Genomic DNA, 60,948 nt, shown 5'->3' with positions numbered 1-60,948 from the left:
CCAAGAGCTGTACTTGGAAGTCCTATTGATAGTGAAAGGATGGATGGTCACGCATACCCACTACCTCTCCATTCACACAGAACACCCCCATTTTCAGGACCGCTGAAGATGAAGGTACTTTATGTGAACAACCCTCTACGACTTGGTTTATAGTACGACATGTCGGAAGACTGCGCTGGTGGGGAAGGGGGACCGAGCTGGAGCTCAATAGGAATCCCATCATTCGCATGACTATAACCGATGCTCTTCTGATCTGCTATCAGAAAGTCCTAATACTGTATGGGCTGGAGCAACGTGGGCATAGCCTGAGAAAGTATCCAGTGAATACAGCCAAAGAGTGACATTAAGCACAATACAGCTTTTTATTTAGATGCTTAAATGAATACAAAGGGAAAGAAAGATCACAAAATACTACAACAGTGTGCCAAATATTAGATGGAATAAATGAACATCACTAGGTGGGCAACTAAATATACTAATAACGAAAATACGGCATTGTGTTCTCTTTCGTTTGATACTTTAAACACAATACATATTATACAGACCTCTACCTTTAGAAAGGTATCAGAATATGTCGACTAGCAAACCCTTTTTTTTTTTTTTTTTATATAATTTTCCTTGCAATGGACCTCCCTAGTTCAAAGCGTGCCTGCCACTTACAAACAGAAACGGCCATTGTGTGGGGTGAACCAGCACTCTGCCTAGCCCATCAATGGAAGCCATCATCACAGAGACACTGCTTGCCAAGGAAAGGGATAGGCTTCCCAGATGTTAACGCCACCGAATGGTCGCCTCGGCAGTACGCTAGCACCACAGACGCTTTAATATATAGTTAGTTAGTTACCTCTCTTCCAGGATACCAGGTTTTCCATCAGCTCAATGTCCAAAGTTTGGGGCAGCAAAGTATCTATTACAATAGTCCAGATATATGTTATATGACCGACTCCATTTTCAGATTGTACAGATTATGTGCAAAAACCCAAGTTCAACAAAATTTATAAGTTTGTGTTTTTTTTTCATATTTTTGCTTTTTTCTGTTTAACTATGCAGTTTCAAGCCTTTCGCTAAGTAAACTAGATACAGCGTTAATTACACAGCAGGCCATCACTAAATAAAATTAAAAAAAATCTATAGTGGGTACACAAGAACAATCTCATAAGTCACTTTGAAGAAGTCTAAAATACTGTACAAATATACATTTTAACTATTCAGAATGAATACATGACTGGGAGGGTGAAAAAAAATAAAAATAAAATAGTATTCCAAAAGTATCTGTACACAGTGAGCCAGAAAATTCTGAATAACCTGCAGAGGGCATCTTGTAGTTCAGGGGATGGAAACCTTGCGCTCATTGAGGTTTGCGGGGTTCCTCTGCATCTTTTATTTAATTTTTTTGGTGTTTTTTTTTTTAGTTTTTACTTTTTTGTAAGGAAAAAAAATAGAAAAATAACATGATGAGATATCATGAGAAACTCAAAAAGGAAAAAAAAAGGGGGGGGGGGTAAAAAAAACATCTGTGCATTTTGTATCATCCAATGTTGCTCATCACATCGGTATGTGCCACACGCAGGCGTATAGGGCGAGCCATTGAAAAGGCTGGATATCCAGCGTCTGACGTAGTCACCGAGCAAGTGACAGTTTGATGGGGGTAGCTTAGCAGTCCTGTTGTAATGAAAATATCAGCTACGAGGATGTACATACAAGTGGTATCTAAAAAGTTTAACCTATACTTGTTGGCTACCGAGTCCTACTTCTGGTAGACTGTTGTGCATTTTGTCTGTAACAGTCTTAAAATGATCGCCGCCTTCTCGGTCATTTGTGCTAGTCTGCAACTCCATAGACTGCTCAGACAAATTTTCCTCTTTCGCTGACACATTAGAGAGGGACTTGTCTTTACACCAGAATTCTTCAGCTTTGTCATGAGAATTTGTTTTGCATTTGTCGTCCTCCTCATCGCTCTCGACTATGTGACATTTCTCAGTCTTTTGGCCATTTTCAGCATCTTTACTGTGGTTGGAATCATTCACTTGAGTTTCCTGCCTCACCTCCAGATTGCTGTCCTCCAAGCCTAACTCTGGCTGCGACGGCGCAAGTTCACTGTCGGAGCGCATGACCTTGTCCTTCGGCACAGGCTGAGGCATCACCTCTTCCTCACTGTCAGAGCTGTCCAGAATGATTTCACTAGAATGATCGTTTGCCTTTGATCGAGCGAGTGCATTTTGGTTTTCTAGCAATTCCACGGGCTGCTCTGAAAGACTGGTGTTCTGTTCTGAAGTCATAGCTTTCACATCCTTCTCAGGAGTTTGCTCAATGACACTTTCGTTCGAGTCCTCGGCGGCATTTTCTGAGTTATCTGACGAACTAGACTCATTTAATTTTTTCTTGTCTACCGTTTTACTTGCATTAGGAGCAGACTGACTTTCATCAATGTTCTCAAACTTCCACTCGTCGCCAAAATCCATTTCATGCTTGACTTTATTCAGCTCCCTCATGTTGAAGCCAAGCAAGACACTAAGTTGGTATCGCTCACAATCTCGAGTGCACTTTTTCCTTTTGTTGCTGAAATGCGACGCTATATCATTCTTCCATAACCACAAATTGGCTGCCAACTTTTCAATTTCTCTCCTGCTAGCATAGGGCTGCATGTTGAAGTATTTTGTAAGGAATGTCTTTCTGGCTTCATAGGAGTCATCTTCATGGCCTCTGGGGTCCAGAACCAAGACCACTGGCTCCTCAGGTTTATCATCTAAAATGATTGGGGCATCAGGGTCATCATCTGGCCTTCTTCTCTTGGCGAGCGCTAAATCAATATAGTCATTGGAACGTTTCATTGAAGGGATTGTTTGTGTAGGATTTATTTTAATGGTACCCATCTTGTCTTGACCGTTCTGAGTTTTGCCGACCCCTCTGCAATGTACGAGGTGCAGCGTAATAGTTGAAGCAGTCATGTTACTTGTGTACACTCCTAGGCAATGGATGCATTTGTAGGTGAGCTTTTTCTCAACCGGATGGACGGTTTGGATGACTTGATGTCTTTCCCTCAAATGATGGGCAAGAGCATCAGATATGGGACCTTTTAAGATCGAAAAACAGAGAGGACAAAGGGTTTTGCCTACATCTTTCTTGTATGGTACAGCGGTCTGTGGCACGTTTTTGACAGCTGGCTCCACCTTTTCTGGAGCCTTTACTTGGGATTTTGGAGGCGGAGGAGCAGCAGCAGGTGGTTGGTTCTGTGCATGGTAAGCTACAGATTCAGCTGGGGCATCACGCAAGTTGTAGGTGGTGACCAGTAAATGGATGTTTGTGTGGCTTCCTTGCTGTAACGTCAAGTCGAATGTCAAAGTGGAATCTGTTTTTGGTGCCATTTCTTCATCTGCATGAACCACTCTCATGTGGGCTGCCATTTTCTCAACATCATTGAAAGTCGATCGACAGTAAGGACAGGAGAGGCCATGGATCAGCATGTGATTTAGCAAAGTGTCAGTTGGCAAGTATCGGTTACAGTATAGACATTTGCTTGTGAAGTTATGTATTTTCATTATATAGTTAGCCACTGCTGGAACCTTTTCGGCCTTGTGCTCCTTTTCAAAATGAATGCTGTACACATTTTCTGGAAATAACTCGTTGCAAATTGTACATATCTTCCACTTTTGAGTGGAGGAAGAGGAGTTAGCAGCGGCCGCAGCAGCAGCTGCTGCAGCAGCTGTAGTGGGCTTTCCGCCAGGCTGAACCAGCCCTCGAGATGCAGCATGGGGTGGAGTCATGGAAGCTGGTTTAAGATGGCCACCTGAAAGGCTGGAGTTTCCAGACTGCAGAGAGTACCTTACAGGAGCTGGTGATCTTTGCTCATTACCAAGAGAGTAAGTTCTCATATTCCCACCAGGAAGCATCTGTTTCATGGACTGGGATTGCTGGGGAAGAGAAACAGGGGAATTACCGCCCATTCCTAATCTCATCTGCTGGCCTACAGGATACCCTGAAGACATTCCTTTCACCCCATAGTTATTCTGCTGCATGTGGACATTAGACATCATGTTAGAATTCATTGAATGCTTTGGTATTGAAAGTCTATTCACCATTTGTTGAGAAGGAAGAGTTCGGACATTTCCTGGGGGCATTGGACCCATTCTTTGTTGAATGCCCATGGGTTTTTTATCTTGTGGCTTTGGAGCTATCAGCATCAATGGCTTGGATCTAGGAACAACTACATTTGTATGTCCTATCATTGCCGTCACTTGGTACCCAATCCGCTCATGGTCTTCAATTACATGCTGGACTAAAGTTTCGTATGTCTTCGGCATAAACAGGCATCGCTTACAATGAATGCCACTCTCACTGTTTGGGTTTGCCCCTATAGGCACGGCACCATTCAGTGATTTGTCACCACCCTTGGCAACATACGGTGCTGCAACATGCTGGAAATGTTCCCTGTATATGTGTTTTCTCACCACTTCATAGAGAGGATCTCTGTAAGTGCACTTTTTGCAATAATAAACAGCTTGCTCCACGCTGTCGGCCTGCTTAGGTTTAAGGCTGTCAACCTTGTTCTTATCTTTAAAAGCACTGACCACCGGGCTTGGCTGAGGGTTGTTTGGTGCATGGAACACCTTAATGTGCATTTCCAAAGTCTTTCTGTCGCCATTGTAAGTACAGTATGGACAGTTTAGAAGGATCCTGTTCTCAAAGTCTTCGTTGTGGACGTTTCGAAAGTGACTTTTGTAAGCGGAGAAGAACTTTGAGGAAAACGGGCACTGGCTGCAGCAGAACTGTTTTGTTCTATAGTCCTGTAAGAAAGAAAAGTGTAATTCAGCAATATGGTACACAATTACAGTCTTCAGACAAATGCAGAGAATACTAAAACAGTATTGCCTAACAACTAAAAATATATAAAAATTAAAAGGGAATCTGTTGGTGTCCTAAGGGCAACATAACCCAGTTAGCAACACGCTGGCTCAGTGGTTAGCGCTGAGGAAATATTGTGAGCTCACTTGGAGACAGATGAAAATGTCTGTAAAGTGCAGCAGAATAAAAGTGAAAAGGGGGAAAAAAAATAAAAATTAAATTCCCTTAGCAAAACACTGGGTCACTTTCTTTAAATTGACCCAGCCGTTTTGTTAAAATCTTGTATTGAGCAGCTCCAGGTCATGCCGATGAGTTCTGAATATTCATGAGCTCTGGATTTTCTCCGCCCCCTGCTACTAATTCAGTTGGAAAGAATTGTCAATCAGTGGCAGAGGGCGGAGAAATCCAGAAGCTCATGAATATCAGAACTCATTGGCATATGCTGGACCTGTTAGACCCTAGCAGCATAAAACTGGTGACAGATTTCCTTTAATTTATTAGGGCTCATCCAAACCAATACAAGTTCTTGCAGTCAGTTCCTTCTGTTTCTTGCTTTTTAAAAAATACAAGAAACTGATCCCATCAAAACTACAGCTTCTAGAGTTTAAAGCGAACCTGTCACCATGATTTTGCGCACAGAGCTGGGGACATGGGCTGCTAGATGGCCACTAGCACATCTGCAGTACCCAGGTCCCACAGCTCTCCGCGCTTTTATTGTGTTAAAAAAACCTTTTGAGTGATATGCAAATTAGCTGATATGAGTCCTGTAGCCGGAGATGAGTCAAGCGTCAAGGAGCCCAGCACCGCCCCGCGTCCTCCGAATCTCCTCCTTGCCGGCTGACGTCACAGAGCTGGAGCGCCGAAATCTCGCGATGCGCGAGATTTCGGCGCTCCAGCTCTGTGACGTCAGCCGGCAAGGAGGAGATTCGGAGGACGCGGGGCGGTGCTGGGCTCCTTGACGCTTGACTCATCTCCGGCTACAGGACTCATATCAGCTAATTTGCATATCACTCTAAAGGTTTTTTTAACACAATAAAAGCGCGGAGAGCTGTGGGACCTGGGTACTGCAGATGTGCTAGTGGCCATCTAGCAGCCCATGTCCCCAGCTCTGTGCGCAAAATCATGGTGACAGGTTTCCTTTAAGCAGATTTATTACATCCACTAAACACGTTTCTGGTTCCTAAGTGCACACACATACCATTTACCAACTATAACAGTTGGGCATCAGGGGATGGATATAAACCACTATGCTCTTTCAGTGACAGCAAGCTGAGGACTTTGAATGGTAAACTGAACAAAAACAGTACAGGGATCGGCAACCTTCAGCACTCCAGCTGTGGTGAAACTGACCCCCAGCATGCATACTTGCTTGGCTGTCCTCAGAACTCCTATGCTGGGAGTTGTAGTTTCACCACAGCTGACGTGCAGGAGGTTGCCGACAGACCTGTATTATAAATGATAAAGCACAAAGGTGCTAGTGCTGACTTTTCTACAAGTTCTCTGATGGGAACTTAACACATGAAGGTACCTGATTTTTAGTGAGTGAGGGGTCCCACAGTCCTACATCATCCCATGATGTGTTTTTCACATAGAAGTCGTTGGGTTCGAACTGCTTGAATTCCTGCACATAATAATAAAAAAAAAAAAAAAAACAGCATGTAAGACAAGACCATGTTCACTGGAAAAACAAAAAATCTACATAAATTCAGTTGGACTATTCCATTTTTTAAGACGAGTTACATCACTTTAAATGTGCTCCATTGAGTTCTTATTCACTTTAATACCAATGAATATAGTTTTTGGCTTTCACTACCCAACTTACCAAGAAGCACTAGCAATGTTTTCCCCAAATAGTGCAGCACAGGCTCTAGTGTGCCTGGGGTATATCTATTAGCTGATGTAGCATTAATGGATTTGTCTGCCATCTTGATTCTTTTTTCCCCCTCTGATAAGGTTCCCTTAATGCAGACTACAATTTCCAATATGTCTCTGGTTTTGTGGAGACAGAGGAGGGTGTTCCATCACACTAAGGGCGGCCAGTTATAGATGGACAGAACTAACCTTCTCTAACTCACGCTGCAGAGTCTCAGTGTATTTCTATGTGATGGAGCTTCGGCCTGTGTTCCCTACCTTCTGTTTGTGATTTTTCCCAGTTAGCTCTTAAAATGAGGAGGAGAGCAGTGTGAAGCTGAATCTTATACACTACAGCTTCTACAGATAGTATAGGCATACAGTACGAGTCAGGGGGCATCATGAGTGAGCAGACAATCATTTTATGGGCTGACCCATTATATCATCCTGAGCAGCAATGTTATCTCCAGCAGCATCATTCATCTACCGGCATACAGAGAAACAAGAAAGGTGGCGATGGGTTGGGAAGGAAGGGGTCTGAAAGGATTTGATAGGTGATGATGTAATCCTGTAGTTCACAGGAAGTTAGCCAAACAGGGGAGACTACAGCCCTGTTCATACAGGAATGCATGAATTGGGAAGGGGAAGATCACATGACCAGGTATCCATAATGAAAGGGTTCAAAATGTATGGATCAGGGGTGTGGAATTCCTATTGCCCGACGCCCGGGACATGCAGTTCCGGGCGCCGGGCAAGTAGTTTGAACAGTTGTTTAGCCCTGTGCGGGCAAGTAGCAGGGACATGTCGGTTGGGCAGTAATAGGAGCGGTCATATGCTAGCCGCGAGCTGACCGCTCCTACATCTATGTCAGCCTGCCCCTGCATCGTGCATATGAGTACACTTCCTGCAGGCGGCCCCCGCTCCTCCCGGCTCCTGACAGCATTATGTCAGTGTTATCCAATACATTCCAGAACTGTAAGGGTTACATAGCATCATAAATCAGTATAATGCTATGTGACCCCAGTCAGCGCTTGCAGGTCAGGCCGGGAGCTGCGATGTGGACAGGCTCCGGGAGGAACGCTCATCTGCAGGGGTGTCAGAAATAAAGGTTGTGCTGTCTGTCTTCTGAGGCTCTGCCCCTGCCTGCAATCTGCACTGCACGTGGCACTTGATAAACTATAATGTCTCCCTGTTGCCCCCATACAGTATAACGTCTCCTTGTGCCCCCATACAGTATAACGTCACCTTGGGGCTGCCCTAGTGCCCCATACAGTATAACGTCACCAAGCGGCTGCCCCCGCACAGTATAACGTCACCCTGTGGCCCCCGCCCCTATACAATATAACGTCTCCCTGTGGCCCCCACCCCCATACAGTATAACGTCTCCCTGTGGCCCCCACCCCCATACAGTATAACATCTCCCTGTGGCCCCCCGCCCCCATACAGCATAACGTCTCCTTGTGGCCCCCGCCCCCATACAGTATAACATCGCCTTGTGGCCCCCGCCCCCATACAGTATTACGTTAGTATAAGTTCAGGACAAGTAGATAGTCATGAGGGACAAGTAGATTGAGCCCCCACTTTAGTCCTTCGACAAGTAGTTTTTTTTTTTTTTTTTTCACACCCCTGTGGATACACTTACGCTAGCATGAAACAATGCCATCTTACCACCAACGTTCAGGCAGTGAAATGTGCGGTCAGCTGTACTTCTCTTCTGACAAGTCTCAACCACATTCTAGTTCTTTAGAATATTGCACTTACTAAACCATTAGTTCTTTATAATATTACATGTTCTAACCCACTGGCTCTATACTGTTCAGTACTGTAGACACATGCATGCCTGGAGCTTCCACAAACCTTCCTTCCTGTAAGAAAAGCTCCATGCAGATAACCATGGGGCTAAAAAAAAAGTCAGCAAGATTATATCTGAGAGCATCCAGCACAATGACACTCACGTCTACATGGTCTTTGCAGTACTCCAGGCCAATATCTCCCAAGATCTTCTTTACCGTCTTCCTGGCTTTTCGTAGACTGCCCAGATTATTTACCGGTAGTTGGAACATTGTTACTTCCTGGAGGATGAGAAGAAAGAGATCACTGTAAAAAATGAAAGTCATAATCTAGTACATGCCAAACTCTTTCTAACAAAGCTAGAACCAGCCCTGTACCTCACATGGGTCCAGAGATCTCCACATTCATTGCTCTGCTAGATTTATCTTAAGCTGACAGCTCAAGGGGCATGTCCTGTATGCTGCAGCTCGTGGCACTTGAAGGACAGAGCCGAGCATGTGCTTCTATCTCGGTGAGCAGGACAAAGAAATTAGAAAAAGAGCAAACAGCAGGTGGCGCTGTACAGAGATTTCATTGAATAGCTCAGTAGCTATAATAATTTTAATTACATACAATTACAAAAGTATCTGGATACAGGCGCTGGTATGAAAACTATAGATTATTCGTGGGACAACCCCTTTAATACAAGCTGAAAATGCAGAAATTATACATTGATGTAAGATGGGTAACATCACCAGTAAATACTTCAAGGAATAAGATTGCACTCTGAGCTATTATTGAAATTTTACATTGGGATAGAAAGATGCATCAACTTAAAGGGAACCTGTCACCGGGATTTTGTGTATAGAGCTGAGGACATGGGTTGCTAGATAGCCGCTAGCACATCCGCAATACCCAGTCCCCATAGCTCTGTGTGCTTTTATTGTGTAAAAAAAAAACGATTTGATACATATGCAAATTAACCTGAGATGAGTCCTGTCCCTGACTCATCTCACATACAGGACTCATCTCAGGTTAATTTGCATATGTATCAAATCGTTTTTTTTACACAAAAGCACACAGAGCTATGGGAACTGGGTATTGCGGATGTCCTAGCGGCCATCTAGCAAACGATGTCCTCAGCTCTATACCCAAAATCCTGGTGACAGGTTCCCTTTAACTGTGGACACTTGTGGAAAAGATCAGACAGGTCCTGAGGATTACAATCACAATTACACTAAACTGAACTTTTAACCCATTAATGGCCAGGCCTGAAAGGGGTTGCCGGGGCTACAGATATTGATGACCTATCTTCAGAACAGGACACCTATATTTGTTTGGAGAGGGACCGACTCGCCATCACCCCCGCTGAACAGCTTCATGGCTAGCACGCTCAGGCGAGTGCTGCGCACAGATGTAGTTACCCTGCACCACTTCTACGGGGGAGACTGGGCAGGTCATCAATATCTGTAGCCCAGACAACTCCTGTAAAGAACAGAAAATATTTTTACATTTTTGCCTGATTTACAATATATTATTTTCTGTATCACTGACACAGGCTGCTGTCAGGACAACACTAGTCTGCCCTAATAGCAGGAGAATTGGACAGACAGTCCTGGGGTCCTTTCTAAGTCCTCAGGGCAGCCTTACTAGGAAACCTGCTGACCAGTAGTGGGGAGTCCCCTCTGATCATGCTGTAGTATGGACAGCGGTAATAAAATGGTTAACAGCTAGGATCGGAGCTTTATCCGACCCCGGCTATGAAGCAGGGGCCTGCGCCACAAACGCAAGCTGTTCTTAGTGTAGGAGTGCTCGTGAAGCCAGCAGCCTTCCTCTACTGCAGTGACGCCAAAGGACCTGTCAGCAGACGGAGGCCCTTCACTGCCCACCACCATGGTGCAAGTCTCTGTATCCCCTGACTAATTTACAACAGATGAACCATAGGCAAGTCTCTCCCCCCCCCCCCCCCTCAGAGTGTAAAATAAGGTAAAACATTGGACTACACATATAACAGGATGGGGGTTGAGGGAGTTAAATACTGGCTATAAAATTAAAGCATACATTCAGTTCTAGCACAGGACAATATGAGCAATACATGCATTTTCAAGATCATAGTATTAAACATTCTTGCTGTTATCCCACAGCACGGCCCTGCTCTGCGTTCTAGGCTGCCATCATCACTGTGGAAGCCGGTGCCTCCTGCTCTCAAGATTGTAGTCTAGTGGTCAGAGCAGGAGGTCAACTAAAAAGGGGATATGGTTAGGATAAGCCAATCATATTAGACTGGTGAGGGTCTGACAGTCCCCCCCAAGAGGGTTCCATTTCTCAGGCACTGGTGCGGGGTATTTCATCTGTCACTGCACAGGCTGCAACCAGGTTATAGCGCCTGAAAAGGGCGATTGTAAATGACGGGCAATGGTTAGAATTTTGCATTGGAGTTGTGGAGCTTTAAAGGGGGTTTTCTGGATAGGTTATCAGAACCTGATCGGTGGGGTACGACTCCTGGGACCCCTGCCGATCAGCCGTTTGATGAGGCACTGGTGCTCACTGTAGCGCCGCCACATTCTCAGATTTTTCCTTAGGCCATGTTGCGACATGCTCATTGGTCAACTGGCCTAGGCGCAGCTCAGCCCCATTGAACTGAATTGGGCTGAGCACGATACCAAGCATAGCCGTTATACTATGTACGGCGCTGAGCTTGGTAAGCTGACCCCCTCCAATCAGGTACTGATCACCTATCCTGAGGATGGGTCATCAGTATCAGAATCTTGGAAAACCCCTTTAAGCTGCGATTCTAAGCACAGGACCATATATATTACAGCACGGCTGGGGGATGTAACCATATCAGCATTTGCTCGAACACAGTCTGTCGCTACAACATAGGTCAATGGTGTTACATAAACTGCAGGCTACAGTTACTGTCTGCAAGGAACCAAGAGTATCTGTAGGGGGAGAACTTCAAGGAGCGAGGAGGATAAACATTTGAAGGGGTTTTGCCATCACATACAACAAACAATGGGGGCATATCGCAAGGATATGCCCCTATTGTCTGATGTGTGTGGGTCCCACCTCTGGGACCCACACCTACAACGAGAACAGATCGGGTAAATGAATGGAGGGCACACTCCGCAGCCTCCCTCCATTCATTCATTTTAATGAGGCCGCCGAAAATAACCAAGCACTGGTTCGGCTATTTCAGTCTGCCCCATAGAAATGAATGGGAGCAGGGGCCGCGCATGCGCGGTGCACTCCCATTCACTTGTATGGGAGCAGCGCTTGGTGGTGGATGAAGCCCGGGACACCCAGGGTCCTTCAGCCACCACTCTCCCTGGTCCGTTCTCCCAGAGGTGGGACCCGCACCTATCAGACAATGGGGGCATATCCTAGCGATACGCCCCCATTGTATGTGATAGGAATACCCCTTTAAGTGTACTAAGGGGGTCTTCTGAGATTCTGATTCTGGTGACACCCCCGCCGATTAGCCGTTTGAGGCAAGTGACTTCTTACAGCTTACTGTGTACAGTCTCTGCGCTTGGTATTGCAGCTCAGAACCATTCACTTGAATGGGACTGAGCTGCACCTAAGCCATGTGATGTCACTGGCCTAGGAAAAGGCCACAGTGCTCTTCAAACAGCTGATTGGCAGGGGTTCTGGAAGTGGGACCCCCACCAACCAGATATCCTCAAAATCTTAGACAATACCATTTTATCAAACCTAATTGTGGGACATGAGCTCTACCTCTTAAGTGAAACCAACCAGTGATCACAAACATGAGAAACAACTTAACCCTCAGACACCCCAGTCCTAAATGGGTTGGGTCGAGAAAGTGTCAAAGCCTAGCAAAACGGAGATAAACATTGAAAACTTTTCTAAGCACCAACTGCTCCTTCTGAAGTCCATAACAACTGAGTGCTACAGCCTTCTACAAGAGTCCAATCGTGAAGGTAAAGACCGAACTACCTTCATATGAATCGATATCATCCATCATGACCACCTCCAATAACAGGACGCAACCTACAAAGCATGGATAAATTGGAGCTCCATGAAGTCAACTGACCCATGCACCTAGGAAGTTGCTCCTTTCTGAGGTCTAGATCAACATATGCAATACCAAACTAGTTCCTGAGGTGGACAGTTAAAGAGGTTGTTTTATCTCAAGCATTGGTGGCATATATGTCTGAAAGGGACCCGCACCTCTCTCAAACAGTTCGGAGCCATTTTTGGAAGTCCCAGAGAAAATAAATGGAAAATTTTAATGAGCATGTGTGGCCACCACTCCATTGACGTCTATAGGGCAGACTGAAATTGCAGAGCGGTTTTGTGAGTCCCACTGAAATTAATGGAGGGTGGCCACGCACGCACGCACAATCCACTCCCCTTCACTTTAAGGGCTCTGTTTTAGAGGTAGGTGCAAATGCCAGAGGTGCTAGTGATATGCCACCAATGCCAGAGATGAAACAACCCCTTTAAAAGTACTCATTAGCACTCAACGCAGCAGATGTTTGGCACCTAATTGCTGTACGGGTACTGTCACATTTGAGTTTTTCTTTTCCGGCATAGAGTTCCGTCCTAGGGGCTCTATACCCGAAAAGAACTGATCAGTTTTACCCTAATGCATTCTGAATGGAGAGAAATCCGTTCATGATGCATCAGGATGTCTTCAGTTCAGTCTTTTTGCCTTTTCAGGCCACAGCATGCTACGGTTTTATCTCCGTCCAAAATTCCGGAACACTTGCCGAAATGCCGGACACAATGCATTTCAATGGGAAAAAGTACTAATGCCAGATCCGGCCCAGAGTGCTTTGGCAAAAAGGATCCGGCCTACGCTAGTTTGCTGTAGATTAAGTGGATACATTTATACATACAGTAAAAAAAAGTTTAAAAACATATCCAATTTTGTGGTTTTCTATCTTTTCAACGTATACATTTGACAGATTGTGTCAGTTTTTAAAAAATTTATATTTGTTCTTAAACCTTTGTGGTTTTATTTATTTCTTTTTATAAAGATTTGAAGTGTATCAAAGGAAGTAGGAGGGATTTGCTTTAAGACTTCTTCCCAGTAAAAACTGAAACATTTAACAGATGGAAACTTATTTCCATCCGTTTCGCATTCACTGCAATATATAGAAAAAAAGTTTTTATTACTTTTTTTGCAGGACAGAAATGCATGGTATGCTACACTATTCTGTCCTGCAAAAAAAAAAAAAAATTTAAAATTTACAAACGTACAGCAAAAGCGAGATGTTAACAGCCCCTAAGACAGGCAACACTGCGGGAAGCAGTAAAGTTGACTAAGGTTCCTAAGAGTCATGGAAAGCACTTTACACCGCTGATAAAAACTACACAGATTCCAATTGACAGTATTTTTAACACCCAAATAAATGCACATTCCTTCACGCTGCCATATCCTAATTCAGGTACTAGAAAAATGAAAGCCGTGCCAGGACGTTAACACTGTATGCACTATGGGACCTTCAAAGTTAAGGGGAGAGGGAGAGAAACCATTGACAGCAATGGAAACCAATCCATACCTCGGCCACTCACCAGGTAAAGTAAAGGTGCCCATACACATTCAAAAACGCCATTTCATTTGACAGCCATCACTCCCGACTCCCCCGTATACATGCATGCTCGGTTTGCCAGAGCCATAATCGTCAGTGGTCAGAGGGGAGTAGGCCGCTACCACTACCAGCAGCATGCCTGATCCTTCCTTCCCAATATCATCTGCTGGGGGAGAGTTGAGAGCCCCCCATACACATAAGATAGTTGGCTGAGGCGTTTATTTTTTTCTCATCGAGTCCTAGGTTTATTAACCCTTGTGGTCCAGATCAGTAGGTTACACATTACTTAGCTCAAGCTACTTTCACACTAGCGTTTATATTTTCCGGTACTGAGATCCGTCATAGGGTGACATTCATTATCAATGGGGACAAAACTGAACAGAAAAGAATGATCCAAAATGCATTCCGTTCCGATATCCAAGAGCAAACGTTTTGGGATGCGGAGCAAGACGGATCAGTCCTGACACACAATGTAAGTCAATGGGGACGGATCCGTTTTCTCTGACACAATCGGACAACAGAAAACAGATCCGTCCCCCGTTGACTTTCAATGGAGTTCATGATGGATCTGTCTTGGCTATGTTAAAGACAATACAAACGGATCCGGATAACGGATGCAGACGGTTGAATTATCAGTAACTGATGCGTTTTTGTTGAACCCTGCCGGATCCAGCAAAAATGCTAATGTGAAAGTAGCCTAATATTGCAACTACATTGTGTTAACAGAAGCACAATGCTTTATCTTCAGATCTATAAGAATCACAAAATAAGCCCCCCCCCCCCCCCTCACCCAAAAAAGATTCCCACAAGGGTTTCCCATTACAATTACTCATAAGGGAGCCATTCAGACTCCCTAATGCATAACAGAGTGTGATGTTTGCCAGGCAGCAGCCCAAATACTGGACCTGCTTGGCCACAAAGGCTCCTTTCACACCTTATTTCTGCCCCCCGCTGGGCTCTCCGCTTGGGGTATACATTTAAATACCCAAAGGCAATTTTCAGATGTGTACCCCAACAGATGTGTTCACCGAGACAAAACACAAATAGTCTACCACGAAAAAAAGGTCAAAGTGGGCTACTTTTATACCCCCACTAGAAAACAACAGAGGGCAGAAATGAGCGGTGGGACGCGTTTTCCAGTAAGCAACACGTCTGCTCCAGAAATCACTGAAGAGTAAGGGTCATTGGTTTTTTGAGGTGAGATTTCAAAGTTACAAAAGGGGCAAGAAGGGAATGCTAAGAACTCTACAGCGATGACTTCCTTCATTGGTACCAAGGTGATAGTCGTGTCTGGAAAGCACCTAGGTATTTCCAATGAGTGGGGAGGGACAGGAAAAGTAACTGTGTGTGAACAGCAGGTGCCCAACCAGAACGCACCAGATGACCACCAAAAAGAGGACTCTTTGAAGAAGAAAACTCCAGCAGAACAGAACTGTAGCCCCTTCATTTTCCTCAGACAAACCCAACCAGTTTATTTCAATATTCAAGTTTAAGGTATATAACTGTATATATCGGGGATGAACAAGATGCCGCCCACGAGGCTGTTCTGCGGGTCTCCCAACCATAAGAACACACATTGTTCAGAAAGATAATGTGGGCAGCACGGTGGCTCAGTGGTTAGCACTGGTGCAGTGCAGCCAGAGGTCACGCTACATTTTTTCTATAAGAGTAAAAATACTCCTCTTACCATTTTTGAGGAGTATTTTTAGCCGATGAGGAGTACGAAAGTTACAGTAATTCAAATAGTTAATACGAAGGCCTACGTAACATTTAAGGGTTTGCTATTTATGCAGGGAAACCATTACTAGTATTCTAGAACTGTCGTCAATGCATAAATAGCAAATTTAGACAATTTTAAATTTAGCTGACATCATATACTCAACATAAGACCACTGCCACCTAAACAGTGCCACCAGTTTTTGCTGGTATAGACGCGTAGACTCCTTATTACAGTCATTCCTCCAACGCTTAAAGCTGGGGACACTGTTACATGAGAGCTTCCCCCTCTGCAGTGGTCTCAGATTGTAGTTAACTGCTTTTTGATAGAAAATGGACGTACTGCTATTTTAAACTATTAACTGCCTGAATAAGGTACGTTAAAAACAACTTTGTGTTCTTTTATAAAAAAAATAAATAAATCGGTTCTCCACCAAATCTGGCGATCAGGCTAGTAGTGTGAACTGGTGTATAAAGGATATTTATAAATACTTCACTCTGGTGTGAGTTGAGGAGGAAGTATTTATAAATATCCTTTATACACCAGTTCACACTACTAGCCTGATCGCCAGATTTGGTGGAGAACCGATTTTTTTTATAAAAGAACACAAAGTTGTTTTTAACGTACCTTATTCAGGCAGTTAATAGTGGTGTCAGATTGGATGCTAATGCTACGTAGTCTTAGGGTGGCACAGAGCTCTGCAGAGTCAGGTTGGCACAGTATGAGGCTATGTAGGCTTAGGGTAGCACAGGGCTCTGCAGGGTCAGGGTGGTAGGCTTAGGGCTCTTTCACACCTGCGTTCTTTTCTTCCGGCATAGAGTTCCGTCGTCGGGGCTCTATGCCGGAAGAATCCTGATCAGTTTTATCCTAATGCATTCTGAATGGAGAGAAATCCATTCAGGATACATCAGGATGTCTTCAGTTCCGGACCGGAACGTTTTTTGGCCGGAGAAAATACTGCAGCATGCTGCGCTTTTTGCTCCGGCCAAAAATCCTGAACACTTGCCGCAAGGCCAGATCCGGAATTAATGCCCATTGAAAGGCATTAATCTGGATCCGGCCTTAAGCTAAACGTCGTTTCGGCGCATTGCCGGATCCAACGTTTAGCTTTTTCTGAATGGTTACCATGGCTGCCGGGACGCTAAAGTCCTGGCAGCCATGGTAAAGTGTAGTGGGGAGCGGGGGAGCAGCATACTTACCGACGTCAGGGCGCCCCACGCGCATGGGTGACATGATCACATGGATCACATCATCCATGTGCATGGGGCGCTCGGACGTCATTCTGGAGCGCCCCGGGAGCCGCACGGACTGTAAGTATACTGCTCCCCCGCTCCCCACTACTACTATGGCAACCAGGAATTTAATAGCGTCCTCGCTGCCATAATAACACTGAACGCATTTTGAAGACGGATCCGTCTTCAAATGCTTTCAGTTCACTTGCGTTTTTCCGGATCCGGCGGGCACCTTCGGCAAATGGAGTGCACGACGGATCCGAAAACGCAAGTGTGAAAGAGCCCTTAGGGTAGCACAGTGTGACGTACTGTATGTAGTGCACATAGTGGGATGTAGTGTGATTGTGTATGGTTATACTATTATAGTGTACATAGTGTGATAATGTACTGTATATACTGTTAGTGTACATAGTGATACAGTATACGGTATATAGTGTGAGTGTCATGGACTATAGTGCACATTGTTTAATAGTGTACGGTATATAGTGGGACAGTGATGCTTTTCCTTGGTCACTACTGTCTGTGTGTGAACCTGACCCTAACGCTCATGCAGCCTCCTGTTCCACGGTGCTTGCCGCCTCCTCTCTTCTCCCCTGTTATCTCCAGGACTTGCATTGGCAATGAGAGTAGGGGTATCTGTAAGTCAGTCATGCTGTGACATCTGTGTATCAGCCAGGGGGCATGTGCTGGGCCCCGCACCGGGTACACAGGCACATCACAGTCTGCTGCACCTATAAGCTGCTCCTCCTTTATTTTTATGGCTAAGGGACAATAGAATGACCTGCCCTGAGGGTCTCCATCCCTTGTCCTCGCTGTCTTGCAGCTGGTGGTCAGACCCAAGTCTGAGGTTGGTGTTGCTTGCTGCTGGTCTCCTGTTGGCGTGTCTAGCGCTGAGACCCTCGCTGACTTCTATAAGCAGGAGTCTGAAGCGCTCAGCCACTTTTCCTTACTGCTAAGCGCGGTAGTGAAGACGGTCCCCTAGACCTTCTATTGAGGCTGTCTTCAGTACCGCACTCAGCAGGGAGGAGAGACGGCGCTCGGCTGCGCGCTGCAGACTCATCACTATAGGGAAAAACAAGGCGCTCAGATCCGGGACCCCCACTAAATTTCACTACACAGCAAGGCCACTTACCCCGCCAGTGAGGATCGTGCGCCTGCTTCCTTACTTCAGAGCGTTGTGGCATAAGCTCCGGCAGCCCACTCAAACTGACCAATCACTAAGCTCCTTACTATAAGGAGCTTTGTTATTGGTTGTTTCAAGCATCAGTGCGCTGCCCTTGCCGTTCACAGCGCTCACTGCGCTGATGAATGGCAGGGAAAAGTCTAAGGTGTATTGGTACGCCTTAGACTTTTTCCAGTGAGTAAAATGGCCTGAACAGGCGTCTATGACGCTTGTACAGGCGTTATTGCGACCTCTGCTTGCAGCGCTGGGGTCCTAGGTTCGAATGCAACCAAGGACAACATCTGCATGGAGTTTGTATGTTCTCTCCGTGTTTGCGTGGGTTTCCTCCAGGTACTCCGGTTTCCTCCCACCCTCCAAAGACATACTGATAAGGACCTTAGATTGTGAGCCCCATTGGGGACAGTTGGATACTAATGTCTGTAAAGCGCTGCAGAATATAGTAGCGCTATATAAGTGCATAAAATAAATAAATACAACCCAAGCCTTCTAAGAGTGCAGTAAGTGACTCCATTCTCTCTCCTGCACTGATCGTCAATAGAGCAAGACACCTCAGTTCTTAAAGGAAAGGGGTTGTCCACCTATGCTCAGGATAGGCCATCAGTAGCTGATCTGCGGGGGTCTGACAGTCCGCACCCCCTGTCGATCAGGTGTTGGGCAGTAGCTCTTGCGCCAGAAGCAGACTGCTCTTTCAACTGTATAATGGACGGAGCTGTCTGCTTCCAAGTGCTGGAGCTACTGCCGAACAGCTGATGAGTGGGTGTGCGAGGTGTCAGTCTTCCACAGATCAGCTACTGATGGCTTATCCTGAGGACTGGCAATCGCCTGATAAAAAGGTGGAAAGCCCCTTTAAAATTGACAACCTATCCTACTGAAGGCACCGCAGATGATTAGCTGTTTGAAGATGCAGCAGTACTCCAGGTAATGCCACAGCCTCCTCACAGCTTACCAAGCACATTGTACAGCGGCTGTGCTTGGTACTGTAGCTCGGGTCCACTCACTTGAATGGGACAAAGCTGCATATAGCTCATGTGACGGATGGCCTAGGAAGAGGGGGCAGATCATGACTATTTTCTCTTTAGCGCTCTTTGAATCCCTGTCGTACACCACTACCTCAGGGCCTTCACTAGGTACAGTGCAATTCAAGGGAACCTGTAACGGTAAAGAGAAGGAAGAGCTGAGAAGATTCATATATAGTTGTTATACTGAAAATATTCAGTATAAGGGCTCGGTCACACGAGCGTATTTTGTGTTCCGTATACAGGCGGTTTTCTGCATACGGTCCGTATACGGAACCATTCGTTTGAATGGGTCCGCAAAAGATGCGGACAACACAGAGTTGCTCCGTTCCATGGCCATTTTGCGGACAAGAAAAGGCATTTCAATAATAGGCCTCCTGTTCCGTTCCACAAACTGCGAAAGGCACACAGGCACCATCCGTGTTTTGCGGATTCGCAATTTGCGGACCGCAAAAAAACAACACGGTCGTGTGAACGAGCCCTAATGCCTATCTTATTCATTTATAACCGTGCATTGAAGTCAAGGAGGCAGTCCTATCAAGGACTGACAGTCTCCCTCTGTGCATACAGAGGTGGCTCTCCCTGCTCTATAATATGCAGCTGGCAGATTACACTGCATTTTCATGCTGACAGGTTCCCTTTAAACCCGAGTCTTTGAGGGAGATTTATCAAAACTGGTGCAAAGGAAAACTGGCTTGGTTGCCCATAGCAACCAATCAGATTCTAACTTTCATTTTACAAAGAAGCTCTGAAAAATGAAAGATGGAATCCGATTGTTAACACATTTCATCTCCTCTGCAGTGTCCAGCAGAGGACCAGGAGAACCCCAAGGCCACCTAAACACGTTGCGGAATATGTGCGGTTTATCAGCGTGGGAAAAACAGCAGAGTAGTACAGCACCAGCAAAGTGTATGAGATGACAGGATTTCCAAATGTGCAGTATGGTAATTATGTCTGCGGCTTTAGCTGCGGATTTCACCCTTTTCCAATGAAGGGCACAAATGTTGCAAAAACACAAAGCCGCATGGAAATGTGTGTATATTATGTGTGCTCAGCCGCATTCATGTACAGGCTTGCACACGGTACCACACATACATCTGCACTATTTATCGCGGTTTTAGTGCAGATTTTCCACAGATCTCACCCTTCAATTGAAAAAAGTGAAACCCGCACAAACAATTGACATGCTGCAGATTTAAAAAAACCGCACAGCAGATAAATTTCTGCATCTAAGGAAAAAAATAAGAAAACTGTACTAAGCGGGGACACACACACACAGACGTGCGTTATCCGCACCGCGTGAAGCCACTCTAATCCTTTAGGTGGGATTTCCAGAAGCCAACCATCTCCGTGAGACAATTTATGGCAAAACCTGTCAAAAACAAAACAAAAACAAAAAACCGGTTGCGCGACTTTTCTGTGACATACGTCGCCGTGTAGCCATAGCCTAAGTTTCCCTGCAGCCCTTGGGAGACGTACAATCTGACAGCGTGGCCTCTGGACCAGAAAAGCTTGTGCACCCCCTGCTGTGCAGCATCAGGAGGCCGAGGCGTGTCTGCAACCACATATGACACATTGGCTGGTACCTGATACATGGATCTCAGAAGCTGAAATGGTACAGATCAGTTTTGTCCCTATTCATTGTCAATGGGGACAAAACTGATCAGGGAGCATCGGTTCAGATGTGTTTAGAGCTGGCATCTTTGGCTAAAATTGATTTTCATACCGGATCTGGTTTGTTGGGTTTTGATTTAATACTACCAGATCTGCTGAAACGGATCCATCAGGATGTATTAAATGGGATGACTGATCTCAAAACCTGAATTAAAGACGCAGATGTAAAAGTAGCCGTAGTCAGGAACAGCAGCATTCATCATCCCCCATGACAGCAGTAGACCCAAAGTGTGGCGGCGCATGCACAGTCGGCATCTGCACTGTCCATGAAGCAGCACCAGAGCCCCTGCACTTAAAAGGGGTTGTCCGGGATTGGGGACTTTGGTTGAATTGTTTTACAAGGACATAAATATCTCCTACATGACTGTCCTACCTTTCCCATACTTTTCTGATGCCCCGTATTCATTACACAAATTCTCAGCCGGAAGTGAGTCTTTTCTCACATTCAATGACGTACCTGGTCCCTTCTGTAGAGCGAAGCCGCTTCTTCCGCTTCGCAGGGAGCCCGGTGACGTCACCATCAGCCGCAGGCATTATGCAGAGCGCTCGGCAACAGATCGCACTAAGCCACGCCCCTCCAGTCCGGTGACGTCACCGGGCAGCGCGTGTTGTTCACAATGAAGGAGGCAAGGGAACTATGCTAATTAGCATAGTAAACGCCTCCAATGCAGGCAAATGGGGCGGCAGGCTGGAGATAGAAGCAATACTCTGAGGACTGAGCCAGGAGGAGTTTAGGGGCGTTACTAAGGGAGGGGGGGGGGGGGGGGGAGAAATGTGCGGCAGGAGGCTGAATATGATTCATGGGGGGCAGATGCATGGAGGACATGGCGATGTGCAGCTGGAGGCGGGATAACAATGCGGGGGCGGAGTCACGGCGGAGAAGAGAGTCGTCTGAAAGCACGTGATGCCACGCTGGGACCCACAGTGCAGAGCGGCAGGAAGTTAGACAAAAATAAACAGATGTAAACAGTGCGTGGTGGACCGTCGGAGCCGTGTAGAAATGGCGAAAATACCTTAAAACATATGGGGGGGGGGGGGGGGAGGAACCTAGAATCACCTGTTAACAGTGAGTACACTTAAAAATAAAATAAAAAAACTTTGATCCCGGACAACCCCTTTAAAGCAGGCACGAGATTGACTGGGCCAGTCACTCAACATGCAGGAGGGACTTTTGAGCAGCAGAGACAGCCCCTCGACCCTTTCAAGTTAAGGATTTGCCAAAAAATGAAAAATAAAAACATGGAAACTGGAGGAAAATAAATAAATAAAAATATAGATATATTTAGTGACAAGGCAGAACTCCAGACTTCAAATAGAAAACATGGATCCTTGTATTACACCAAATGTAACGTTCCAGCTCATCTCTATGGAGCCTTTATCAAGCAGTGAGATCAGTGCTCCAAGTGAATTTAAATACGTGGGTGACAATGTATACATGATCAATTAAACTCAAATAGTGAACATGATCAAAGGTTATAAATACATGATTATTTCAAAGAAACATTTCATAATATCCATGATCCAAAATGACAGTGATTGATGCAAAAGTGACCATAATTAATATGTGAAATATATAAATATCCAAAATGGGATTCCCACTAAATATCAAACACACCTGTGAAATTACAATTGATCAAAGTGATTAAAAACATGATCTTGGAACGCTCACCCATTAATCAAGCTTCCATGTGGCTTTAGTTCTGTGTATCAAAGATACGAGTGCGTCTGTGCCAGGTAAATCTCGCAGGAACAGCACATTTTATTAGACGGTGTGATGTCCCTATCCAGGGAACAATAAAGTTTGCCATATTCAAATCTCAACTGCGCATGTCTGAGTGGACTGCAACCACCTATTATTGGTAGTCATGGAAACAGGGTAAACAAACTACATTTGTGGGGCTGGTGCATCTAAGCGCCCATACAGGAGTCCGAGAGTCGTGCATGAATGGGCAATGTTACATCTAATTATATTATGTGTGCTACTTTTGCCTTTTGTTATGTTGCGGTTTGCTCTCCGGTCTGGGAACGCAACTAAATGGAACAGAACGCATTTTGGAGCAGTCCGTTATGTCCCCATTGACAATGAATGAGGCCAAAGCTGAAGCGTTTTTTTTTTCCCAGCATTGAACCCCTATGACGGAACTCAATACCGGAAAACTAAAACGCTAGTGTGAAAGTAGCCGAAAACGGATGCACAATGTGCATAATGGGTGCTCCGCATGCATTTTGTTTCTGTTCTTCTGATGGATAAGAACGGAAAATGAAATGGTGACGTGAACCCAGCCTTAGTATTCTTCCACTTGGAGAAACTCCTGAGTAGAGCCAAATGGCTTTAACTGCTGTAACAAGCCCCGGCCCAAGATTCCAGACATAACTCAAACTCATCATCTTAAATATAGCTTTGATAAGAAGATCACTTCTCCTGGATATCTCCTTTTAAATGCACGTCAGATTTTGTCCGGCCAAACAGATGAAATCGAATGTAAAGCAAGTCAGATGGAGTCCAACATTTTACCCTTTCAACTCCATTTGGCCAATTACAGTGAATGGATTGTTGTATGTATACGGTTTTGCAGGTGCCCCTGACCCACAGCCAAGCAGAGACCAACCTGACCGCAACCAGTGTCGCCAGACCCCAAATGTGGTGTGAACCCAGCCAAGGAGGGTCTTCTATGTAAATAAACTATGCTTTAGGCTGGTGTCACACGTTTTTTTTCTGGTGGTTGGCATTTTTTAGGTAAAAACACCAGATCCAGATGTCGCATGGAAGTCTATGGGAAATATAAAACAAAGGATAAACTGGCTTTTCGCAATGTTTTTTCACCCTTAAAGCTCTTTATTATTTTTTTAATGGCAGCATGCTCTGGGTGTGGTGCTGTATTAAGGCGTTTTCCCATAGACTTTTCTACAGAGGAAAAAAAGAAAAAGTCTGAAAAGAAGAAAATGACTGACTAAACACACCGGAAGACACTTGGGGCCATTTATCAAAACTGGTGTAAAGTAGAACTGGCTTAGTTACCCATAGCAACCAGATTCCACCTTTCATTTTGCAAAGGAGCTGTCAAAAATGAAAGGTAGAATCCGATTGGTTGCTATGGGCAACAAAGCCAGTTCTCATTTACACCAGTTTGATAAATGATCCCAACTGAAGGGAGCAGTGGTTGAGTATGCACACTGCCGATCTAGTCAAGCTCTATGGGACTGCTGAAGATGCCCAACGCAGCCGTCTGCCACCTTGGGCAGTCCCACAGACTTGGAATGGACTGCCCATAGAAACCAATCGCTGAACTTATTTCATTACTCAAGAGCAGAGCACAAAATAAAAGCTGTGTCGCGACTGGTTGTCATTGGCAACAAAGAGCCGTGAGAGTTAGAATGTGAGACGTCGCACTGGAACAGCCCGATTGTGAACAAGTTAGCCTTCTTTTTTTTTTTTTTTTTTAAAGGCACATGATTGAGGCGCTGCTGACGCTAAAGGAGGTTCCAGCTATGCCGTTAACGGGTAAATCCACAAGGAGAAATCAGCGAAGAATGGAGCACGAGTTGCACCCAGTTTCGGTGAGGATTTCACCCTATGGACTGCACAGGGAGAAATCCACAGACACAACTGACATGATGTGAATTTCAAGTCCACACCACACGTCATGCCGTGCAATATTTTTTTTTTGCACATATGCCAACTCTGCAGCAATATTCCAGCAGTGTAACTTAGGGTACTTTCACACTAGCATTTTTGTTTTCCGGTATTGAGTTCTGTCACAGTGACTCAATACCAGAAAAGAACTGATCAGTTTTATCCAAATGCATTCTGAATAGAGAGCAATCCATTCAGAATGCATCAGTTCAGACCCTCATACGTTTTTTGGCCGGAGAAAATACTGCAGCATGCTGCAGTTTTCTCTCCGGCCAAAAATCCTGAACACTTTGCCGAAATGCCGGATCCGGCATTAAAATTGCCACATTGACGGATCCGTTCTTCCAGTCCGCGCATGCGCAGACCTTTAAATCTGTGAAAAAAATAATTACTGGATCCTTATTTCCGGGTGACACCGGAGAGACTGATCCGGTATTTCAATGCATTTTCAGACGGATCCACATCCAGATCCATCTGACAGATTCCATCCGTTTGCGTCCGGATGGAACTGCCTGCCGGAATCCTCTGCCGCAAGTGTGAAAGTAACCTTACAGCCATACATTATGGACAGCAGTGTCAGGTGGTCTGGCCAGTCCAGAGCTTGCAGACAGGATGTCAGTCTCCCCTGTGTAGCCGACTTCCTGCAAACGACAGGAATACATCATTTCTAGGGTCCATTCACATGTCTGTATGTGTTTTGCAGATACGCAAAACACGGACAACGGCAATGTGCGTTTCGCATTTTGTGAACCGCACATCAGCAGCAGTCTCCGAGAATGTGCCTTTTCTTGTCCGCAATTGCGGACAAGAATAGGACATGTTCTATTTTTTGCAGAATGGAAGTGCGGATCCGCAAATGCGGACAGCACATTCCTGCCCTGTTGAAAATGAATTGGCCGCACCTGTTCTGCAAAATTGCGGAACGGATGCGGACCCATGTTGCGGATGTGTGAATGGACCCTACGATTCATACCCACCAAGCTCCACGCACTTCTGAATGCCCCTCAGATTTCATTTCTGCAGAGATAATAGGCGGGTTCATACAACCGATCGCTGCAGATACAAACCCCCCACCAACCATCTATAATATACTGCTGGGCATTTATCAAAACTGCCTAAAAGAAAGTTAACCATAGCAACCAACCAACCAGAGAGCAGCTTTCATTTTAGCAGAGCAGTTTACACCATGAAAGCTGTGCTGTGAATGGCTGCCATGGAGAAGGAGGCTTCATAAATGAGGCCCACTGTGTGTGGCTTCACATTACTGCCTCCTGCTTTTCTCCCAGTCAGCTCTCACAAGCAGGAGGCAGTGTGTCCAGCGACGCAGAATAGACGTGCTGCACTGTGTTAGGGGTAGAGTTGTTGTAATACCAAATTTTTGATTCGGTTTCGATACCATGAAAAAGTATTGCAATACTCGATGCCATTCGCTACCACGCGGAAAAAATAAACCAGAAAAGCCACGTGCATTCCGCATTTTAAAAAAATGGCGAATCACACAGTTTCTATTTATTTTTTCAGTTCCGGCGTTCACCGCATAGATTTTTTTTATATTTTAATAGTTTGGACTTTTCTGACGTGGCAATATGTAATATGTTTATTATTTATACATTTTATATGTGAAATTGGGAAAAGGGGGTGATTCATACTTAATATTTTGGTGGGCGTTTGACTTTTTTTTTTTTACACTTTTTATTTAATAACTATTTCCCCCCTTAGGGCTGTTTCACACGAGCGGATGCCGTGCGTGACATCCGCTTCGTGAATGACAGCCAAGACCCGATGCAGAAGCACGGAGCATTAACATGATTGATAATGCTCCGTGCCTCTCTGTGATCTCTTTACTACGAAATCACAGTGACAACTTTATCTCACTGGGATTTCGTAGTAAAGAGATCACAGAGAGGCACGGAGCATTATCAATCATGTTAATGCTCCGTGCTTCTGCATCGGGTCTTGGCTGTCATTCACGGAGCGGATGTCACGCACGGCATCCGCTTGTGTGAAACAGCCCTTAGGGGCTAGAACCTGGGATTTTTTTCATCCCTTGTCCTATTCACCCTGATGGAGCTCTATCAGGGTGAATAGGACTTCACACTGTCCCTGCTGCTCTGTGCTCACAGCATCAGGGATGTTACCATGGCAGCCAGGGCTTCAGTAGCATCCTGGCTGCCATGGTAACCAATCGGAGCCTCTGGATTACACTGCTGGGGCTCCGATCAGAAGCTGCCACTGCAGCACCAATGAGGGGGAGCGGAGGGGACCCTGTGGCCACTGTCACCAATGATTTTAATACTGGGGGGGTTGAGAGGGGCCAGCGCACTGTGCCACCAATGATTTTCAATGGGGAAGGGTGGGGGTTTGAGGGGGGGGGGGGGCGTACTGAGCCACCAATGATAATTACCCTTAATACAGGAGGCGGGTACTGGCAGATCAGCGGCAGTTAACCCCTCAGGTGTCGTGCTACATCTGGTCCCTATTTTTTGTGGCACTTTAGAAGTGGAGTGAAAAGGAGGTCAGTATTTCAGATTAGAACACCTTTAAGCCTCAGTTATGATGTGCAACTTTTTAAAAGTAGCATCTCCACGCCAAGCAACCCCCTGGGTGTTCTTTTACAGACATAGGTGTACACCACATTGCATATGCGTCACGTAAGGGGAAAATGTGGGGTGCACACAGCTGGTAACCGTATTACGTGGATTCATGCGGACTGCAAAACTGATATAGCCGTGTGAATGACCCCTTAAACCTGACAGCTACGGTTTTTTGCCAAGGATGCATTAAAAAAAAAATACACATTGCAAATCTGACACATGTAAACATGCCCTATAAGGCCTCATGCACACAACCGTTGTTTGCTTCCGCGTTCGTTCCGCCGATTTTAGCGTTTCAGGTGTGGACCCATTCATTTCTATGGAGCCGTTGAAAATGCGGATAGTGCACCGTTTGCCATCCGCGTCCGTGATGAGTGGTTCCAATCCGTCCAAACATGTCCTATTATTTCCGCGGAAAACAGTTTGCGGACCCATTCAAGTCAATGGGACCGCTAAAAAACACGGAGGCACACAAGATTGTCATCCGCGTCAGTTTTATTCCTATCATTTGCATGGCAAACCTGTCTAAGACTTTTTTTTTACATTCCTTTATGTCTGGTGGTTCTCCAAAAATAAAGGAAGACACACGGAAAAACAAAAATGGATCACAGAACAACGGAACCCCATTTTGCGGAACACAACACAACAACGGTCGTGTGCATGAGGCCTAACTTCCCATAGCCGAGCGTTTATTAGACCAGGTCCAGAAGTGACTGATTAGTTACATGAGGATACTGCCATACATGTTACCCTTTGTATTGACAAAAAAGGGGAAATATGATGCATTTGTGCAACAGAAAGTAATTGTCAAATCCACGACATGCTGTGGTTTCAGAGAATAATATTTCACACACAGGTGGATTGGGTTTTGTACTGTAAATTGCTCGGTGGAAAATTCACTGCAAATCCCTCATGTCTGCAGTCGGCCTTAACAGTGATTCTCGAGCGGTAAGGGGCTGGCCCTGCTGCTTAATGCTCCCCCTTGATTGACAGAGCTGGACATCACTCCTGGCCTTGTCAGTCTTGCCCCTGCACCATTGCTCCAAGTGGCAGCGCAAGCGCAGAGGCTCTGCTGCTACTACTTCTGCACTCGCGCCGCTATTCTGAGCAATGATGCAGGGAAGAGATTGACAAGGCCAGGCGCAATGTCCAGCTCTGTCAATCAGGGGGGAGTATTAGACAGCAGGGCCCCTCGCTGCTCAAGAAGTCCGTTTTGATGAACGAATCATTTGGCTCATCTCTAATTTACCAGTTTTCAGGTCCTGGGTGCAATCAAGAATGCTCCCATTCATTGCCAGGATTTAAAATGCACATCAGAAAGTTGAACTTTTCATTATGCAATAATTCGTTTTTTTTTTTTTTTATAAAACTAGGATGGTCCAGGAGCTCACATCTAGCCGCTGCCATGACCTAGTCACACCTCCCATGATCAGTCACTGTTAATTGTCTTGAGCACTTTCCATACGAGTAGAACTATAAAGGCATCGTCATTGGGGAAGTTTATGAGTTGTCTCATGAAAAGATAACCCCTTCGACATGACAGCCGCCACTATCCGGCCCCGGTATGCAGCGGACTTGTCCACTTGTCACTCAAATGCCCTATTTGGAGGGGATAACCCTCTTTAATGTAGATAGGACACCCTTATGAACAACCCGCGACATCATGACCAGCAGCGTATTACACTGGATTAAGAAATCAGCAGCCAACATGTCATTATCTTCACAAGAAAACAGATGCTTCTTGAAAGGGTTGTCCTGCCACCCTTAACGTGTGAATAACTGTGTACAATGGTAGAAGACGTTCAGCTTCCCCATCCCCCACCTCCCTGGTTCTGACGCTTCCTGGGGCCCTGCAGCGGTGGAACATTCACTGCTGCAGCCAGTAACTGGATGTACATGTCCTTGTGGGAGGCTAGACGGCAGAGACCTGTGGGAGACCTGGGCAGCACCAAAATGAAAGGGCTGGAATATTAGTAAGAAGAGCATTTTTTGGGGGGAGGTGGGACTATATGGTTAAAGACCCTTTGTTAGGTTGTGTACGCTGGTATCAGAACAAATGTTACTTCCTGTCATGTATCTAAAGTTGGAAATCCCCCTCCATCTCTGACTACAGTATACAGAAGGCACTACCCATCAGGGTCGTCAACCGTCCAGAGATTTCTGGATAAAAATAGCTGGCTTTTCCTGTGTCGGTGAGAAAAAAATAAAAAGTAAAACACGCCTGTGATTATTTTTTTTTTGGGGGGGGGGGGCTGATGGTACTTGAGCAGGATATTTTTGTGGCAATTAGTATTTCCAATTAATACTAGTAATGAGTTATCAGTATAATCAGCTACACACATGTACTTCTAATCATTCTTTATGGTTTCCCAATTTGGCAGTAAAAAAAATAAAAAAAAAATACTGGAAGTCGGTGATTTTGTCGAGTAAAAGGAAAGATTCAGGTTGGCGTCCCTGCTTCCCATACACTTTAAGGGTCCATTCACACGTTGCAGACCCATTCATTTCTATGGGGAAGCACAATGTGCTGCCCGGATCTGGAATTGCGGACCCGCACTTCCGTTCCCGAAAAAAATAGAACATGTCCTATTCTTGTCTGCAATTGCGGACAAGAATAGGCATATTCTATCAGTGCCGGCAATGTGCGGTCCGCAAAATGCGGAACGCACATTGCCGGTGTCCGTGTTTTGCGGATCCGCAAAACACACACGGATGTGTAAATGGACCCTAAACCTCTACTGGAGGTTTAATTTACCCAACAGCTCTACTTTCCAGCCCCCACAGACGTGCAGCTTGGCATGCATGTATTCTCTATGTGGCGTTTCAGACCCATCCAGCCCGGCAGGTTGAAACCAACTATGTCCAATCCTTGATTTCCATTACATCTTCTCTCAGGGGAGAATCCGGAGACATCACCATTCACCTCCAAAGATTAAACAGCCAGGCCCCTCAAAGATAAGTTAATTTAGCCTACAATTACCCAATGTGTACTATAATTGGGGTTCTGAAGACCATTTATATAGATCAGGGGTGCACAACCTGCAGTCCGGGGGCCACATGCGGCCCTCGATACCATTCTGTGCGGCCCCAACCATCTGTTACCAGACATGTATGTCTATTAGGGGTGCACCGAAATGAAAATTCTGGTCCGAAACCGAAACCGAAAATTCAGGATGCCCTTGACCGAAAACCGAAACCGAAACTGCCTTTTTGCCCAAATACTTTTAAAATACTTTTTTTTTAATGATTTTATTAATAATTCTTTTTCATGAATGAAATTCATCTGTGGGTGGCGCTGTTATGGAGAGGGGGATCTGTGGGTGGCGCTGTTATGGAGAGGGGGATCTGTGGGTGGCTCTGTTATGGAGAGGGGGATCTGTGGGTGGCGCTGTTATGGAGAGGGGGATCTGTGGGAGGCGCCGTTATGGAGAGGGGGATCTGTGGGTGGCGCCGTTATGGAGAGGGGGATCTGTGGGTGGCGCCGTTATGGAGAGGGGGATCTGTGGGTGGCGCCGTTATGGAGAGGGGGATCTGTGGGTGGCGCCGTTATGGAGAGGGGGATCTGTGGGTGGCGCCGTTATGGAGAGGGGGATCTGTGGGTGGCGCCGTTATGGAGAGGGGGATCTGTGGGTGGCGCTGTTATGGAGAGGGGGATCTGTGGGTGGCGCTGTTATGGAGAGGGGGATCTATGGGTGGCGCTGTTATGGAGAGGGGGATCTGTGGGTGGCGCTGTTATGGAGAGGGGGATCTGTGGGTGGCGCTGTTATGGAGAGGGGGATCTGTGGGTGGCGCTGTTATGGAGAGGGGGATCTGTGGGTGGCGCTGTTATGGAGAGGGGGATCTGTGGGTGGCGCTGTTATGGAGAGGGGGATCTGTGGGTGGCGCTGTTATGGAGAGGGGGATCTGTGCACTGTTATGGGCATAACAGTGCACAGATCCCTTTCCCCATAACAGTGCACAGATCCCTTTCCCCATAACAGTGCACAGATCCCCCCTCCCCATAGCAGTGCACAGATCCCCCCTCCCCATAGCAGTGCACAGATCCCCCCCTCCCCATAGCAGTGCACAGATCCCCCCCTCCCCATAGCAGTGCACAGATCCCCCCTCCCCATAGCAGTTCCATAGACCGATCCCCCCTACCCATAACAGCCCCGGCCCTGCTGCTCACAGCATCTTTATTTTACCTTACAATCGTGAGGCTCCAGTAACTAACAACTCTGCAGGCAGAGCGGAGGGCGGCGTAACGTCACTTACTCACGTGACGCACCTGCTCCGCCCACTTTATGAATGAAGGAGGCGGAGCAGGCGCGTCACGTGAGTAAGTGACGTTACGCCGGCCTCCGCTCTGCCTGCAGAGTTGTTAGTTACTGGAGCCTCACGATTGTAAGGTAAAATAAAGATGCAGTGACAAAGTAAACCGCCCGCCCGGCGCCCGCCCGCAGATGGTGGGTGACAAATCCCACACCCCATATTTTCGGCCGATATGTAACAATATCGGCCGAAGTGGATTAGGTGCATTTTCGGCCGAAATTTCGGTGCACCCCTAATGTCTATGTCTTGTGGCAGCTCACATGTATCTTTCATGTATTCCCCCATAAAATGGGAGTCCTGGAAGTGTAACTAGACATTGATAGTATATACTGTATGTTCAATATACCATAAATACAGTATTTTATTTCCGGCCCTCGGAATTAGTTTAGTCTGACAATGTGGCCCCCAACCAGAAAAGGTTGAGCAACCCTGATATAGATAGTCTATCATCAGGACCAGGGATGAGCAAAACGACTTCAGATGAAACATCCAAAGTCCATTCGTATAAAACTTTGTTTCAATACTGTACAGAGCGAGCGCTCCGTACAGTATTAGAATGTATTGGCTGAGACGTCGGCATAACTTCAGAAAATTGATTTATACTGTAAACTCCGGTCCGGTTCCTAGTGGTACCTTGGAACCGAACCAGAGTTCGGAAAAAGTTTTTTTACAGTATAAATCGATTTCTGAAATTATGCAACGTCTCGGCCAATACATTCTAATACTGTAAGGAGCGCTAACTCCATACAGTATTGAAACAAAGTTTTATGCGAATCTACTTTGGATGTTTCATCTGAAGTCGATTCGCTCCTCCATAATCAGGACAATCCATCAATATTGGATCGTTGAGGTGTCAGACACCCTGACAATCCACTGTTCTTCGGTAGTTCCAGGGTCCATTCATGGTGTAGTGGACGGAGCTGGTTACTAAAGCCCTGCTCCTATGAAGTGAATGGAAGCAGCGCTGCAGTAACCAGCTCCGTCCACTACACCCTGCAGTAACCAGCTCCGTCCACTACAAAATAGATGGAGCTGTGGAGTTCTGGTGACGACTTCCAGAGCTATTGCACAACAGGAGACTGGTGGGGGGTATGGGGAAATCGGACCACCCACCAATCAGATATTGATGACCCATGCCGAGGATAGGCCATCCACACAATAGTACCGGAAAACCACTTTAAGGAAAGCAGGGAAAAAATAAATTGAAAAAAACGATAAGCTAAAACACCAATTAAAAAGTTTAGTAAATCGCACAAAACGAGAGGAAAGTGAGAATTACTACTCTGCAATTTAAGATTTTCAAATACTTTCAAATGCTCCTCCGTCATGCCCCTACCACACCGCACACACAGTTCAGCATGATGTCATGGCATTCATAGTTACGGCCTGTCGTACGATCGCAGGATGTGACATCACTGACTGGCAGTAGCACGCCGAGGTCATATGATGTCATTATGCCAACACGCCTATCCTGCTGGGTACAAAAAAAGGAGCAGTGGTGGACAGAAGAGTAGGAAAGTCTTATTAAATAAACCTGCCATATCCACTTCTCACCAGGAATTATTCGGTAAAATGGCGCGCTTGCTGACAGTATCACTCACGGTAAGGAAGGAATTAAATATTAAAAAAGGCAAATAAAAATGAAAAAAAGTTTTACAAAACAAAAAAAAGTTTCAGCAAACACCGAAAAGCGGTAGCCCCTGGGCCCCGACATCTGACAGTCCCGACACAGATAAAGGACAAACGTTTTACATCTGCACCAGAAGCAGCGCAATTTTTTCCGACCAAATGATAGAAATCTTAGTGGGGCCTGATGGACATAAAAGTCACAGGAGTTCATCGACCTAAAAGATTCATTCTGCAGAATAAGGGCTCATGAACATGACTGATCGGCCAAGGAAATGTGGTCTGTGTCTCTGGCGGATCTACTGGGCCGACCGCGGATCCCCTAAACTGCTCATAGTAATTTATCATACATCTCTTGTTCCCGAGATTCGCTTCATAAAACACGGATACGGTCAGTTTAGGGGAGCCACGTTTCCTTGTGCGATCAGTTGTGTCCATGAGCCCTAGCTGTGCTGAGATAAGGGGCTCGAGGTCCTGTCCACCAGTCACAACAACAATGGCAGAACAAAACAAAACTAAAATTAAGGGGGGGGGGGGGGTAACTGGAGCAAAATGTCAACAGTGAACAGCAGTCAAATCACCAGGACAATGTGTCAGCCGAGACTTGTCCAGACTACTGATAAAGGACATAACCAAACTGGGCAAACCACAAGGATACTGGGGCCAAAGCGCCCCTACCCCAAGCCGATTTGGTGCGGACCGCTCACAAGTCGTAAAGCTGAGCGGGACCACAGCACTCAGCTGACTCTTGCACTGGCTTCTATCTGCCAATCCAGGGGGGTAAAGGGCCGCGACGTGACTGAGACAACTCCACGTGAACTCATCTCCCAGTATACGGCGGCGCTACCTTATTTCTACTCCAGGGTAACTCAATGCAAGGACTATGAACAAACCTTTTGCTTCTCAATTAGATTAGATCAAGAAGGGAGAGCAAGGAAGGAGCCGGTGCCACACACACAGGGTATCTTCACACAGGGTAAGGTGATGGCAGAGAACATCCATGCATCCAGTGTCCAAGGAGGCCTTCTGGAAGAGCAGAAGTACAGACATGGTGTCAGTGAGCTGCCCTCTACTTGCACTGCTGCAGCCCGGCGCCCCTGGGTTGGCAGTGCCACCCTGTGCCTCCTCCTAGAAGCAGAGGCTGCGACTCACTCTTCTCCGCAGTCTCTGCTGCCTTGGAGGAGGCGCTGTGCTGCAGTTCCTGCTTCCCCTCCCCCACACTCCGGAGCCTTACCCAGCGCACAGAATGCGCCCCCTACAGGATCGTGGGCGTCATGGCTGCGGTGCATGTTGGGTGGAGGCACGGGCTCCGTGTGTTATTTTTCCTACCCCCCCTACAAGGCTCCAGAGCAGGGGAGACAATGGCCGGGCAGAGGTGACAGCGGCCGGGGCGCCTTTGTTCCGCGCCGTGCAGCCCGTCTAGGAAGTGAGGAGGACAGCATGGCTACAGGCAGGGAGCGCGCCTTTTTACAGCAGACAGACTGTACCCGCCCCCCGGCATTAACCCCTTTCTCGCCCGCAGCCGCATTGCCTTCATGCACATCAGCCCCGCGTCCCCAGGTGTTAACCCGTTCGGCGCCAGCGCTATTAAAAAAAAAGAATCACACGTGTGCGGCAATTTACATGACAACAATGTGACACGATGACAGCAATCCTCCCCAGGAGTACAGGGCCGGGGCCCCCCAGCACACACGGCTCCAGCATCCTGCAGCCCAGGAGCTCCGGGCTCCCAGACGTGCTGCCCCTTATTGGGGGGGCGTGAGGCAGAGTCCCCCCTATAGGTGCCCCCGGCCGTCCCTCTGAGAGGTGCAGGCCCCTGAGGTAAAGGTGTCCACCGCGCAGCACCGCCAGTGAGGACGCGCAGGGCTCCCTGATAGCGGGGCGCCGCTCCCCTTCCTTCCCCCGGGGGGCCCTCACGTACCTTCAGTCCTGGATGTGTCAGGGACCGGGCTCCCCCTCACCGGCCGGCAGGGAGGGGAATGGCAAGAGCCCAGGGCCGGCGGCGGGAGATGATGGTGTTGAGGAGGAGGATGAGGCGGGAGCCGGCGGCCGGGTTCCTCCTCCAGACAATACACGGCGGCTCCGATCCTGCCCTGGCCAAAATGGCGTCCGAGAAAGATCGGATGTGGCGTCAGCGGCTCATTAGCATGTGGGGGGGACTCATTGTCCGGGCGGGGGGCGAAGAGAGCCCGGGAAAACACAAACCTTTGCGGCCTGGCGGGAGCGGAGACTCCCGGGATGACGGCTCTCTCCGTCCCGGTGCTGGCAGGGGGATGTCTTTGTCCTAGTGGCGAGAGCGGGAGAACAGCGGCAGCAGCAGAACACTGTCTCCAATAGGGGGCGCTTCACTCCGACGGAGGGATACTAGGAGACAGGGCTGAAAATCACGGCTGGGATGTACTGAGTATGGTGGTTTTTTTCCCCTCTGCTCTACAGAATATCCTTCCGCGGCCGGGACTACAACGTGGAGTTGGTCACATGGTGCTGGTTGCTCAGTGCTGCAGCCATGCGGTCAGGGTGGGGATGGCAGGCTCAGGGCCCCGTCTTCCTGTTCTTTGCAGCATGCAGCTCACCACACAATGGTCAGCAGAATGACTGGGGCCCTGACTACTGCTCTCATGCCACCCAAGGTTCCCTTCTGCTGGACAAGGGCCACTGGAAGCATGGAACCACCACCGCCATTAGGATATTGACTGGAGTTTTCATATGGCTGGGCTTTGGCCAAGGTTTAGGCCCAGACTGCCATTTTAATTATTGAAACATGGAGAACCATTGGTTATATCATGTTATTTGTGCTACTGCCACAGCTCTTCTTGGGAAGTCAGATGCCAGTCAACATCCTGGTTGTGACTGAGAATATGCTGGGCAATTGCAATTTCCAATAAGTCATTTAATGAGTTCCCAAGCGTCCTTGAAGTTCTCCATCCTCAAAGTCTTAAGCCCCTTGGCCCAGGTGTGCTGGCTATACCATGGCTTGCCACCAAAGTCCCAATGATACCATATGATGAGGCCCCATATATAGGATCCATATAGATGCCACCCAGTACAAGAGACCTTGGGTTGGCAACCCCTATGACTTTTAAGTCTTCAAGACATTGGTCACTGTCCGAAGAACATATTGAAGGGGTTGTATGAGATAAGAAATACACGACTGCTTTCTTTCCAAAACAGCTCCACTACTGACCATGGGCTGTTTCTGGTATTCACTTGAATGGGGCTAGGCTGCAGTACCAGATATGACCATGGAGAAGAGTGGCACTGCTTCTGGTCACTGGTAGATGCCATCCGCAATTCTTCTTCTCAGTTGTGGAGTAGACATCTTCTATGAGCCACAGAGTCTTATACTCTGTCTTCGTGATTGGATGCAGCCAGTGTCTTGTGTTACCAGCGACATGGGCCAGCGATAGGGCCAGGGGCTATCCATAGTATTTAGTATATTGGGCAGACTGGATGGGCCAAATGGTTCTTATCTGCCGACACATTCTATGTTTCTATGATGATGTCATCCATGCTCTCATTTCCTTACCTCACTTGTGTCCGCGCTTAAGAAAATGAATTGTATTTCTTCAGCTTCTTTCAATTTTGATAAGAAAGAAAATCCATGAATTTGAGCTTCAATGTAAAATTTCTATGGAGTTCTAGATAATGAAGATATCCCACTACCATGCATGTCCTTATAGGATTTGTTAAAGGGGTTGAGGCAATAATTTTTTTTTTTGAAAAACAGAATGGAGTGAATTTTTTTATTTTATTATACTTCTGTCCAGGGCTGTGGAGTCGGTAAGCCAAAGTTCTGACTTTAACGTCTTCGTAAATGGCCAATCATTTTGTAATAAATTTACTGTAGTAAAGAACATTAGGCTTTTCCTCACCATCATGTAAGTAATCAGGCTACTTAGATGGAACCTAAACCATACTTATTGGAATACAATTTCTGAAATTGTAAAAAATTCCTGTAAGTATGCAATGGACCATGAATTTAATAACTAAAAAAACTGTTATACACTTAATAATTGTGAGAAATCAAAAGCTCTATATGTCTGTTGTGGAAGGACCAGGCCATTTTTTTGCAAATCCGACCAGTTTCACTTTATGTGTGAATAACTTTAAAACGCTTTTACTTATCCAGGCCATTCTGAGATTAGTTTTTTCGTCAAATGTTGTACTTCATGACACTAGTAAAATGGAGTAAAAAAAATATATTTTTATTTATAAAAAAAATACTAAATTTACCAAAAATTTGGAAAAATTTACAAGTTTCAATTTCTCTACTTCTATAATACATAGTAATACCTCCAAAAATAGTTATTAATTTACATTCCCCATATGTCTACTTCATGTTTGGATCATTTTGGGAATGCCATTTTATTTTTTGGGGACGTTACAAGGCTTTGAAGTTTAGAAGCAAATCTTGAAATTTTCCAAAACCCACTTTTTAAGGACCAGTTCAGGTCTGAAGTCACTTTGTGAGGCTTACATAATAGAAACCCCTCAAGGTATTCAAAACTGAATTTACAAACTTTGTTAACCCTTTAGGTGTTCCACAAGAGTTATTTGCAAATGGAGCTGAAATTTCAGAATTTCAATTTTGTAGCAAATTTTCCATTTTAATTCATTTTTTCCCAGTAACAAAGTGTCACACCGATGACAGGTTTGAGAAGGTCTGAAAGATTATCTGCTCATTAGTGATCTGACAGCATCTTTTGGTTTCACTTTGTCTGTGTGTTGCTTGTATGTCCACACCTCCTGTTCAGGTGTGGATCATGTGACCTTTACCTCCCCCTATTTAGTTTGACTTCACCCATCAGTCCTTGCTCTGGATAGCTTCATTTGGTGTTGGAAGAGCTGGAGTGTGGTTCTAGTTGAAGTCCTGATCATCCATCATCCTTAGAAGTTAAAGGGCTTCTGTCGCCCCACTAAACCTTTTTTTTATTTTTTTTTGCTTACTTATAATCCCCACACTGCGATTTATGCCTACATAATCAAATTAATCATTTTGGTCCTGTAGATTTTGTTTAAAACATGCTTTTAAAATATGCAAATTACCTTGCTACCAGCAAGTAGGGCGGCTACTTGCTGGTAGCAGCCGCATCCTCCGATCCTAAAGACGCCCCCCTCCGCATTGTGATTGACAGGGCCAGGGAACGTAATCATTCTCTGCTGGCCCTACCTGTTAGCATTCAAAATCTGGCGCCTGCGCCGCGGCCGTACCTGTCTTCAATCGGCGCAGGCGCACTGAGAGGTGGCCACTCGCTCGGCCGCTCCATCCTCAATGCGCCTGCGCCGATGACGTCACATCTACACCAGGCGCATTGAGGATGGAGCGGCCGCCTCTCAGTGCGCCTGCGCCGATTGAAGACAGGTACGGCCGCGGCGCAGGCGCCAGATTTTGAATGCTAACAGGCAGGGCCAGCAGCGAACGATTACGTTCCCTGGCCCTGTCAATCACAATGCGGAGGGGGCGTCTTTAGGATCGGAGGATGCGGCTGCTACCAGCAAGTAGCCGCCCTACTTGCTGGTAGCAAGGTAATTTGCATATTTTAAAAGCATGTTTTAAACAAAATCTACAGGACCAAAATGATTAATTTGATTATGTAGGCATAAATCGCAGTGTGGGGATTATAAGTAAGCAAAAAAAAAAAAAGGTTTAGTGGGGTGAAGCCCTTTAAGTGTTCCGCTTGTTGTGTTTTGTATTCCCCCCCCCCCCCCCCTCTATTGTTTACTAGGCCTCAGTGAGACACTGGTTCCTTCACCAGGGAAGGAGCAGGTTGTCTCTGCCCTGTCATTAAGTCTAGGGCATCTGAGGGCCACCAGGGTTTTCTAGGTTCCTGTGTATGGGCATCTCTACCATCGAGAGGTGCCCATACAGATAGGAGTTAGGGCCAGGAGCAGGGTTTCATAGGTCGTGACCCTTTTCCTTCCCTAGCGGTGAGGCCTAGTGTCTTTTCCCGTCCGTCTTGTTGTCTTTTGGTGTTCTCCCCTACTACATCCGTGACACAAAGCAAGGGTTAACAGCCAAACTAAACGCAATATTTATTGCCCTGATTCTGTAGTTTATAGAAACACCCCATATGTGGTCGTAAACTACTGTACGGGCACACAGCAGGGCGCAGAAGGAAAGGAACACCATATGGTTTCTGGAAGGCACATTTTGCTGGACTGGTTTATTTACACCATGTCCCATTTGAAGCCCCCCTGATGCACCCCTAGAGTAGAAACTCCACAAAAGTGACCCCATTTTGGAAACTACGGGATAAGATGATAGTTTAGTTGGGACTATTTTTAGGGTACATATGATTTTTGGTTGCTCTATATTACATTTTTGTGAGGCAAGGTTCAAAAAATTGAAATTCTGAAATTTCATCTCCATTTGCCAATAACTCTGGTGGAACACCTAAAGGATTAAAAAAAAATAGTAAAATCAGTTTTGAATACCTTGAGGGGTGTAGTTTCTTAGATTGGGTCAGTTTTATGGAGTTTCTACTCTAGGGGGGCTTCAAATGGGACATGGTGTCAAAAAAAACAGTCCAGCAAAATCTGTGTTCCAAAAGCCATATGACGCTCCTTTCCTTCTGCGCCCTGCCGTTTGGCCATACAGCATTTTACGACCACATATGGTGTGTTTCTGAAAACTACAGAATCAGGGCAATAAATATAGAGTTTTGTGTGACAGTTAACCCTTGCTTTGTTAATGGAAAAAATGGCTAAAAATGGAAAATCTGGCAAAAAATAGCTGTTTTGGCGCAGTTTTTTACATTTTTTTTGACTGTGTTCATTTGAGGGGTTAGTTCATGTGTTTATTTTTATAGAGCAGATTCGTACGGACGCGGCAATACCTAATATGTCAACTTTTTTAAATTTATTTAGGTATTACACTATAATATATTTTTTTAAACAAAAAAATAAACATTTTAGTATCTCCATAGTCTGAGAGTCAGTTTTTTTTAGTTTTTAGCCTATTGTCTTAACCACTTAAGGACCACAGGTTTATACCCCCCTAAAGACCAGGCCCTTTTTTACAAATCGGCACTCCACAACTTTAGCGGTCATGCAACTTACCACCCAAATGAATTTTACCTCCTTTTCTTCTCACTAATAGAGCTTTCATTTGGTGGTATTTCATTGCTGCTGATATTTTTACTTTTTTTGTTATTAATCGAAATTTAATGATTTTTTGCAAAAAAATGACATTTTTCACTTTCAGTTGTAAAATTTTGCAAAAAAAACGACATCCATATATAAATTTTGCTCTAAATTTATTGTTCTACATGTCTTTTGATAAAAAAAAAATGTTTGGGTAAAAAAAAAATGGTTTGGGTAAAAGTTATAGCGTTTACAAACTATGGTACAAAAATGTGAATTTCCGCTTTTTGAAGGAGCTCTGACTTTCTGAGCACCTGTCATGTTTCCTGAGGTTCTACAATGGCCAGACAGTACAAACACCCCACAAATGACCCCATTTCGGAAAGTAGACATCCTAAGGTATTCACTGATGGGCATAGTGAGTTCATAGAACTTTTTATTTTTTGTCACAAGTTAGCGGAAAATGATGATTTTTTTTTTATTATTTTTTTTTCTTACAAAGTCTCATATTCCACTAACTTGTGACAAAAAATAAAAACTTCCATGAACTCACTATGCCCATCAGCGAATACCTTGGGATGTCTTCTTTCCAAAATGGGGTCACTTGTGGGGTAGTTATACTGCCCTGGCATTCTAGGGGCCCAAATGTGTGGTAAGGAGTTTGAAATCAAATTCTGTAAAAAATGGCTGGTGAAATCCGAAAGGTGCTCTTTGGAATGTGGGCCCCTTTGCCCACCTAGGCTGCAAAAAAGTGTCACACATGTGGTATCTCCGTATTCAGGAGAAGTTGGGGAATGTGTTTTGGGGTGTCATTTTACATATACCCATGCTGGGTGAGAGAAATATCTTGGCAAAAGACAACTTTGTATAAAAAAATGGTAAAAGTTGTCTTTTGCCAAGATATTTCTCTCACCCAGCATGGGTATATGTAAAATGACACCCCAAAACACATTCCCCAACTTCTCCTGAATACGGAGATACCAGATGTGTGACACTTTTTTGCAGCCTAGGTGGGCAAAGGGGCCCATATTCCAAAGAGCACCTTTCGGATTTGACTGGTCATTTTTTACAGAATTTGATTTCAAACTCCTGACCACACATTTGGGCCCCTAGAATGCCAGGGCAGTATTACTACCCCACAAGTGACCCCATTTTGGAAAGAAGACACCCCAAGGTATTTGCTGATGGGCATAGTGAGTTCATGGAAGTTTTTATTTTTTGTCACAAGTTAGTGGAATATGAGACTTTGTAAGAAAAAAAAAAAAATCATCATTTTCCACTAACTTGTGACAAAAAATAAAAAATACTAGGAACTCGCCATGCCCCTCACGGAATACCTTGGGGTGTCTTCTTTCCAAAATAGGGTCACTTGTGGGGTAGTTATACTGCCCTGGCATTTTCCAGGGGCCCTAATGTGTGGTAAGTAGGTAAATGACCTGTGAAATCCTAAAGGTGCTCTTTGGAATGTGGGCCCCTTTGCCCACCTAGGCTGCAAAAAAGTGTCACACATGTGGTATCGCCGTATTCAGGAGAAGTTGGGCAATGTGTTTTAGGGTGTCATTTTACATATACCCATGCTGGGTGAGAGAAATATCTTGGCAAAAGACAACTTTTCCCATTTTTTTTTATACAAAGTTGGCATTTGACCAAGATATTTCTCTCACCCAGCATGGGTATATGTAAAATGACACTCCAAAACACATTCCCCAACTTCTCCTGAGTACGGCGATACCACATGTGTGACACTTTTTTGCAGCCTAGATGCGCAAAGGTGCCCAAAATCCTTTTAGGAGGGCATTTTTAGACATTTGGATACCAGACTTCTTCTCACGCTTTGGGGCCCCTAGAATGCCAGGGCAGTATAAATACCCCACGTGACCCCATTTTGGAAAGAAGACACCCCAAGGTATTCAATGAGGGGCATGGCGAGTTCATAGAAATTATTTTTTTTTGGCACAAGTTAGCGGAAATTGATATTTTTTATTTTTTTCTCACAAAGTCTCCCTTTCCGCTAACTTGGGACAAAAATTTCAATCTTTCATGGACTCAATATTCCCCTCACGGAATACCTTGGGGTGTCTTCTTTCCGAAATGGGGTCACATGTGGGGTATTTATACTGCCCTGGCATTCTAGGGGCCCTAAAGCGTGAGAAGAAGTCTGGAATATAAATGTCTAAAAAATTTTACGCATTTGGATTCCGTGAGGGGTATGGTGAGTTCATGTGAGATTTTATTTTTTGACACAAGTTAGTGGAATATGAGATTTTGTAAGAAAAAAAATAAATAATTCCGCTAACTTGGGCCAAAAAAATGTCTGAATGGAGCCTTACAGGGGGGTAATCAGAGAGTCTATATGGGGTGATCACCACAGTCATTGATCACTCCCCTGTAAGGCTCCATTCAGATGTCCGTATGTGTTTTGCGGATCCGATCCATGTATCCGTGGATCCGTAAAAATCATACGGACATCTGAATGCAGCCTGACGGGGGGGTGATCAATGACAGGGGGGGTGATCAATGACAGGGGGGGTGATCAGGGAGTCTATATGGGGTGATCACCGCCCCCTGGAAGGCTCCAGGGAGACGCCTGTATGTGTTTTGCAGATCCGATCCATCTATCAGTGGATCCGTAAAAATCATGCGGACATCTGAATGGAGCTTTACAGGGGGGTAATCAATGACAGTGGGGTGATCACCACAGTCATTGATCACGCCCCTGTAAGGCTCCATTCAGACGTCTGTATGCGTTTTGCGGATCCGATCCATCTATCAGTGGATCCGTAAAAATCATGCGGACATCTGAATGGAGCTTTACAGGGGGTTGATCAATGACAGGGGTGTAATCAATGACAGGGGGGTGATCAGGGAGTCTATATGGGGTGATCACCACAGTCATTGATCACGCCCCTGTAAGGCTCCATTCAGACGTCTGTATGCATTTTGCGGATCCGATCCATCTATCAGTGGATCCGTAAAAATCATGCGGACATCTGAATGGAGCTTTACAGGGGTGTGATCAATGACAGGGGGGTGATCAGGGAGTCTATATGGGGTGATCAGGGGCTAATAAGGGGTTAATAAGTGACGGGGGGGTGTAGTGTAGTGTAGTGGTGTTTGGTGCTACTTTACTGAGCTACCTGTGTCCTCTGGTGGTCGATCCAAACAAAGGGGACCACCAGAGGACCAGGTAGCAGGTATATTAGACGCTGGTTTCAAAACAGCGTCTAATATACCTGTTAGGGGTTAAAAAAAACACATCTCTAGCCTGCCAGCGAACGATCGCCGCTGGCAGGCTGGAGATCCACTCTCTTACCTTCCGTTCCTGTGAGCGCGCGCGCCTGTGTGCGCGCGTTCACAGGAAATCTCGGCTCACGCGAGATGACGCCAATCGGCGTTAGCGTAGCCTGGGGGAGCCGCCGCAATGACGCCTTTCGGCGTTAGCGCGGCGGCAAGTTGTTAAGTAGGAGCTCATTTTTTGCGGGATGAGGGGGCGGTTTTATTGGCACTATTTTGGGGTGCATATGACTTTTTGATTGCTTGCTATTACACTTTTTGTGATGTAAGGTGACAAAAAATTCCATTTTGCCATAAAATAACACATGACCTAACCCCTCAGATAAACAGTAAAAAAAAAAAAAAAAATGGTGTAAAAAAAGCCATTTTGTACATCGTTTTTATTTTATTTTTTTGACTGTTCATCTGAGGGGTTAGGTCATGAGTAGAGTTGAGCGAACACCTGGATGTTCGGGTTCGAGAAGTTCAGCCGTACTTCCCGGAAATGTTCGGGTTCGGGATCCGAACTCGACCCGAACTTCGCCCCGAACCCCATTAAAGTCAATGGGGACCCAAACTTTTCGGCACTAAAAAGGCTGTAAAATAGCCCAGGAAAGGGCTAGAGGGCTGCAAAAGGCAGCAAAATGTAGGTAAATCCCCTGCAAACAAATGTGGATAGGGAAATGAATTAAAATAAAAATAAAATAAATTAAAATTAACCAATATCAATTGGAGAGAGGTCTCATGGCAGAGAATCAGGCTTCATGTCATAGCAGAGAATCAGGCTTCATGTCATAGCAGAGAATCAGGTTTCATGGCATACCAGAGAATCAGGCTTCACGTCACCCACCACTGGAACAGGCCATTGTCAGATATTTTTAGGCCCCGGCACCCAGACAGAGGAGAGAGGTCCCATAGCAGAGAATCAGGCTTCACGTCACCCAACACTGGAACAGTCCATTGTCAGATATTTTTAGGCCCCGGCACCCAGACAGAGGAGAGAGGTCCCATAGCAGAGAATCAGGCTTCACGTCACCCATCACTGGAACAGGCCATTGTCAGATATTTTTAGGCCCCGGCACCCAGACAGAGGAGAGAGGTCCCATAGCAGAGAATCAGGCTTCAAGTCATAGCAGAGAATCAGGCTTCATCATGTCATAGCAGAGAATCAGGCTTCACGTCACCCACCACTGGAACAGGCCATTGTCAGATATTTTTAGGCCCCGGCACCCAGACAGAGGAGAGGTTCATTCAACTTTGGGTTGCCCCGCAATATAATGGTAAAATGAAAATAAAAAAAGGATTGCATGAGGAAGTGCCCTGGAGTACAATAATATATGGTTAAGGGGAGGTAGTTATAAATGTCTAATCTGCACAAGGGATGGACAGGTCCTGTGGGATCCATGCTTGGTTCATTTTTATGAACGTCAGCTTGTCCACATTGGCTGTAGACAGGCGGCTGCGTTTGTCTGTAATGACGCCCCCTGCCGTGCTGAATACACGTTCAGACAAAACGCTGGCTGCCGGGCAGGCCAGCACCTCCAAGGCATAAAAGGCTAGCTCTGGCCACGTGGACAATTTGGAGACCCAGAAGTTGAATGGGGCCGAACCATCAGTCAGTACGTGGAGGGGTGTGCACACGTACTGTTCCACCATGTTAGTGGAATGTTGCCTCCTGCTAACACGTTCCGTATCAGGTGGTGGTGCAGTTAGCTGTGGCGTGGTGACAAAACTTTTCCACATCTCTGCCATGCTAACCCTGCCCTCAGAGGAGCTGGCCGTGACACAGCTGCGTTGGCGACCTCTTGCTCCTCCTCTGCCTTCGCCTTGGGCTTCCACTTGTTCCCCTGTGACATTTGGGAGTGCTCTCAGTAGCACGTCTACCAACGTGCGCTTGTACTCGCGCATCTTCCTATCACGCTCTAGTGCAGGAAGTAAGGTGGGCACATTGTCTTTGTACCGGGGATCTAGCAGGGTCGCAACCCAGTAGTCCGCACACGTTAAAATGTGGGCAACTCTGCTGTCGTTGCGCAGGCACTGCAGCATGTAGTCGCTCATGTGTGCCAGGCTGCCCAGAGGTAAGGACAAGCTGTCCTCTGTGGGAGGCGTATCGTCATCGTCCTGCGTTTCCCCCCAGCCACGCACCAGTGATGGGCCCGAGCTGCGGCAGGATGTGAACACCGGAAGCGCGCACAGACGGCCTGCACTTTATGCAGCAGCTCTGACATGTCGGGGTAGTTGTGAATGAACTTCTGCACCACCAAATTCAGCACATGCGCCAGGCAAGGGATGTGCGTCAAACCGGCTAGTCCCAGAGCTGCAACGAGATTTCGCCCATTATCGCACACCACCAGGCCGGGCTTGAGGCTCACCGGCAGCAACCACTCGTCGGTCTGTTGTTCTATACCCCGCCACAACTCCTGTGCGGTGTGGGGCCTGTCCCCGAAACATATGAGTTTCAGAATGGCCTGCTGACGTTTACCCCGGGCTGTGCTGAAGTTGGTGGTGAAGGTGTGTGGCTGACTGGATGAGCAGGTGGAAGAAGAGGAGGAGGAAGCCAAGTAGGAGGAGGAGGCAACAGGAGGCAAAGAATGTTGCCCTGCGATCCTTGGCGGCGGAAGGACGTGCGCCAAACAGCTCTCCGCCTGGGGCCCAGCCGCCACTACATTTATCCAGTGTGCAGTTAGGGAGATATAGCGTCCCTGGCCGTACTTACTGGTCCACGTATCTGTGGTTAGGTGGACCTTGCCACAGATGGCGTTGCGCAGTGCACACTTGATTTTATCGGATACTTGGTTGTGCAGGGAAGGCACGGCTCTCTTGGAGAAGTAGTGCCGGCTGGGAACAACATACTGTGGGACAGCAAGCGACATGAGCTGTTTGAAGCTGTCTGTGTCCACCAGCCTAAATGACAGCATTTCATAGGCCAGTAGTTTAGAAATGCTGGCATTCAGGGCCAGGGATCGAGGGTGGCTAGGTGGGAATTTACGCTTTCTCTCAAATGTTTGTGAGATGGAGAGCTGAACGCTGCCGTGTGACATGGTTGAGATGCTTGGTGACGCAGGTGGTGGTGGTACATCCCATGTTTGCTGGGCGGCAGGTGCCAACGTTCCTCCAGAGGTGGAGGAAGAGGCCGAGGCGGCGGCAGCAGCAGAAGAGGCCGAGGCGGCAGCAGCAGAAGAGGTAGCAGGGGGAGCCTGAGTGACTTCCTTGTTTTTAAGGTGTTTACTTCACTGCAGTTCATGCTTTGCATGCAGGTGCCTGGTCATGCAGGTTGTGCTAAGGTTCAGAACGTTAATGCTTCGCTTCAGGCTCTGATGGCACAGTGTGCATACCACTCGGGTCTTGTCGTCAGCACATTGTTTGAAGAACTGCCACGCCAGGGAACTCCTTGAAGCTGCCTTTGGGGTGCTCAGTCCCAGATGGCGGTGGCCAGTAGCAGACGGACTCTCTTGGCGGCGGGTGTTCTGCTTTTGCCCACTGCTCCCTCTTTTGCTACGCTGTTGGCTCAGTCTCACCACTGCCTCTTCCTCCGAATTCTGAAAGTCAGTGGCACGACCTTCATTCCATGTGGGGTCTAGGACCTCATCATCCCCTGCATCGTCTTCCACCCAGTCTTCCTCCCTGACCTCCTGTTCAGTCTGCACACTGCAGAAAGACACAGCAGTTGGCACCTGTGTTTCGTCATCATCAGAGACGTGCTGAGGTGGTATTCCCATGTCCTCATCATCAGGAAACATAAGTGGTTGTGCGTCAGTGTATTCTATGTCTTCCACTGCTGGGGAAGGGCTAGGTGGATGCCCTTGGGAAACCATGCCAGCAGAGTCTTCAAAACGCATAAGAGACTGCTGCATAACTTGAGGCTCAGACAGTTTCCCTGATATGCATGGGGGTGATGTGACAGACTGATGGGATTGGTTTTCAGGCGCCATCTGTGCGCATTCTGCAGAAGACTGGGTGGGAGATAATGTGAACGTGCTGGATCCACTGTCGGCCACCCAATTGACTAATGCCTGTACCTGCTCAGGCCTTACCATCCTTAGAACGGCATTGGGCCCCACCAAATATCGCTGTAAATTCTGGCTGCTACTGGGACCTGAGGTAGTTGGTTCACTAGGACGTGTGGCTGTGGCAGAACGGCCACGTCCTCTCCCAGCACCAGAGGGTCCACTAACACCACCATGACCATTTCCGCGTCCGCGTCCCTTACTAGATGTTTTCCTCATTGTTACCGTTCACCACAATAAGAAAAAAATTATTTGGCCCAATGTATTGAATTCAAATTCAGGCCTTTTTTTACTGGCACCTAACACTATCTGGCTATCTATTTAGGTACCGTATTACACTAATACAGGCACAGCAGTAACGACAGATTTAGCTGAATATAAATTGTAGGCCTAGTATTTAGGCCCTGGATGACAGATATACGTTTACGGACAGAATTAAACTTGGAAATGCACGGTAGCGTGTGAAGTTATTGAGGATGACCCTATCAGCACCTTCAATCTAATATACCCTTTTATGGATAGATTTAAACTTGGCCTGATACAGCAGAAAACAATTATTTAGGGAATTGCTAAGTTGGGAATTGTATTCAACCCAGAACAAAAACTGTGCTTCGGCAGACAGCAGACAGTATTACAATTGGCTAGCCACAGTTGAAACACCAAATTTAGGGTACTGCTATTTTGGCAATTGTATTTTACCCCTCAATAAAATAGCAAGCACAGCCAAGCCCCTGATGTAGGATATAGCAAAAAAAAAACCACACTATTGATGGTTAAAAAAGGACTTGGTGGCAGCTTGTGCTGGCGCACCACAAGACACAAAATGGCCGCCGATCACCCCAGAAAAAAGTGACTGAAAAACGCTCTGGGCAGCCTTAAAACAGTGAGCAATTGAATAGCAGAGGTTGTATGATACACAGCTGTATATCGATCACTTCAGTAAATAAATCACTGCCTAATCTCGCCCTAACAGCAGCAGCTGCATCCTATCCCTACACTGATCAGAGCAGAGTGACGTGCGGCGCTACGTGACTCCAGCTTAAATAGAGGCTGGGTCACATGCTGCACTGGCCAATCACAGCCATGCCAATAGTAGGCATGGCTGTGATGGCCTCTTGGGGCAAGTAGTATGATGCTTGTTGATTGGCTGCTTTGCAGCCTTTCAAAAAGCGCCAAGAAAGCGCCGAACACCGAACCCGGACTTTTAAGAAAACTGTTCGGGTTCGCTCATCCCTAGTCATGAGAGCTATAGTTTTTTTTTTTTCTGGCCGATTGTCAGTAGCTAATTAGAATTAAAATTGGGGAAAGGGATTATAAATGTAGTACTCCATGGAAGTGTGTTACTCCCTGAAGCAACCGTCAATGCAGAGGCCCGGATGATCAGGGCACGTGTCACACTGAGTGGTGGTGTCCTTCCGTATCCCCCTCCTGTGTCACACTCTGCACTTTTATTGGGACCGTCCCTTCTTTCCAGTATGGGGGACCACACCTGGAAAGTTTTGGCCAGGGACGATCCGGGCGCCTCCAGTTCCCGAGGTACTCCGCCCTGCTCTTTCCCGGTCAGAAAAGATCAGGGCCTGGAGGACTGCCTCATAGAACTGAAGAAATTTCCCTGTGTTGCCAGCGTTCTGGGACAGCACAAAAGAGTTGTACAAGGCAACCTGTACCAAGTAGACCGCAACTTTTTTGTACCATGCCCAGGTTTTGCGCATGGCGTTATATGGCTTGAGGACTTGATCAGAGAGATCAACTCCTCCCATATACCGATTGTAGTCAACGATACAATCGGGCTTGGGGACCGTTGCCGCGGTACCTCGCACAGGGACAGGGGTGATGCCATTACCATAAATTGTGGACAGTACAAGGACGTCCCTCTTGTCCTTATATCTGACCAGCAACAGGTTTCCACTGGTAAGGGCACGGGTCTCACCCCTGGGTATAGGTACCTGGAGGGGGTGATTAGGGAGGCCGCGTTGATTTTTCCGCACGGTCCCACAAGCAGATGTGGATCTGGTGGCGAGGGACTGGAACAAGGGGATACTAATATAAATGTTATCCACGTACAGGTGGTAACCTTTATCTAGCAGTGGGTTTATAAGATCCCACACAAGTTTCCCGCTAACACCCAGAGTGGGGGGACATTCTGGGGGTTGAATACGGGAATCTCGCCCCTCGTACACACAAAACTTGTAAGTGTACCCTGAGGTACTCTCACAAAGTTTGTACAGCTTCATGCCATATCTCGCCCGCTTAGAGGGAACATACTGGCGGAAAATGAGTCTTCCCTTGAAAGCAATGAGATACTCATCAACAGCGACCTCCCTTCCAGGTACATAGGCCTCCAAAAATTTGGCCCCGAAGTGATCGATGACCGGCCTGATTTTGTACAGGCGGTCATAGGCAGGATCACCTCGGGGGGAACATGCTGCATTATCTGCATAATGCAGTCATTTCCGGATGGCCTCAAAACGGAAACGTGTCATGGCCATACAGTAGAGTGGGGTCTGGTAGAGGACGTCCCTACTCCAGTACTGCCTGACACTGGGTTTTTTGACTAGGCCCATGTGCAGCACAAGGCCCCAAAACGTCCTCATCTTGGCTGCACTGACTGTAGTCTAGCCAAAAAGGAGGCCGGGTGTTGAGCAATGGACTGTTGGGCGAACAAGTTTGTTTGCTCCACCATCAGATTCACAAAGTGGTCACTGAAAAAAAAAAAAAATAGTCATATTCAGTGAAGCCCACTGTGCGAATCTGGATTCCTGATTGGCCAACAAAATCAGGAATCACGGGCTCAAAAACCCGATCAAGGTGAAGCTGAAAAAATAATAATTTTTTTCCCCCTAAACTTTCCCTAATCTCCCTGCCTAATCTAAGCTGTCCCTAAGTACCTGTGGGGGGTGCTGGGCACAGATCGGGTGCTGGGCACAGATGGGCTCTACAAGGCTCCTCTCTCCACGCTCCAGGACGCAGTGTGGAGGAGGCAGAGCTGGGGGAAGTCAACCGCCCCTCCAGCTCGTGCAGCCAATCGTAAGCGATCCTGAGAGGTGATGTCACCATCACCTCTCAGGATCAAAGGATGGTGATTGGTGGTGTATTATCACACCACAGATCACCATCCTATTCCGGGTTATCGGGTCACCAGAAACCCGAATAACCCGGAAACGCAGCAAACCGCTGGTCTGAATTGACCTGCTGTTTGCCGCGATCGCCGATACGGGGGGTCACAGGACCCTCCTCGGCATTGTTGCAGAGTGCCTGCTTAATACGCGTTGACTTTAAATAAAATAATATTATTCATCCCAAGGACTGATTTATATACCAGCAGCGCCGGATAGTGGTCTGATATTTTTATGATTTTCTGCATACTTACTTTCCTGGAACTACCGAGACAGGAAGAGGCCCAGGCAGCAGTACGGTATTCCCTGATGCTGGTGGGGATAGATACCAGCTAAGGCATATACAGCTGTTGTGACTCCTCACAACAGAATCCGGTAAGCAAAATACGCACCACAATACTATATTATCTATAAGGTGGTACCACACATGAGGCGCTGTCTTTTTTCTTGTCTATGCTTAATAATTTTAGCAGGCACTCTTTTCCGATCACTGCCCGTCAAGCGGCGGTGATCGAAAATACAGGTACGCCCTGTGTCTATAAGTACCGGGACGTCAGGGCGTACCTGTACGCCCTGTGTCCCCAACACGTTAAAGAGAACCTTTCACCGATTCTGACATTGTGAACTAAGTATCATGACATATACAGCAGCGCCCAGGGATCTCACTGCACTTACTATTATCCCTGGGCGCCGCTCCGTTCTCCCGTTATGTCCTCCGGTATGTTCGGGGACTTGGTTATGGTAGGCGGAGTCTGCCTTTGTTCTGCTGGGCATCTCCTTCTCCTAGGCTGTAGCGCTGGCCAATCGCATCACAGAGCTCACAGCCTGGGAGAAAAAAACCTCCCAGGCTGTGAGCTCTGCGCTGCGATTGGCCAGCGCTACAGCCTAGGAGAAGGAGACGCCCGCAGAACAAGGGCAGACACCGCCTACTATAACCAAGTCCCCTAAGTCTCCGCCTACTATAACCAAGTCCCCGAACATATTGGAGGACATAACGGGAGAACGGAGCGGCGCCCAGGGATAATAGTAAGTGCAGTGAGATCCCTGGGCGCCGCTGTATATGTCATGATACTTAGTTCACAATGTCAGGATCGGTGAAAAGTCCTCTTTAACTGCAATCTTTTTCCTGTTAGGAACTAATTATGAGCTGCTAATCACTATAAACGCGGACAGCGTTCCTTGTCACAGCTCCACACCTTTGTTATTAACTTCAGTCCTTACTACGGGGATGGCGTTTCTCTGAGGCCTGCACTTTTATTGCTATTAACTGCAATCCTTACTATGATGGCGTTTCTTTTCACGGCTCTACAAAGCGCTCCAGTTTTCACGTAGCACTCAGCACATATGTCATCATTTTGCAATGTAAGTGTAACAGGGAGCTGGCGGTGCACTTCCTCCTTGCAGTACCGCCGACACCCCGCTAACAGAGAGGGAGGAGGAGCCGGTGTCGGACGTGGCCGGTATCCTCGTCTCCCTGGCAACAAGGGAGGTGGTAGGACCCGGCAGCGCGCGCTTCCTCAGCGCGACCAGTGTCCTCCATCCCCTAGGCAACGAGCAGGGGCAGGAATGAGTGCCGACAGTGATGAGTCGGCGCTCAGAGTAGTGGCTGGGGCTGAAGCAGGGTCATATGACGCTGGCCACGTCACGTGACCATTTAGTCTGGCCTATTTAACAGGCAACTTGCTGGCCACAAGTTGCCTGTGATTGGTCTTTATACTCACCAGCGTATTTCCTGCATGTGTGTTTGTGGAACTCGACCTCGGCTTGTGTTTGACTCCTGATATCGTGTTATCCCTCTGTACTGACGTGATCTCCTGGCTTCTGACCTTGGTTTGTATTTTGACCTCGATTCTGCTTTATCCCTGTGTACTCACATGACTTCCTGGTACTTGACCTCGGCTTCTATTTTGTCCTTTTTTTGTCTACGGTGTGTCATTGCTTGTTTGGTTTCTACCCGGCCTGAAAGTTTGCGATTCTGTCTTTGTCTCTTGTTTTCTCCACTTTGTTCCCTCCCTTTAAGCCCCTGCACGTACTTAAGCTAGGGACTGCCGTCCAGTTGTGCACCGTCAGTTAGGACGGATCATGCAAGTAGGTAGGGATAGCGGTGTGGGCGGAGCTCAGGGCTGCACTTATCCCTACCACTTGTGACAGAAAGCATGTTCACCGCACAGCCAGATTGGCTACTAATCTGATTGGCTGTGCTGTGCATTTGTTTACACTGCCTAGCGATGACATATGCGTGGAGATCTAAGCAAGAACTTCAGAGTGTCATGGAGCTGTGATAAGAAATGTAGTTGTAGTAAGGATTACAGTTTAAAAAAAGGGTTGGCCGCACAAGGCAGCTTCACGGGCCGGATGTTGCCCGCAGACTGTAGGTTGGGCACTACTGGTTTACACTAACCAGTTTTCTTGTAACAGTAACAGTAACCAGGCTTTGTGTGCCTTTATGTAATGGGCAAAGCACCTCTGAAACCCACAATTTCAATCTCATCTCCTTAGTTCAAACACTTGCCAATTTTCTCTTAAAAAAGGCATTAACACAGAATTTCACTTCCACCTATTTGCTATTAGTTTAGTCTATAATTGTGACTTAGATAACAGACCACATTTTACTAGTGATCCAGGTAATTCCAAAGGGTTCACTTACATTTTCTTGCAGCCGTATATGAATAGTCATGGTAGTGGACCGTTTCCATAAGGAACCAGAGGAATAGTTACCCATGTAGCCGCCACCACAGAGCCAACCATTTTTAGTTGGTGCAAATGCAAGTACAGATGTGTCTGACACCAAAGGTCATATAGTGGTTCCTGAGAGACAGAGATGGGCCTAGACCGACGTAAAAGCTGCAAAATACTTCTGGTGAGTATTGAACTGTTAGTGGTCACAACTGAGGGCTTAACTACAAAGCCTATTTTATCATTTGCATCATCATTTTTGTGTCACCACATTGTTAGAGCTGTAACTTTTTTTTTTTTTTTTGCATTGACAGCCCATATGTGGGCTTGTTTTTTGTGGGATGAGTTGTATTGTTCAATAGCACTATATTGGTGTACATATAATTATGTATTCATTAATCTTTATTAGCTCTTTATGGAATTCTGCCATACATTTTGTACTTTTAATTGTACAAAATAAGGGCTTGTTCACAAGGGGCAGCCGCATGCGGATCGCGGACCCATTCACTTGAATGGGTCCTTGATCCGTCCGTTCCGCAAAAAGATAGAACAAGTTCTATTTTTTTGTGCAATGATGCACGGAACGGAACCCCACGGAAGCACTCCGTTCCGTACTGCATCTCCGGATTTGCGGACCCGTTCAAGCGGGCCGCAATACGGTCATGGGAGCACTACGGCCGTGTGGCCACTAGGTCTAATAATATGTCAACATTTCCTGATATTCTTTACAGCAGCCACATAGACTGTAGAGATATATATACAGTTGCAGGAAAAAGTATGTGAACCCTTTGGAATGATGTTGATTTCTGCACAAATTGGTCATAAAATGTGATCTGATCTTCATCTAAGTCACAACAATAGACAATCAGTCTTCTTAAACTAATAACACAAAGAATTAAATGTTACCATGTTTTTATTGAACACACCATGTAAACATTCACAGTGCAGGTGGAAAAAGTATGTGAACCCCTGGACTAATGACATCTCCAGGAGCTAATTGGAGTGAGGTGTCAGCCAAATGGAGTCCAATCAATGAGATGAGATTGGAGGTGTTGGTTACAGCTGCCCTGCCCTATAAAAAACACACACCAGTTCTGGGTTTGCTTTTCACAAGAAGCATTGCCTGATGTGAATGATGCCTCACACAAAAGAGCTCTCAGAAGACCTACGATTAAGAATTGTTGACTTGCATAAAGCTGGAAAGGGTTATAAAAGTATCTCCAAAAGCCTTGCTGTTCATCAGTCCACAGTAAGACAAATTGTCTATAAATGGAGAAAGTTCAGCACTGCTGCTACTCTCCCTAGGAGTGGCCGTCCTGTAAAGATGACTGCAAGAGCACAGCGCAGACTGCTCAATGAGGTGAAGAAGAATCCTAGAGTGTCAGCTAAAGACTTACAAAAGTCTCTGGCATATGCTAACATCCCTGTTAGCGAATCTACAATACAGTTGTGTTCAAAATTATTCAACCCCCACTGAAATTGAGTGTTTTGGCCAGTTTGACATTGATTTTGATCATTTCAGTCATCTTGTTTACAATCAAATCAAAGAGGCACTTGTAAGTCAGACAAATATAACATAACATTTATAATGAAATAACCACAAATGTCTTTTCTGTGCTCACATCATTATCAGTTTTATTCAACCCCCAAGTGACATTCAACTTAGTACTTAGTACAACATCCTTTTCCAGTTATAACAGCTTTTAAACGTGAAGCATAGCTTGACACAAGTGTCTTGCAGCGATCTACGGGTATCTTCGCCCATTCTTCATGGGCAAAAGCTTCCAGTTCAGTCACATTCTTAGGCTTGCGCGCTGCAACTGCCTTCTATAAGTCCCACCAGAGGTTCTCAATCGGCTTTAAGTCTGGTGACTGCGATGGCCACTTCAAAATGTTCCAGCCTTTAATCTGCAACCATGCTCTAGTGGACTTGGAGGTATGCTTGGGATCATTGTCCTGTTGAAAGGTCCAACGTCTCCCAAGCCTCAGGTTTGTGACGGACTGCATCACATTTTCATCCAATATCTCCTGGTACTGAAGAGAATTCATGGTACCTTGCACACGCTGAATCTTCCCTGTACCTGTAGAAGCAAAACAGCCCCAAAGCATGATTGACCCCCCCCCCCACCATGCTTCACAGTAGGCAAGGTGTTCTTTTCTTCATAGGCCTTGTTCTTCCTCCTCCAAACATAGCGTTGATCCATGGGCCCAAACAGTTCTAATTTTGTTTCATCAGTCCACAGAACACTATCCCAAAACTTTTGTGGTTTGTCCACATGACTTTTGGCATACTGCAGTCGACTCTTCTTATTCTTTGTAGACAGCAAGGGGGTGCGCCTGGGAGTTCTGGCATGGAGGCCTTCATTACGCAGTGTGCGCCTTATTGTCTGAGCTGAAACTTCAGTACCTACATCTGACAAATCTTTTTTCAGTTCCTCAGCAGTCACACGGGGACTTTTCTCCACTTTGCGCTTCAGGTAGCGCACAGCAGTCGAAGTCAGCATCTTCTTTCTGCCACGACCAGGTAGCGTTTCAACAGTGCCCTTTGCCTTGAATTTGCGAATGATGCTTCCTATGGTGTCTCTTGGTATATTTAACATCTTTGCAATCTTCTTATAGTCATTGCCCTTCCTGTGAAGAGAAATCACCTCTTCTCTTGTCTTCCTGGACCCTTCTCTTGACTTCACCATGTTTGTAAACACACCAGTAAATGTCTAGAAGGAGCTGAGTATCACAGTCCTTTTAAATCTGCCTAATTGGTGCTTATTATGCTTGATTGCTGCTCCTTGACATCCACAGGTGTTTTCAATACCTGATCGAAAACACTTGAATGAACCTCTGTTCTTAAGAGTGGTAGTCTTTAAGGGGTTGAATAATTGTGTCAATGAAGAAATCAGAAAAAAAAACATTTAATACTGTATTACAAAAACAATTGATGTCATTTTAGTTGCATTTGGTTCTTTAAAAAGTCCTTGTAAGATTTCATTCTGAACACAATTACAAATGTACACTAAATTCCCTAAAACCCTTTACACCATTGGGGGTTGAATAATTTTGAACACAACTGTATGCAAAACACTAAACAGGAATGGATTTTATGGGAGGATACCACAGAGGAAGCCACTACTGTCCAAAAAAAACCCATTGCTGCACGTTTACAGTTTGCACAAGAGCGAACTTGGATGGTCCACAGCAGTACTGGCAAAATATTGTGTGGACAGATGAAACCAAAGTTGAGTTGTTTGGAAGAAACACACAACACTATGTGTGGAGAAAAAGAGGCACAGCACACCAACATCAAAACCTCATCCCAACTGTGAAGTATGGTGGTGGGGGCATCATGGTTTGGGGCTGCTTTGCTGCATCAGGGCCTGGATAGATTGCTATCATCGAAGGAAAAATGAATTCCCAAGTTTATCAAGACATTTTGCAGGAGAACTTAAAGTATAACTGTTGTATTTTTTATTTTTTTGGAGTATTGGATTGTGGTGATTAATATCTCCTTGGTGGCCCTATTTCAACTTTTCACTGTGTATTCAATTACCCCTTAATTCCACATTTTTGTTCCCTGTACTGCCTACTTTTACCTGTGCTTAAAATAGGGTTGCTAGGCATGGTCCGTCCTCTGTTGAAGGACGGAGGACGCAGAAGCAGGCTGCATGCAAGGTCACATTACCGACAGCCAGGGACTGTAAGTAAATGATTAAAGCCAGGTCCTCCCCAGCAGCTGATAACAGTGCCTGGGCTGTGTGCACTTCTCCCTGTCCCTGCGCTTGGCAGACGCTCCCTCACTCAGCAGAGCTGGAGAAGTAGAGTTGGTGCAGCGCAGACCAGGGAAGGGAGATCTGCCGTCTGCTCAGTGCATAAATGAAAGCAACATGTGGTAAGAGGACCTCTTTGTGCTGCAGGAGATTGACCCTTTAGGGGGAGGGCTCTGGTTACTGACACTTTTGGGGGGCTATTGTTACTGGCTAGTGAGGGCAGGCGGGATTAGCCTCAGGGTGAGGGCAGTGGCGGCCATCTTAACTGTATAGTGAAATTGTAGTTTTATGCAGACTGGTTGCTAAGGGCTGAATCTTATTAAATATGGGGTAAGTCAGTCTAATAGTAACTGATTCTGGAATATCATGTTATTAGTAACTACATATATGAAAATTGAAATTAGGGTCTAAGTGTGACAGTTATCCTTTAAGGCCATCTGTCCACCAGCTGAAGCTCAACAGAAGATGGGTGTTGCAACAGGACAACGACCCAAAGCGTAGAAGTAAATCAACAACAGAATGGCCTAAACAGAAGAAAATACACCTTCTGGAGTGGCCCAGTCAGAGTTCTGACCTCAAGAAAGAGATTCACACCAGACAACCCAAGAATATTGCTGAACTGAAACAGTTCTTTAAAGAGGAATGGTCAAGAATTACTCCTGACTGTTGTGCACGTCTGATCTGCAACTACAGGAAACGTTATTGCTGCCAAAGGAGGTTCAACCAGTTATTAAATCCAAGGGTTCACATACTTTTTCCCCTTGCATTGTGAATGTTTACATGATGTGTTCAATAAAAACATGGTAACATTTAATTCTTTGTGTGTTATTAGTTTAAGCAGACTGTGATTGTCTATTGTTGTGACTTAGATGAAGATCAGGTCACATTTTATGACCAATTTGTGCAGAAATCCATATAATTCCAAAGGGTTCACATACTTTTTCTTGCAACTATATATATATATATATATATATATATATATATATATATATATATATATATATACAGTGCTGCCCATAATTATTCATACCCCTGGCAAATTTTGACTTAAGTAATTTTTTGACGGGAAATGACATAGGTGTCTCCCAAAAGATAATAAGACAATGTACAAGAGGCATTATTATGGGGAAAAAACATTTCTCAGCTTTTATTTACATTTGAGCAAAAAGTGTCCAGTCCAAAATTATTCATACCATTCTCAATAATCAATAGAAAAGCCTTTATTGGCTATTACAGCAATCAAACGCTTCCTATAATTGCAGACCAGCTTTTTGCATGTCTCCACAGGTATTTTTGCCCATTTATCTTTAGCAATGAGCTCCAAATCTTTCAGGTTGGAGGGTCTTCTTGCCATCACCCTGATCTTTAGCTCCCTCCACAGATTATCAATTGGATTCAAGTCTGGACTCTGGCTGGGCCACTCCAAAACGTTAATGTTGTTGTCTGCTAACCATTTCTTCACCACTTTTGCTGTGTGTTTTGGGTCATTGTCATGCTGAAATGTCCACTGGTGCCCAAGGCCAAGTTTCTCTGCAGACTGCCTGATGTTGTCGTTGAGAATCCTCATGTATTGCTCTTTTTTCATGGTGCCGTTTACTGTGATTAGGTTCCCTGGTCTATTGGCTGAAAAACAACCCCAAAGCATTAGGTTCCCACCAACATGTTTGACAGTGGGGATGGTGTTCTTTGGGTTGAAGGCTTCTCCTTTTTTACGCCAACTGGACACTTTTTGCTCAAATGTAAATAAAAGCTGAGAAATGTTTTTTTCCCACAATAATGCCTCTTGTACATCGTCTTATTATCTTTTGGGAGACACCTATGTCATTTCCCGTCAAAAAATTACTTGCTGGTTGAATAAAAGTAACTTTAAGTCAAAATTTGCCAGGGATATGAATACAGGTGAAACTCGAAAAATTTGAATATTGTGCAAAGTTCATTTATTTCAGTAATGCAACTTAAAATGTGAAACTAATATATGAGATAGACTGGTTACATGCAAAGCGAGATATTTTAAGCCTTTATTTATTATAATTTGGATGATTATGGCTTACAGCTTATGAAACCCCAAAGTCACAATTATGAGGTACCCTTTGCTCAGGGGGTATGGATTAATTAGCTGACTAGAGTGTGACACTTTGAGAATAGAATATTGAACCTTTTCACAAAATTCTAATTTTAATTTGCATTACTGAAATAAATGGACTTTTGCATGATATTCTAATTTTTCGAGTTTCACCTGTAATTATGGGCAGCACTGTATATGTTGTATATTTTATTGTAATATTGCCCGTGATGCTGAAAGTGAACTGTACAGAACAGAAAGTCTTAACCCCTTCTAACCTGGGCCAGTTTTCACCGTCCTGCCCAGGCCATTTTTTGCAAATCTGACTTTATGTGGTAATAACTTTGGAACACTTTTACTTATCCAAGCCATTCTCGTGATACATTGTATTTCATGACAGTCATAAATTTGAGTCAATATATTTCACCTTTATTTATGAAAAAATTCCAAATTTACCAAAGATTTTAAAGAAACTTTCAAAATTTCAATTTCTGTACTTTTAAAACAGAAAGTGATGCCTCATAAAATATTTATTACTTAAAGAGGACCTTTCACCACTCCTGACATGCCTGTTTTAATAGTTGAATGCATTCCCCATGTAATAACAATCCTGGAGCATCTATTCTTATGGCTCTATGCAGGGCTGGGACAAGGTCCACCACCAACAGAGGCTGAGCTGCCCAAGTGCGCCCCCCCGCCCCGCCATTTAGATATGTATGTTTGTTATTAATCAGACATCCACCCCAACCCACCCGAACACCCCCCCCCCCCCCCCCCGGGGGCGTTAATTGTAATTTTACCCCATCCAGAACCCCATCAGACCTCAGATCAGACGGAAAAGAATATTATCTTTATTTAAGAACTATCTTACTTCACTTCAGGGCAGACTCTCACGCTCTATCCCTGCTGGGGCCTGGGCTGGGTCGTGACACAGTGCTGTGCTGCTGCCCGCGCTGCTCCTGGTCTCCAGAGGGCGCACATGTGACCTGACTGCGTACAGCGCGTCAGGTCAAAGTGCGCGCTGTTCGCAGCCAGTCAGGCAAGCGACTGAGCAGAGACCAGAGCAGCGGAGCGGCCGAGCCAGGAGGCGGAGCGGGGAGGGAGCACGTAAGTCAGTGCCAAGTGCTCACTACTCACTCCGTCCTCCAGCGCGGCCGGCAGCCCGGCAGGCGCGGCAGCAGCAGCGACGTGGTCAGTGGCCTGCCTGCCGCCCAGAGGCTAGGGAGCTGGCCTGCGCCCTGAGGCTGGAACCTCCCCAGCCTCTGTATCGGCCCGGCCCTGGCTCTATGATGTGTCATTCCTTTATTACTTCTACTAGAAGTTATGAATGAATTGCTATTAGCCTTCAGTAAGGGTACAGAGGGGAGGTAATAAGTTGGGGGAGTGCTGCCATTTTCAGTCTGTGCAGGTACACACCTCAACTTGTTACCTTCCCCTCTGTACCCTTACTGAAGGCTAATAGCAATTCATTCATAACTTCTTGTACAAATAAGGCCTCTTTCACACGATCGTATGGCTTTTTCAGTGTTTTGCGTTTTTTTTTTTTACGGATCCGTTGTTCCGCTTTTTGTTTCCGTTGTGTTCTCGTTTTTTGTTCCGTTTTTCCGTTCTGTTTTTCTGTATAGCATATACAGTATACAGTAATTACATAGAAAAAATTGGGCTGGGTATAGCATTTTCAATAGATGGTTGCGCAAAAACGGAACGGATACAGAAGACATAAGGATGCATTTCCGTATGTTTTCCTTTTTTTTGCGGACCCATTGACTTGAATTAAGCCACGGAACGTGATTTGCGGGCAATAATAGGACATGTTCTATCTTTCAACGGAACGGAAAAAACGGAAATACGGAAACCGAGTGCATACGGAGTACATTCCATTTTTTTTTGCGGAACCATTGAAATGAATGGTTCCGTATACGGACCGAATACGGAACACAAAAAACAGGCCGTAAACGA

At 46.0% G+C, this 60,948-nt stretch overlaps 1 protein-coding gene across 3 annotated transcripts; it reads right to left on the bottom strand.

Annotated features, from left to right (window-relative positions):
• Window positions 1-343: 343 nt before the first annotated feature.
• LOC121003043 (activity dependent neuroprotector homeobox) lies at window positions 344-35,699 on the bottom strand. Of its 3 annotated transcripts, XM_040434589.1 has the most exons (5): window positions 34,933-35,204; window positions 33,905-34,037; window positions 8,649-8,765; window positions 6,371-6,463; window positions 344-4,784 (listed from the first exon to the last, which is right to left on the bottom strand). In XM_040434589.1, exons 3-5 carry the CDS (start codon window positions 8,754-8,756, stop codon window positions 1,725-1,727), a joined length of 3,261 nt encoding a protein of 1,086 aa, XP_040290523.1. In that variant the 5' UTR covers window positions 8,757-8,765; window positions 33,905-34,037; window positions 34,933-35,204; the 3' UTR covers window positions 344-1,724. The 3 variants fall into 3 exon arrangements, with proteins under 3 accessions (XP_040290523.1, XP_040290525.1, XP_040290522.1); XM_040434591.1 differs by lacking the exons at window positions 33,905-34,037; window positions 34,933-35,204 and adding an exon at window positions 35,217-35,699; XM_040434588.1 differs by lacking the exon at window positions 33,905-34,037.
• Window positions 35,700-60,948: the final 25,249 nt, after the last annotated feature.

Source organism: Bufo bufo, chromosome 6, assembly GCF_905171765.1.
Source record: "Bufo bufo chromosome 6, aBufBuf1.1, whole genome shotgun sequence".
Lineage (NCBI taxonomy): Eukaryota > Metazoa > Chordata > Amphibia > Anura > Bufonidae > Bufo > Bufo bufo.
This window is presented reverse-complemented; position numbering and strand designations above follow the sequence as displayed.

Coding starts and splice junctions, on each gene's coding strand:
- LOC121003043 (XM_040434591.1), bottom strand. CDS start 8,756: ATGTTCCAACTACCGGTAAATAATCTGGGCAGTCTACGAAAAGCCAGG. Junction 6,464..8,648: donor ACTGCAAAGACCATGTAGAC/GTGAGTGTCATT, acceptor TATTATGTGCAG/GAATTCAAGCAGTTCGAACC. Junction 4,785..6,370: donor CCTCACTCACTAAAAATCAG/GTACCTTCATGT, acceptor TCTTTCTTACAG/GACTATAGAACAAAACAGTT.